General features: G+C 39.9%; 1 protein-coding gene across 1 annotated transcript; it reads right to left on the reverse strand.

The window, feature by feature from the left end:
- Positions 1-41,662: 41,662 nt before the first annotated feature.
- Positions 41,663-60,305, reverse strand: VGLL1 (vestigial like family member 1). Its single transcript, XM_090265037.1, has 6 exons — positions 59,980-60,305; positions 59,766-59,837; positions 55,110-55,325; positions 47,660-48,079; positions 45,820-45,876; positions 41,663-41,747 (listed from the first exon to the last, which is right to left on the reverse strand). Exons 3-6 carry the CDS (start codon positions 55,306-55,308, stop codon positions 41,665-41,667), a joined length of 759 nt encoding a protein of 252 aa, XP_090121163.1. The 5' UTR covers positions 55,309-55,325; positions 59,766-59,837; positions 59,980-60,305; the 3' UTR covers positions 41,663-41,664.
- Positions 60,306-62,866: the final 2,561 nt, after the last annotated feature.

The following is a 62,866-nucleotide window of genomic DNA, read 5'->3' on the forward strand; positions in this document are numbered from 1 at the left end:
ACACAGCAAGAAATCTGCAACCTGGAAGAGGGCCCTCATCAGAACACAACAAGGTTGGCACCCTGATCTTAGACTTTCAGCCTCCAGAACTGTGAGAAATATATGTCTGTTGTTTATAAACCACCCCAGTATATCATTCTGTTATAGCTGCCCAAACAGACTAAGACAGTTGTTTGTGAAGATAGAGAAATAAAACTTTAAAATTCAATAATGTCATGTTTACAAAGACAAATACCATATAATGTCATTTGTATCAGAATCTAAAGTTCAAAATAAACTAACAGAATAGAAACAGCTTCATCAATACATAGAACAAACTGATGGTTGCCAGAGGGGAGGGTGATTGGGGCACTTGGTAAAAAATGTGAAGGGATTAAGAAGTACGGATTGCCTGGCTGCTGTGGCTCAGTGGATTGAGCGTTGGCCTGTGAGCCAAGTGTCGCTGGTTTGATTCCCAGTCAGGGCACGTGACTAGGTTGCACATCAGGTCCCCTGTTGGGGGGCGCGAGTGAGAGGCAACCACACCGTGATGTTTCTCTCCCTCTCTTTCTCCTTTCCCCTCTCTCTAAAAACAGATACATAAACAAACAAACAAATAAATAAATTATTATTATTTTTTTTTCAGATTTAATGTGTTTTATTGATTAAAATATTACATTTGTGCCAATTTCCCTTCCCTCTGCTCCCCTCCACCCGGTGGCCCCCCTCCCTCCAGTTGTCCCCCCCTTTTAGATTATGTCCATTAGTTGTGCATACAGTTCCTCCCAACCTCTCTCCGTCTATTCCATTCCCTCCTACCTTGATCCCCAATTCCTATATCATCTCCCTCCCTTTCCCCATTCCCCCTCCCTGTTGACCTCCCCCCAGTATGCTTCCCGTACCCACAGTTCCTTTTCCACTCTCGTTGCCTATTTAGTTTGCCTTTGTTTCATCTCCCTAGCTTCTGTTTTTTTAAACCTGTCCCTTTAACATCTCATATAACAGTGGTTTGGATCTAATGAACTCTTTCAGTTTTATTTTGTCCTGGAAACACTTTCTCTGTCCTTCTATTCTGAATGACAATTTCGCTGGATAGAGTATTCGTGGTTGTAGGTTTTGGATTTTCATTACTTTGAATATTTCTTGCCAGTCCCTTCTTGCCTGTAGGGTCTCCCTTGAGAAGTCAGCTGATAGTCTAATTGGGACCCCTTTGTACATAATTCTTTTCTTCTCTCTTGCTGCTTTTAAGATTCTCTCTTTATCTTTAATTTTTGACATTTTGATTATAATGTGTCTTGGAGTGGTTCTCCCTGGGTCCAGTCTCTTGGGAACTCTCCTTGCTTCCTGGACCTGCAAGTCTATTCCCTTCCCCAAGTCTGGGAAGTTCTCCTTTATTATATTTTCACTCAATTTTTCAAGTTCTAGTTCATCTTCCTCATTCTCTGGCAAACCAATGATTCTTATGTTGGGCCTTTTATAGCAGTCCCAGAGGTTTCTGATCCTCTCATTGTTGCTTCCCATTTCCTCTCGCTGCATTGGTTGACTGCTTGTTCCTTCTCCATATTCCAGTTTGTTGAAATGAACTCTGGATTTTTTCTCACCTTCTATCTCATATGCGGTTTTGAAATTATTATTTTTTTAAGTACGGATTGGTAGTTACTAAATAGTCATCAGAATGAATGTAAAGTACAATATAGGGAATAGTCATTAATACTGTAATAACTGAATGGTGCCAGGTGGGTACCTGAAATATCAGGGGGATCACTTAATAAGTTATATAAATCTCTAACCACTATGTTGTACTCCAGAAACTAATAAAAATCATGTTCAATGTAAATTTTAATTGAAAAAAATAAAAATAAATAAAATGTCATGTTTAAATAATCAGCACTCCCACTACCTCTTGGACATATCATTCCCATGACTAAGGCCCTATATTTAACAATGAAAATTTCTTTCTGGGGTACCTTTTGGGTATAGTGCTGTAGCTATACACATTTTAAATGATATTTGAGGTCTGTCCAGAGAAAGTCCAGCCATTGTTAATATAACAAGGACAGTTTGCACAACATCAATGTAATCTGGCAGCCAAGCATAGTCGACTGGAATGTGCTTCTGTGAACAATGATGACTTCATTGTACTAGTCAGTTGGGGCAGTAGACACCATTGAGTGAGCATGTGTACTCTGTGGCCATCACATTCAAAATGACTGAGTGAGTAGAGCAATGAATCTACATCAAATTTTGCATTCAGCTTGAACATTCCTCTGGCAAAGTCTCTGAAAAAGCTTAGCCCAGGTTTATTTCCAAGAGTTTATTTGCAACAGAATTAATTCTGTTTTTAATAGGAAAGGTCTATATTTCACACCACAGTGCTTGGATAGCTAGATCTGCTTCCTCTTTTCAGCAGGGGGTAAAATGTTACACTATTTCTTTCCTCACCTCCATTCTAGTTTCATTTTTAGGTTGCTAATCTGACCTTTAATTTTCTTTTTTCTTTTAAGGCATCAAATGCAAAGAGAGAGTACATATTTTCCCCAGGTGTTATTACCAAAGTGAGGCATCATTTCTTAGATTCTCTGTACTTGGGGACCTGGTCACAGTTCCTTACACATATGGCAGGATTAATCCATCCTTATCCCAGGGCCGATTTTTCTTGAACAAGTTAGGCTGTGGTGTTTATAGGAATGTATATTATCGAGAAGTGAATTATGTGGTTTATGCTTTGTACATAAAACCCAAGGGCTTAGCAAACACCAGCCTTTTGAATATAGGATGTAGTAATTACTCCCCCAAACAAGGGACTTGGTCTCATTTAGTTCAGAATTAAACAAATGCACCCAATTTCCTACCCCTTACCACTCCTATAGTATTCAGGCAGAACTTAGAAGTCCTTACCTATTGGGAGCCTGTCATAGAAACTAACCCCTTCTCCCCACCTACAAGGCAACATATCAAGGCTTATATAAACTAAAAAAAAAGAAAAAGAAGAGTGTGGAACTTCTTAAGAATTCCTTTTAAAAACAATTATTAATATTTTTCTCTTATGCAAAGTGGTGGTAACATATTTTGATGTATAAAAGGACATTACTTTTCTACCTCAGTTTCCAAAACAGGTAGCCACTCCTAATTATCTTTTGATTTCAGCCTATGATGCCACATCACCTCCTCCAAGAAGCTTCCTTGTACCCCCAACAGAATGACCTCCTCTGTGCTTTCAAAACAGACCCAGAAGACCCATCAGAGCACTTGACCCTGCACCTCCTTCAGCCTGTTTCACATTTGTGTCTTCCACTAGACTGAGAGCCTCTGAAGGCAAGGAACACATCCTTTTCATTCATTCAGTTCTGCCCTATCTTGCTTCTGGGCCTTCATTCCTAATCATCCTTCATGGCTTTGCTTCAGCATTGCCTCTTATGTGAAGTCTTCCTCAAAACTTTCCTACACTCCTCCACCCTAGACTGAAATCTTACAGCCTTGTGACCCACTGGATTTGCTGTAATCACCTATATTCTAGTCTGTGTCCAGTGGTGTGCTGGTTAATGTTTAATAACTGGTTTTCTGAAAAAATTTCTAGTTCATAATGATTGCTTATTTTCATGGTATAAGTATTCCTACCATGGTCAATTTAGGAGTACATTGCTACTAATGTGAGGTCACTTAGCACCGATTTGGAAAGAAATGCCCAGCAACACAGCATTATATAGTTTTTCCACTACACAGATGCAGTAGATGTAGATAACCACAAAATCATAGATATTAGTAAAAAGCAGAACAATGATGAGGAAATAATAAGCTTTGAGTTGGTATTACCTTTGTTTAAACTACATTTTTATTTAATTGAAAGTTTGTATAACTTAACTTTTAATAACAGTGTGTTTAATAATTAGTTTGCAAATTTTCTGAATATTTATCAACTCTCCTGAGCCAGTAGAAGCTGGCACCAGCACATCACTGTCTCTCTGACTAAACTATGAGCTCCTTGAAAACTGAGACTGGGAATGTCTTGTTCCTCATCGCACCTCAACATCTAGCATGAGGAGACATTAACTAACATTACTGGTGGCAGCTAGATGAATCCATCCTTTTGTCCTTTCTATAAAAAGAAGTAAAGAGAGAGCTCAGCATGCTGTTTAACCACAAAGGCCACTTGGCAAATGCTCTAGAGGAAGACAACCAACCTCAGCTAAGAACAAGGTCATATCTCTGTTATATATATAGCACCTCATAACCAACTTCCTACACAGTGAGCTAATGTGCCACTCCCTGTTGAGAAACTGAACACAGCTCTTCAACTGCTTTCTCCTTTCCTTGAGGGGTTAGCTGCAGCTTTCTTACTAAGGAAGCAAGCAAGCAAGGATAGTACAGGTACGCTCTTAATGTCAAATTCACTCCAAATCTCAATCAGTAAAAGATAACTTTTGCCTTTCCAAGCCTCAGACATTGATATAATTATTTCAAGACCCATTAAAGTTCACTGAATTTCAACTCAACAGGAGAATTTAGACATTTTCCTAAAGTTTCTTGTAATGGCTTTGAGTACCCCAGAGCACCAGGTTGGCCAACAGAAGGACAGAACCACAATGATAGTCACAGTGTGTTTAAGGCCAAATCCTAACCATAGAAGCCTACTTTTAGGCCCTGAAAGTGGATTTTTTATAACCATAGCAATAGCTAACATGCAATTAGTGCTTCCTACCTCTGTGCCAAGCATCATGTGAGGCCATCCTAATGGCCTAATTAACGAGGCCTCACATAAAAGTCATCAACTAGTGGTACTCTCATTTAAGTTGTCAGTATATTGAGGCTGTTGCCAATATACTGGATTGACTGTATCAGACTGTGGCTGAGATAAAAAGGTTCTGCAGTACAAATTGGTAGTTACAGAATAGCCACAGAGATTTAGATTACAGCAGAAGGACTATAGTCAATAATATCATGATAAATATGTATGGGTCCAGGTAAGTACTTGATGCAGCAGGGCAGTTGGTGGGGGACCACTCTAAAGTATATGATTTTCTAACCATTTTGCTGTACATTTGAAACTAATACAGAATATTGAATGTAAACTGTAATTGAAAAATACAAAAAAATAAAAATAATAATGCTGTGGTTCTCTAAGAAATCAGAGGTAGAGGGAAAGTCTCTCAGAGACTATTTTCTTTTTTGCCAAGATGGTGCATTCAAACTGGCAGAGGATGTGGCTTCCTCAATAAGTGTGCTCAAGTTGCCTTGAATCACTCCATTGAGAAGCATGGCAGGAAGAAATCCCACAGGCTCGGCTTTGTGCCTCTCTGACATCCGTTTAGAGACTTGAAATCTGTTGGTTTTCAGGGCAGTGGGCGACACTACCCACGGTCCCCTACAGATCTTCGATAGGTTGACATTTCACATCATTTGAATAAATCAAAGTGACAGAGGTGCATTAAGTTGCTGAGTTGGGAAGATGATAATAGAAAATTGAAAAAGACATTTTCGCTTTCTTGCTAATAAGTGAAATAAGCAAATTTTCAAAAGGAAGTGGGACGCTTTGTGGGAGGAACCTTCTCAAAGAGACAGCTGCAGTGGTACTTCTGTATTGGTCAGTAACATACTGGTGGGGAAATGAACCCTAAAAACCCAATATGTAGGATCCACACTCTTCCTTAAAACTAGAGAGCCCTGACTTGGTAAGTACTGACCTTGGAATAAAAACTCGGTGTCACGTGAAAAATTGGATCCATTTTCCTTTTAGTGAAACTTGAGCCTTGGTCAGTCATGCCTGTTGATCTTCATCTTTTCTTATAAAAGGAAAAAGTAGTTTTTCTACCACTGTTGAAAACAGAGGCTTAGACATGTGCTCTTCTGTCTACTATGTACAGAAAAGCCTAATACTGCTTTCAAGTTACTTTGTTCAAAATGAGTTTTAAGAATTTTGTGAGTAAAAACAAAAAGCAAGCAAGCAAACAAAACAAAACCCTAAATTGTTCTGCAATTTAGGTCAGAAGTTGAAAAGCAATTGTGAGGCCTCATTCAGGAAAGAAGATATTTTTCCTGCTAATCAAGTACTAATTATAAAATTGGTGCTAGATGGCACTGCATGGAACTAAAAAGAAGGAGGTGGGCTGGTGCTACTTCATAATTTAGTCAACCTTGATTGGAAAGTGGGCGTTTAGGATTTGGCACCAAACCCCAGCAACTCACTCTGTAGTGTGGGTTTCTCTCACTTTGGGCTTTCAGTTTGGACACAGAAAGAGCAAGCAAAAATTTAAAGCCAGAAGGGATGGTTTTTAAAAGGCCAAGCTGCAAAGAAGAGTGGGTTTCAGGCTCCTTTGTAAATAGAGGTGGAATGATGGGAATAAACTCTCAAAGGCCTGAGAGGAAGGAAACTCATAGAGGTGGTCAGCTCTTATGCCAAAATAGTGTCCTCAGAGTAAGTTCTAAGATCCTGGACACAAATGGAAGTCCTGGTTGGGAGTACTAAAGCCATTCTAGGACTAAGTCATAACATTGCCAATGTCAACTGCCCAGAACTAAGCCAGGGGAAGTGTATTTGGTGTTTAGGAAGTAAACCTAAAGCAAGAGGTCTCAATTGTGCCTGCATATTAAAATCACCTAAAGAACTTTAAAACTCTTAATGTCCAGGCTGCACCCCAAATGGATGAAATCAGAATCTCTGAAAATGGGACCAAAAAATCAGTATTTTTTAATTAATTTATTTAATTTAGTTGAGTAAATTTTCAAATTGATTGATTTACTTACATAGAGGTATCAGTATTTTTTAACTATCTGGGTGATTTCAATGTATAGCCAAGGTTGAGTGAGAATAATAAGTCAAACAGCAATAAAGCATTGCTAAAATAATAAAGCATTCTAATGCTTATATAGTCTTGTGTTTCTTCAAATGGTGCTTACTCTTGTAGCTGGCATGCAATATAGGCAATTAGTGTTGGTATCTTATTTTACTTATTTATTTATTTTATTATATGTTTCAGGTGTACTACATAATGATCACTCCCAAAAGTCTAGTTACTATCTATAAACATACAATGGACCCATTTCACCATTTTACCCACCAACCATCCTTCCCCTCTGGTAACCACAGATCTGTTTTCTGTAACTATGAGTTTTTGTTTTATTTTACTCATTAATTTATTTTGTTCATTAGGTTCCACATGTAAGTGAGATCATATGGTATTTGTTTTTCTCTGACTTATTTCATTTAGCATTATATCCTCACAGTCCATCCACATTGTCACAAATGGCAAGATTTTATTCTTTTTTCATGCCTGAGTAGTATTCCATTTTTTCATGCCATTTAATTTTAGTATTTAAATATATTTTAAGTGAATACCAAATCAGAGGACCAATTCTGGGGCCTGATATTGAGAAGATAGTAGGCTGGCAAGGCTGGTGTCCTCAGAGAGAAGGACTCCTGGGAACTTGTAGGCTTGGCACTTGGTATGGTTGGCCAGTCATTTGCTATCAAATAATCGAGGCACAGCCATAGTATGAGGCCTGGGCAGTTACATAGAGACTGGTCAGAGCAGCAGGGTGTATTTGGGACAGAAGTTGGAGACACTGTGGAGAGGCATAAAACATAGAAACCCCAGAGATGGAATAGACCAGTGGAATGAGCTCAGGAAGGGAGGGTGCTTTCATTTTCACCACACTGCAGTACTTTATTCAGGTGCAGGAGTGGCCACTCTTCTCTTTGGCAGGTTTTTTGAGTTTTAGAAGGATCTGCTAAGGCATCTTCATGGTAGGTTCTAGTTTGTTTTATGTCCAGTGTGTTCTAGTCAAGAGGCACTTATCTGGTTGAGGACAAAGTTCTGAGGTGCCTAAGATTCTCCTGGCTAGGGAAGCTGTTTGCTGGTGTGGTGGGGCCAGGCGTGCCCTTTCCCCATGTTTGAAGTCCTTATCTACTCTGGCTCAGTTTCTTTCAGTGTCTGATTGTTCAGATGGCACACAGCAGTAGTAGAACTGGAGGGCAAAGGACAGTTTTGAGATATGCTTAGGATGTTAAATTGGCAAGACATGGATGATTGATTAGTTGTGTGAACTAAGGGAAAGGAAGGAATCAAGAATGACTCCCAAAGAAATTTGACAATCATATATTGTTGGTAGGGTTGTAAAATGCCATATTCATTTTGGAAAATAGTTTAGCAGGTCCTCAAATGCTTACGCATAGATTACCATATGAACCAGAAATTCCACTTCTAGAGAACTGAAAACATATGTCTGCATAAAAACTTATATGTGAATGTTCATGGCAGAATAATTTATAAAGCCAAAATTAGAAACAATCCAACTATCTATCAACTGATAAATGGATAAATAAAATGTGGTACATTTATAAAATGGGTTATTATTCAGACATAAAACAAAGTGAATTTCCTATGTATGCTACAACATGGACATAGCTTGCAAATATTATGCTAAGTGAAAAAAGCCAGTCACAAATATGATCCCATTTATAGGAAATATCCAGAACAGGCAAAATCCACAGAGAGAGAAAGTAGATCGGTTGTTTGTAAGGGTGGGAAAAGTGACTGCTAATGGATACAAGAGATCTTTTGAGGAGTAATAAAATGTTCTAAAACTAGATTGTGGGGTTGGTTGCACAACTCTGTGAATTCACTAAAAAGCAGTGAATTGTACACTTTCAAAGGATGAATGGAAGAATTATATCTCAATAAAAAAAGAATGACTCCCAAGTTTTTACTTTGGCTGGCTGAGTTAATGATGGTGTCATTTAAACAATACAGAGAAAACAGGTTGCAGAACACATTTAAGAGGGAATAGTGCCCGCAGTATCTCTAGGTACCTATGTCCAATAGACAGGTGGGTGACGAGTCTCAAGCTTCTGGGAGAGGTCTTGGTGGGAGATGGAAAGTTTGGAGTAATCAATTTGTCCGTCAACGGTAATTGATATTGTGGGAAAGGATGTAATCATTTAGGAAGGGGATATAGTATATGAAGGCTGTAAGCCAAAGAAAGATCCCTGGGGAATGCAAACATTTAGAGGATGATGGAGAAAGAAGATATCATGAAGGAGCCAGAAGAGGAGACTTGTGGAGATTTGAAGAGGTATAGCAGAGTGGGAGGAGAAATTGTCATGGGAACCCAGTTCAAATACCATTAAATAATTCTTTGTCTCCATTCTCAGTGCCAGCCCATACTGATCCTGTTTTGCAGGTGTGAATAAGATGAATTTTGTCCAATGATAAATTCTCTGTAATTAAAAATATTCTGTTTAACAAGGTAATTTTTTTCAACAAAATTATTTTTTAAATTCTTTTGTTTCCCTTTTGCTACAAAATTCACTTACTTCCAGCCAGATGAAATTCTCCTACTGTATATATAGGTACATATTATAATGTCCTTCTTTGATAAACTTCCCATTAACAAGAGCATTTCCAATTATTAAAATGTATACCAAACACCTTTGTCTCTTAAAATAAAATTTAATTAAACTGCTAATTTTAATTACAATAATTATAATTTTAATTATAAGCCATAAGTCTGGTCATTGACATGAGTGGCATGTGATTCTTCAATGATGAGTCTAGAGCAATATTGACATAATCAATCTCAATGACATTGTGTTTAATAAGAACATTTTAAAATTCTATTTTACAAGTCTTGGTTCCTCTGACAGTTTATTCCTCACCCCTGCACCTAGAAAGACAGAGGTCACATCTCTGGGGTAGATGTTCTTCCACCCTCTGTAGCCCCATTATTTCTACAGGTACTCTTGGAGACAAGAGGAAGAGGTATTGTACCTGGAAGACAGAAAAATGAGCTGCCAGAAAATTGTCTGCATTGTGTGTTATTAAGAGCTAATATTTATTTATTTAGTGTTTACTATATGACTGGCATAAGCATTTACTTATTTAGTCCTCAAATTAACTTTATAAGTTAAGCACTGATATTCTTCCTATTTGAAAGATGGGAAACATGAAGCAAAGAGAAATAAAGTAATCTGCCTGGCACTGTATACAGTTAGAGTGGTTGGACTCTAGGAGTACTTGGCCTCAACCACTCCTCTAGTTACCTTTCAGTAAGCAGCACAAAGCAGTGTGGTGCAACAGTTATGGAAATGGATTTGAAGTCAGGTAGACAAGTCCAAGCTCTGTAACCTAATAGCTAGCTGTGTTACATACAATAACTCATGCAACCTATCTGAGCCTCAGTTTCCCAATGTATATAATGAGGATATTAACATCTCTCAGGTTTGTTGTGATGACCAAATTAGATGTGTAGTAAGTGAATGCTTAAGATGATCAAGCTTTGTGCAAATGCAAATAGGTGGCATTATTGTTTTCCCAGAACCTCACTAGGAAGTTGACAGAGTAGGAGCTCAGTACTGCTGATTGAGGGAACACATATATCCTCTTCCATGCTCTCTTGTGACACTAAGTGCACTTTGTTGTAATGCTCTGTTTGGGAAACTGGCTTCCCCTTTACAGTGAGTTTGTCAAGGACATGGACCAGAATGTTTTGCCTTTGTCCCCATGTCACCTAGTTCAGTACCTGGCACTGAAAGGGCACTTGATACGTCGTACTAGTTTGTGGTAGTAATAACGGTAGTAGCAATATGAGGAGAATCCCCAGCAGCAGAATTTTGAATGAGTCACATTTTTGGCAACTATAGCACTAGCTTGTGGCCAAGGGGAACAGCAGAGAGAGCCCCTCCTCCTCTCTCTACCCCAAGCATAGCCTTGTCTCCATGCAAGCCCCTGTATCTGGGCCAGGTCTCCTTTCATTTCTAATCTTGCACAGCATTTGGCCTCTCTCCAAAGGGGTGGAAATCACACTCAGTTTGACTAAATTGTTTCCCCGAACCTCAGCAGTTTGCAAAATTCAGCCCGAAAGTAGGGCAATAGGAGCAGTTTTAGTCACCAAGGCTATTTCCAATGTTAACTAAGCCACAGCATCCATGAGGCCTAAAACTCCACAAGGATAGATGGCACTTACCACTTCTGTCACACAGAGTTCAATGCATTTGTCAATGGTTCCTATAAAATTTGGAAAGAATTCATGGCTTTAGAAGATTGATAACTGGAAACTTCTGGGTTTTTTTTTTTTTTTTTTTTTTAATGAGTGTTGTCAAAGTGTCTTTAGAGACAACTGCCTATCTGCATATTATTTTGATCTTCTACAGTTAAGTAGAGAATGAAATGAAAGCCCCACAAGTCCAGGCTGGGAGTCATTAAGTGATTTAATGGGTAGTAATTATTTTAGCTAGCAATGGGAAAAAGGGCCCAGCATATTGGTAGAGTAGCCTGTCCGCTTGTACTGGTGGACCAACCTTGTTATTTTTTTCCATTTGACACCAAAGGCTGCTGAAACTAATGACCTCTCAAGAGAAGGCAAAAGCTTTCTATTTATTTACATGGTTTTTAAAAGTTTCCATTTTAATACCTCTTAATTACTCTACAGCAGTTGAGCATAGGGGTTAAGAGCATGGGCTTTGGAGTCAGACAAAACCAGGCTTGAATCTTGGCTCCACAACTTACCAGTTGCAGGGACTGGGCCACTTGATGGCTCCAAGATTTCATTTTCTTATCTGTAAAATAGCAACACTAATTCTTGCCTTGAAGGGTTATTGTGAAGATTCAATGAGATGATGTATCTAAAGCACTTAGCCCAGAGCCTGCTATGGGATAAGTGCTCAGTAAATCATAGCCCTTATAACTCAAATATTGTAAGAATTCTAGACATAAAAACAATTATGAAGTCACCTTGAGGATAGTCAACAGCAATGATAAGATGCTCAAAACAAGCCCTGTTCAAGAAATGAGGCTTAGAGGGATGAGGTAACTGCCCAAAATTAGTCAGAAAATACTAGAGATAGACCTGAAGCCCTCTCGGAAGCCAAAGATTGCAGAAACTCCTGATTGCAGCAACTAAGCCTCCCCTGTCAACTTTGTTCTGGAGGAGCAATTTACTCTTCCCTCCAGTCTTAGATCTTTCAGAGTCCTGGTATAAGATAATGCCCTGTGCTCCATTTAAGGTCTGTCAGTGAGTTCACTGCTCTGAGGTTGGCTCCCAGGAAGCCAAGTTATCTGTCTAAGCTAACAGAGTTGGCTGAGCAAGGAAACCTGGAGAAAGAGTGGTAAATCTGTTATTCCATAGCCTTTTACTTCTTGAACATAGAATATAATTAATAGTCCATACATTCAATGATTTATAAACATGACACTGGTATTCAGTGATGATCAGGGCAGACATAGCTCACAGTCTAATGGGGAAGACAGACAAGGAAATAGTCAACTGGAATCAACACATGTGACTAGTATTGTAATAAAGAAGCTCAGGGAGCCATTGGAGCTCAGAGGAAGGCAGCTAACCTGGCCTTGGGTAAAGACCCAGGAAGAATCTATAAAGTTTATTTGTTCTATTTGTTGGCCAAGAGTAATATCAATTGGTCAGTGACACTAGATAATTTTCATTCACTTACTTATTGAACAAAAATTTACTGAATGAGGTTCCTGTGCCAGGCACTGTGGTAGGCAGAGATGACTCAAACATGGGTGTTGCCCTTCTAAAATTTGACTCTTTCCTTTAGGAAGTGGACAGCAATGATGCTTTTTAGTTTATTTAGAATTATCAACTTCATCAGCTTCAGGTAACAGGTAACAATAACTAAGTCTGAAGAACTCATTGGTTGGATTTTTGCCTGGTTAAAACATCCATTGATTGTTCTATTTGTGGCACAAAATGTGTTGATTCATAAACAGAAAAGTGTACCTGAATTTCTGGAACCTCCTGGCATGGTTATGTATTACAGTATTAGCTAATAGTCTTGAAGATTGACTTTCAGCTTTTGAGGATGAAATCAAACTCAATGTCAGAGATATGAGCAGACATGTTAACACTGAGGTTTCCCTCACCTACCATGGTGCAGAGGATGTATTAAATTGCTTTGATCGAGAGTTGAACCAAAATCCTACATGTGCTTCTTAGAAATATTAAAATGCTGTTCTTATTATTGATTCCAGTATGTCCCTCCATGGTATCTCTTAAGTATACAGTTTCCTACACTCTTACAGTGGTTTGGAAGTCAGTGCTACTTCTTTCTTATATGTCTTCTCTTTACTTGTTTTCCTATACTTCTTTTGCTATTTCTGCCCAGATGCCTTATGAAAGTTCCATCCTGGAGCTTCCAACTTTGCATTTCCTCCTGAGACTTTGAGTCTATAATAGAATCTTGGCCTTATGAACTTTAAAGATCATAAAATAGTCATGATTCTGATTTTCCAATGAAATACAGCAGTGTTCCCTGCTAGGTCTGTGTCATTTGGGAAAAATAACAATAATTATTTCAAACTGTGACTGTGGTTCTGAATTTCCACTCTTGGTAGAGTGTGGCCATCCTGCTTGGCAGGTTATCTAGAAACTGTTGTCAGAGAAAATTCTTTCAGCCTTCTTGGAATTTTTTTCTTTGCTAATGAATTTAATGGGTCTTAGGGATTAGCTCCTCTGCCCTAGGAGAACTCTGCAAAGCTTATCACCTTTGGAAGGCTTTAATGGACACGTTGCGCAGAATGACTACATGGAACCACAGTTTTCAGCTCTGGGCCAAGAAAGTTATCATAATTTTCACTTCTCCCAATTGTCTTGAATTCCCTCTTATTCTCTGGACAAGTAGAAGAATATCACTTCTAATAGGAGGACTTCAGTAATTCATCCCCTATTGACTGAGGTCACCTGTCTCCTCCAGCTGTCTGCAGGTACAGTGGAGTGGAAAGAATGTTGACTTTGGAGTCAGTCCAACCAGGACTAGAGTCAAGACTTCACTACTTCCTAGCTGTGTGACCTAAGACAAGTGACTTATCCCCTCTGAGCCTCCATTTTATCATCAGTAAAATGAAAATAATAATGGTACTTTTATGATAAGATTACTGTGAAAATTAATAATATAATGCATATAAAGTGACTTAGTGGGATCAACTGTCTGGGTTTGCCTGGGAATGAGGGGTTTCTTGGGACACTGGACTTTCAGTGCTAAAACCAGGGCAGTCTTCAGCAAACCTGGATGGTTAGTCACCCCAGATGAGTATGAGTAAGGTGTTTCCTTTCTTTGTTGTTATTACTATATAGCCACCTATCCAGGTCAGGAGATTCTCTCTCCTCATGAACATCTCATCTACATTCCCTGTTTGATGCAGGCAATGTGCTCCAAGTACATGAAAGTCAGGAATTGAGAGCCTCAAACTGTAAAGTGCTGTAAGTGTTTAAATTTTACTTACTCTTATTATGTATATATGATGTAACATCCTAATGACAGGTTAAATAGTAGGATATACAAAGCTAATAAAAAAAGATTCAACATTTATCGAGTGCCTACTCTATGAAAAATACTATGCTAAGCATTAGGGGAAGAATAATGTACTGGGGAAAACTGAAAAATAAAATTACAACTTCTCTGTTTTTGATAAACTTTTAAAATTAATTTGACATTTTTATTTTTCCAGCTTTATTGAAGTATAATTGACTAATAAAAATACACTTAGAATGTACAGCATGATGATTTGACACATGTATACATTGCTAAATAATTACCACAATCAAGTTAATTAATACATCCATCACTATTGTGTGTGTGTGTGTGTGTGTGTGTGTGTGTCAAGGACACTTAAGATCTACTCATCAATTTCAGGTATATAATACTGTAGTATTAACTATAGTCACCAAAGTGTATGTAATATCCTCAGAATTCATTCATCTTATAGCTGACAAACCCCTCTCCATTCCTCCAACTCCTTAACCCCTGGCAACAACCATTATACTCTCTGATTCTGTGAGTTCAGCTTTTTTAGATTCTACATATAAGTGAGATCATACACTATCTCTCTTACTGTGTCTGGCTCATTTCCCTTAGCATAATGTCCACCAAGTTCATCTATGCTGTTGCAAATGGCAAGATTTTCTTCTTTTTATGGCTGAATAAAATTTCAGTGTGTGTGTGTATGTGTGTGTGTGTATGTGTGTGTGTGTATGTATCACATATTCTTTATCCATTTGTCTACCCATACCAATGGACATTTTGGTTGTTTCCATATCTTGAATATTGTTAATAATGCTGCATTGAACATGGGGCTGCAGATACCTCTTTGAGATGCTGATTTCATGTCCTTTGGATATATAACCAGAAGTGGGATTTCTGGATCATATGGTAATTCTATTTTTTTTTTTTTCGAAGAACCTCCATAGTGTTTTCCTTAGTGGCTGTACCAACACTTATTTTTTGTCTTTTTGATGATAGCCATTCTAACAAGTGTTAAGTGATATTTCATTGTGGTTTTAATTTACATTTCCCTGATGATTCGTGATGTTGAGTATCTTTTCATATACTTGTTGGTCATTTGTATGTCTTCTGTAGAGAAACATCTTTCCAAGCCCTTTGCCCATTTTTAAATCAAGTTATTTGTTTTTGCTTATTTGTTTGTTTTGCTGTTGAGTTGTATAAATTTCTCCCTCCCCCTAATTTTTAGAGTATTTAATGAAATGGTAAATATAATTAACATGGTGTCTGGTATACAGTAAACTCTCAAGAAATGTTGTTGACTTTTATTATACCTTTAGGCAGCTGTTTTCTTTCTGCCTTCTGGGCTTCTATAAGATAAATTCAATTCCTTTTCCATGTGAGACCTTCAAGTACTTGCAGATTTCTCTCATGCTGTTTTGAGTCTCCTCTAGATGTCTACAAGTTTGTCAGTGTTCTTAAAGTAAGGCCTCTCCAGTGGGGTGCAGTAACCAAGACACGAGCTGAATGCTGAAGGGCAGGTGAATAGTTACTCCCATGTTCTGCATGCCTCGTCTCACCATAAACTACTGGATGTTTTCCCTGGGAACTGATCCCATCCTTTTCTCTCACTTTTGCAATTGTTTTCAAAATCATATGAAACACTTTATGTTCATTTCTATTCATTTTCATTTTTAGACTTATGTGAGGACAATAGAATCTAGTCAGGCTTTCTTAACCTGGATGCCCAGGCATGGGCTGTCTAGAGATAACATTAGATTCGTATGTGCAGTGCACTTACAGTTATATAATCATTGGTGTCATATTTTGACTAGTAGCTGGCTTTGTCTATATATAATATAAAAGGGACAGGAACCCCCATGGGAGTGTTTGGGTGCAACAAAGAGCAAGTGTTGGCTCAGTGAGGGGGGTGTACAGCGAGCAGCAAGGGCTGCATGTCAAGCTGTGGGAGCATGGCGGGTGGCTGGCTGGTGGTCCAGCATGAGTCCAAGGGTGGAGGGCAAGTGAGAATGCTATAATGTCTGTAATAAAGGAACTGTCAAAGAAATTCCAACCATACCTCATACATTCTTCTGACTGCCAGACAAGGAATCTGCATTTATTGGCACAACAACTTAGTTCACTCTTTTTTGGAGAACATGATTCTGTCATAAAATGAAATGATACTCTTCCTTGGCACTGCTTATGAATGTGGCCATGTCCTATGTGGCATCATGGCTGCCCTTATACCCCTTGTGAAATCCAAGACTGTCAAAAAGAGATGAAGAAGTTCATCTAGCACCAGTCAGACCTATGTGTCAAATTAAGCAAAACTGGCAGAAACCCAGAGGCATCAAAAATGATATGTGCAAGATGGAGACCTAGACAAACATGCTGCATCTCCCTCCACAACTAAGAAGGAATACAACTACCTCAAAACTATAGACAACCAGAAGTTCCAGAAAATCAAGCTGCATGGAAGTCCAACAAACAAAGAAATAAGGAAGAAATACTCATCCAGACAGGTAGGAAGGGAGGAGCCAGGATGAAGAGGACTCTGTGTGGTGGCTCCAGCAGCGGTGGCAGCCACAGGCCAGTGGAAAACACAGTCACATGTTTTAAAAAGTAGGGAGGGACACCTGGGGAGTGCTCCCAGCACCAGATCAGACCGTACAGCTCATGGTTCCAGCACCGGGGACAATAAAGCCTCATTGCTCCTGACTGTGAAAACCATTTGGGGCTGGGGTGGAGGAAGAAACTGCCGGTCTCTCAGTAGAGTCTGCTTATCTAAAGAGCCCCTACAGTCCTAGAACATCCCCAGACTCACCCACTCTGGGAACAAAGGCCAGGGCAACAGCTAGAGGTACCAGGCCCATACGGAAGTAGGAGAAGTGCCTGGAAAAGGGGCGAGTGCTCAGCAAGTGGCATTGTTCCTTCTCAGATCTGAATTTCTTAAAATATTTTGATTGTTTGTCTCTTATAAGATACAAGCATAATTTTTTATTGTGCTTTGCTTTGTTGTGTTTCACAGATATTGTGATTTTTTACAGATTGACAGTTTGTGGTAACCGTGTGTCAATCAACCCCATCAGATCCATTTTCTAATAACATTTACTCACTTCATGTCTCTGTGTCACACTTTGGTAATTCCAGCAATATTTCAAACTTTTTCATTATTATTTTATTTATCATGGTGCTCTGTGACTGTGATCTTTGACGTTACTATTGCAAGTGTTTTGGGGTGCCACGAACCTCACTCATATAAGATGGTGAACTTAATCTATAAATGTTGTATATGTTGTGACTGCTCCACCAACTGGTCATTCCCCAAAACTTTCCCTCCTTGGATCTCCCTATTTCCTGTGATACAATATTGAAATCAGACCAGTTAATAATCCTACAATGGCCTCCAAGTATTTAAGGGAAAGGAATAGTCGCACATCTCTCGCTTAAAATTGAAAGCTAGAAATAACTTAAGCTTAGTGAAGAAGGCATGTTGAAAGCTGAGATAGACCAAAAGCTAGGCCTTTTGTGCCAAACAATTAGCTAAGTTGTGAATGCAAAGGAAGAGTTCTTGAAGGAAATTAAAAGTGCTACTCCAGCAAATCGTCGTCGTCGTCGGCAGCCGTCCGTCTCGAGAGACGATGGTGTAGCTTCTTAAGAGTCTATCTGCACCGCCGAGAATGGTTGTGCAGTCCGACTCGGGAGTGACACGGTATCCGTCTCCTCCCATGTTGAATCGACATCTTGCGATGACGCTGGAGTGTCCTCTCCAGTGAAGCTGAAGCTACAGAGCCTGGGCAGGGTGATATGGAGGGTCTGCTGTTGCCCATGCAGCAGACCCCCCCTCTCTTCGCAGCTGAAGGATCCAAGGGAAAGACGGAGTCAATACAGCTTGGCTTCAGGTGCGCCGCAGGAGTTGCCGGTGTTGACTATAACGTCAAACCGCCTTAGGGACTCCGGCTCCGGATTTTCTGTCGGGGTTTACTCCCTTAGCCTTTCCCCTGAAGCGGTATGCCGCAAGGCAGCGGAGGTTTTTTGGAGTCAGAGTTTTCCTTCTCTGTACTCCAGCAAATACATGAATGATAACAAAGCAAAACTGCCTTATTGCTAATATGGAGGGTAAAATGCTACCAAACAGCATCGCATGCTGCAGAGGGATAGCTTGTGAAAGGAAGAGTCAATCGATATGCAAATTTCATTGTGGTCTTATTTTAAAAAATTGCCACAGCCACCCCAGTCTTCAACAACCACCACCCTGATCAATCAGCAGCCATCAACATGGAGGCAAGACCCTCTACCAGCAAAAATATTATGACTTGCTGAGGGCTCAGATGATTAGCATTTTAAACAATAAAGTATTTTTAATTAAGGTATATAAAATTTTTAGACATAATGCTATTGCATTTAATAGACTACAGTACAGTGTAAACATAACTTATAGGCAGTGAGAAACCAAAAGACTTGTTAACTCTCTTTATTGCAATATTCACTTTATTGTGGTAGACTAGAATCAGACCTGCAATATCTCCAAGGTATGTCTCTATGAAGTTTGCAAATACGTATTTTCTCTCTTGCCATTGGTTGCCCTTTCATTTCATCGAATGTTTTCTTTGCTGTGCAGAAGTTTTATAGTTTGATATAGTCCCACTTGTTTAATTTCACTTTTGTTGGCTGTGCTTTTTTGTTGTCATATCCAAAAAGTCATTGCCAAGGCCAAAGTCAAAGAACTTTTTCCCTAGGTTTTCTTTTTAAAAAATTAAATGAAGTTTAGCACACATATAGGAAAGGGTACAGATGTAAAGTGTCCTGTTCAATGAAGTGTCAAAAAGTGAAAACATATGCCCTGGCTGGTGTGACTCAGTGGGTTGAATACCAACCTATGAATCAAAAATGTTGCCAGTTCAATTCTCAGTCAGGGCACATGCCTGGGTTGTAGGCTAGACGCCCAGTTGGGGGTGTGCGAGAGGCAACTGATCAATGTCTCTCCTGCATATCAATGTTTTCCTCTCTCTATTTCTCCCTCTCTTCCCCTCTCTAAAAAATTAAACAAAAAAATTTTTAAGTGAAATACATGAGTAGGCAACACCCATATGAGGCTATAGAATATTACCAGTACTCCCAAGATACCCCTCCCCCATGCCCCTTTACAGCCACTTACCTGCCCCACCCCAGGAAATCTTGACTTTTGTTTTTTAATCTTTATTTTGTTCCTCCTTGTATTCCTTTTAGTTTACTTGGGTTTTTTTCCCAAGTATTTTTTTATTTGAAAAAAATTATTTTATTTCTATTGATGTCAGTTTGGGGAGCTATGAATTTTCCTGTGGCCACTCTTTTAAATATATTCCATAGATTTAGATTCTGGAATGTAGTGTTTTCATTACCATTATTTTTCAGAAAATGTATAACTTCTAATTCTTTCCCCTATTAACCACGTTGTTTAAGAGAGGTGTTTTGTTTTGCTTTTTAACTTCCAAATGGAAGGATCTTTTTTTTGTTTGTTTCATTTTTAAATTCTAGTTTTATTCCATTTAGAACCTAGACATTTTACAAAATAGATTTGTTTTGAACGTTAAATAAATGGGATCCTGCTATTTCACCTTTTGGAGCTCCAAAGCATTTCTCTTTTGAGAGAGAGAGAGAGAGGAAATATACTCCCAAGGTACCAAGCTCTTCTGACTTAGAACTGAAAATGCTTCTACCATAATTACAATAATTTTACTAGCTGTTGAGGTTAAGCCAGTTAGAGTGAACATGCAACTATTGCAATTAGGTTTTGGGACACAAAGCCCCAGTCAAAGGGTTCGTTAGAAATTTTTGAAAATGTGTCCCAATTGTCTTCCCAAAAGTACCTCTTCTGCCATTAGCAAGCTGTAAGCAAACTAACAGTAAATGAGAATGCAATGCTATTTTCTTCAGATGTTATTTCAATGTATTTCACTTTCCAACTTTACAAAGAACACAGAGAATTTCAAATTGAATACTCTGTCATTGCCTTCACAACATGAGCAAATCATTACCAGAAAACTAGGTTTTTCTACCATCTAGTGGTGTGTCCAAATACAGCTCACACATAAATATGTTTTAAGTTAATGGTTCTTTAAGACACTCTTTAAGGGCTGAGGTCATTGTGGATTGTTCCATATGTAGATTATAGGCGCAAAGAAATGTTCAACTCCCTCACTTTGTTATTATTATGGGTTCTGTGTCTTGATTCCTCACTTTGTCATAAGTATGTTAGATTCAGGTCTGCAACCTGGAGATTCGAGATCAACATTCGCTAAAAGGATAAGGGCAAACAAACTCACACTGTTAGAGCAAAGAACATCACATGTTCATCACCTCCCTCCTGCTCTCTTTTTTTTTTTTTTTTTTTAATTTTTTTATTTTGGCTTTTCAATTACAGTTGTCCCCTTTTCCCCCAATTTCTCTCCCCCACCCAACCCACCCCCTCTCCCACAATCATATCCCTCCCCGTTGTCCATGTCCATGAGTCTTTCATACAGGCTCTTTAATTAAACCCTTCCCTTACTTATCCCCCTTCTCTCCCTCTCCCCTCCCCCCTATTGACTGCTATTCTGCTCTTTGTTCTATTTAGTTCCTTTGTTTGTGTTGTTCTTTAGTTTCCTCTATTATGTAATATCATATGGTATTTTTCTTTCTTTGCCTGGCTTATTTCACTAAGCATAATTCTCTCTAGTTCCATCCATGTTGTTGCAAATGGCAGGAGTTCCTTCTTTCTTTCTGCTACATAGTATTCCATTGTGTAAATGTACCACAGTTTTTTGATCCACTCATCTACAGATGGGCACTTAGGTTGTTTCCAGCACTTAGCTATTGTAAACAGTGCTGCAATGAACATAGGGGTGCATAAGTTCTTTTGAATTGGTGTTTCAAGATTCTTCGGGTATAATCCTAGTAGTGGAGTCATTGGTTCAAAAGGCAGTTCCATTTTTAATCTTTTGAGGTAATTCCATACTCTTCTCCATAGTGGCTGCACCAGTCTGCATTCCCACCAACAGTGCAGTAGGGTTCCCGTTTCTCCACATCCTCGCCAGCACTTGTTGCTTGTTGATTTGTTGATGATGGCCATTCTGACTGGTGTAAAATGGTATCTCATTGTGGTTTTTATTTGCATCTCCCTGATGGCTAATGATGTTGAGCATTTTTTCATGTGTCTATGGACCTTCTGTATGTCCTCTTCGGAGAAGTGTTTGTTCAGGTCCCTTGCCCATTTTTTAATTGGGTTGTTTGTTTTCTTGATGTTGAGTCGTACCAGCTCTTTATATATTTTGGAAATCAGTCCCCTGTCTGTGATGTCATTGGCAAATATGTTTTCCCATATGGTTGGTTTCCTTTTCATCTTGCTGATGTTTTCTTTTGCTGAGCAGAAACTCTTCAGTTTGATGTAATCCCATTTATTTATTTTTTCCTTTATTTCTCGTGCTTTAGGAGATGTATCCGTGAAGAGATTGTTACGTGAGATATCTGATATTTTCTTGCCTATGTTTTCCTCTACGACTTTTATGGTGTCACGGCTTACATTTAAGTCTTTGATCCATCTTGAGTTTATTCTTGTGTGTGGTGTAAGTTGGTGGTCTAGTTTCATTTTTTTGCAGGTCACTATCCAGTTCTCCCAGCACCTTTTGTTAAAGAGGCTCTTCTCACTCCATTTTATGTTCCTTCCTCCTTTATCAAAGATTAGTTGACCATAGAGGCCTGGGTTTATTTCTGGACTCTCTATTCTGTTCCACTGATCTATATGTCTGTTCTTATGCCAGTACCATACTGTTTTGATTACAGTGGCTTTGTAGTATTGTTTGATATCTGGTGTTGTGATTCCTCCTGCTGTGTTCTTCTGTCTCAAGATTGCTTTTGCTATTCGGGGTCTTTTTTGGTTCCATATGAATTTATGGAGTATTTGTTCTAGGTCTGTGAAATATGTCATTGGTATTTTAATAGGGATTGCATTGAATTTGTAAATTGCTTTGGGTAGTATGGCCATTTTGATGATGTTGATTCTTCCCATCCAAGAACATGGTATTTGCTTCCATTTATTTGTTTCTTCCTTAATTTCTTTCTTCAATGTTACGTAATTTTCAGAGTACAGGTCTTTTATCTCTTTGGTTAAGTTTACTCCTAGGTACTTTATTTTTCTTGTTGCTATAGTAAATGGTATTTTCTTTTTTGTCTCTGTCTCTGCTATTTTATTGTTAGTGTACAGAAATGCCTTAGATTTCTGTATATTTATTTTGTACCCTGCGATTTTGCCAAATTCACTTATTATATTGAGTAGTCTTTTAGTGGAGTTTATAGGATTTTCTAGGTATACTATCATGTCATCTGCATATAATGAAAGTTTCACTTCCTCTTTCCCAATTTGGATGCCTTTTATTTCTTTTTCTTGTCTGATTGCTGTGGCAAGGACTTCCAACACTATGTTGAAAAGGAGTGGAGAGAGTGGACAACCTTGTCTAGTTCCTGAGTTCAGGGGGAATGCTTTCAGTTTTTGTCCATTGAGTATGATGTTGGCCTCAGGATTCTCATATATAGCCTTAATTATGTTAAGATATGCTCCCTTTATTCCCATTTTGCTGAGTGTTTTCATCATAAATGGGTGTTGTACTTTATCAAATGCTTTTTCTGCATCTATTGATATGATCATGTGATTTTTGTCTTTCATTCTGTTTAGGTGATATATTATATTTATCGATTTGCGAATATTAAACCATCCTTGCATCCCTGGAATGAAGCCCACTTGATCATGATGTATGATCTTTTGGATGTATTGCTGGATCCTGTTTGCCAAAATTTTATTGAGGATTTTAGCATCTATGTTCATCAGTGATATTGGCCTGTAGTTTTCTTTCTTTGTTGTGTCTTGACCTGGTTTGGGGATTAGGATAATACTGGCTTCATAGTAAGAGTTTGGGATTTTCCCCTCTTCTTGGATTTTTTGGAACAGTTTGAGGAGGACAGGAGTTAGTTCTTCCTTGAATGTTTTGTAGAATTCACCTGTGAAGCCATCCGGTCCAGGGCTTTTGTGTGCAGGGAGATTTTGGATTACTGTTTCAATTTCCTTTTTTGTTATTGGTTTGTTGAGACTTTCCACTTCTTCTTGATTTAGTTTTGGAAGGTTGTATGTTTCTAGAAATTTGTCCATTTCTTCTAGATTGTCAAATTTCTTGTCATACAGTTGTCTGAAGTAATTTCTAACTATCATTTGTATTTCTGAGGTATCAGTCGTGATTTCTCCTCTTTCATTTCTGATTTTGTTTATTTGTGTCTTCTCTCTTTTTTTCTTGATTAGACTGGCTAGAGGCTTGTCGATTTTGTTGATTTTTTCGAAGAACCAGCTCCTAGTTTTGTTGATCTTTTGGATTGTTTGTTTAGTCTCTATGTCATTTAGTTCTGCTCTGATCTTGATGATTTCATTCCTTCTTCTTGCCCTAGGCTTTGTTTGTTGTTGTTGTTCTAGTTCTTGTAGCATTGTGGTTAGGTTTTTTATTTGAGATTCTTCTAGCCTTTTCAGATATGCCTGTATTGCTATAAACTTCCCTCTCAGGACTGCTTTTGCTGTGTCCCACAGGTTTTGGGTTGTGTGTGCTCATTATCATTAGTTTCTAGAAATTTCTTGATTTCTTCTTTGATGTCATTGTTAACCGATTCATTATTTAATAGCATGTTATTCAATCTCCATGAGTTTGGGTGTCTTTGATTTTTTTCTCTGAGGTTGATTTCTAGTTTCAGGGCATTGTGATCTGAAAAGATGCTTGATATGATTTCAATTTTCTTGAATTTGTTGAGGCTTGTTTTGTGACCTATCATGTGGTCTATCTTTGAAAATGTCCCATGTGCACTTGAAAAGAATGTATATTTTGCTTCTTTGGGGTGAAAAGTTCTATATATATCAGTTAGATCCATGTGGTTTAGTGTGTTGTTCAATGCCTGTATATCCTTGGTGTTTCTTTGCTTTGATGATCTGTCTATTGTTGATAATGGAGTGTTGAAGTCCCCTACTATGAGTGTGTTGTTGTTGATATCCTTTTTGTGGTCTTCTAGTATTTGCTTTATGTATTTGGGTGCTCCTATGTTGGGTGCATATATGTTTATCAAAGTCATATCTTCTTGATGGATTGTTCCTTTAAGTATTATGAAGTGTCCTTCTTTGTGTCTTTTTATTGTCCTTGCTTTGAAATCCATTTTGTCTGATATGAGAACTGCTACCCCGGCTTTTTTTTCCGGTCTGTTTGCTTGGAATATTTTTTTATATCCCTTTACTTTCAGTCTGTGTAAATCTTTTGTTTTGAGGTGTGTTTCTTGTAGACAGCAAATATGTGCGTCCTGTTTTCTTATCCATTCCGTTACCCTATGTCTTTTAATTGGAGCATTTAATCCATTTACATTTAAGGTTATTATTGACGTGTATTTATTCATTTCCCTTTGTACCTCTGTTCCTCTCCTCTCTTGTTTTTTTTCTTCTTTTTTTCTTAGAACAGTCCCTTTAGCATCTCTTGCAATGCTGGTTTGGTGGAGATGTATTCTTTCAGTCTTCCTTTGTCTGAGAAACTCCTTATTTCACCTTCTATTTTGAATGAGAGCCTTGCTGGGTAGAGTATTCTTGGTTGTTTTTCATTGCTTGAAATATTTTTGACCATTCCCTTCTGGCTTGTAATGTTTCTGTTGAGAAATCAGTTGATAGCCTTATCGGAGCTCCCTTGTATGTTATTTGCTGCTTTTCTCTTGCTGCTTTTAGGATTCTCTCTTTGTCTTGGAATGTTGCCATTTTAACTATGATGTGCCTTGGAGTGGGTTTTTGGGGGTTCCTCTTGATTGGAACTCTCAGTGCTTCTTGGACTTGCATAGCTTTTCCTCTCATCAGGTTCGGAAAATTTTCTGTCACTATTTCTCCTATCAGATTTTCAATTCCATGTTCCTTTTCTTCTCCCTCTCGTATTCTGATGATCCTTAAATTATTTTTCCTAATGCTATCCTGTAATTCCCTTACATCTTGTTCATATTTTTTCAATCGTTTTTCATTTTGCTGTATTGTCTGGGAGTTTTTCTCTACATTATCTTCTAACTCACTAATCCGATCCTCTGCTTCGTTAAGTCTGCTTTTGACTGATTCTACTGTGTTTTTCAGTTCAGAGATTGTATTCTTAAGTTCTTCCTGGTTCCTGTTAACAATTTCTATGTCTTTTTTTATGCTGGTGTAGTTCTCTGCCAGTTCCCTGTAATTTTCTTGGAGCTGCTGGTAACTTCCTTGAAGGTTGTCATAGTTGATTTTAAGGATGTCGAGTATATTGAGCTTCTTTACCACCATTGTTTTGAATTCCATGTCTGACATTTGGGCTATGTCTATTTCGTCTATCTCTCTTTCTGAGGATTCCTCTTTTCTTTTCATTGAGGGGTTATTTTTGCGTCTTACCATGTTGGATTCTTCTTGTTTGTTTTTATTTATTTATTTGCTTATTTATTTGTTTATTTATTTATTTATTTATTTATTTATTTATTAATTTATTTTGGGGGCGGTAGTCTGCTTTGACTTCCCTCCTTTGTGGTGTAATATTCTTTATCGAAGGTCTGGGATTTTCAGTGGTGCAGTCTCTTTGATATCCTGAGGCTGATGTTCTTGAGTTACCCTTTATGTCGTTTGTTTATGCTGTTCGGTTATATTTCAGATGTTCTTTGATAGGATCTTCCTTCTGGCTACTTGGTTGAGAGTCACTCTATCTGCTTTGTCTTGAGTTCTTTTTTTTACTCCGTTTTAGCCTTGGTGTGTTGCCTTCTTTTTCTGGGTCCGCAGCTGGTCTAGTGTGGCAGGTCAGAGGTTCTTGTTTTTTGCAGGACTGGTGTGCGCCCCCCGTTGCCACTATGGTGCGTGCCCGTGGTTGCCGGCATGGCGCGCTCCCTTGCTGCTTGCTGGCACGGCGCGCTCCCTTGCTGCTTGCTGGAGCCAGTTGAGGTGCCCTTGCGCGCAAGCCCCTGCGCTCTCGGGCGGCCCGAGAGCTTGCCCCGCGGTTGGAGCCCACTGCTGCCGGGCCGCGGCGGTTCCCAGTTCGCGCCGAGGTGTCCTTGCCTGCGTGGGCGGCCCGAGCTCTTTCCCCGGGATTGGCTCCTGCTTTCGCTGGGCCGCGGCGTTTCCCCGTTCGCGCCGAGGTGTCCCTGCCTGTGCGGGCAGCCCGAGAGCTTTCCCCGGGATTGGCTCCTGCTTTCGCTGGGCCGAGGCGGTTCCCCGTTTGCGCCGAGGTGTCCCTGCCCGCACGGGCGGCCCGAGTGCTTTCCCCGGGATTGGCGCCCACTGACCCCGGGCTGAGGTGCTTTTGCGCTTGCGCGCCGCCCCGTGCCCTCAGTCCCGCTGAGCCAAGCGCCGGGAGTTGGTCTCTCGCCTCTTAGGGCAGGGCCAGGGACACTTGTGCTCAGTGGAATTGAGCGTCCGTGGGTCGCCGCCTCCCGCTGTTCCCGTGCTGCAGCTGCCCACCTTCCCTCACCCGTCTGGGCGGGCACAAACAGAGCCTGCGCTAGTGGTCTGCTTTCCGGCCTGGAGCCCTGCGCCCACGTGAGCTGTCTAGGGGTGTCTGTGCACAGTCCTCTGCGTGTTCAGTGGGCCCTGCCTGTGCCCGTTGGGGCACTGATCTTATGTCCGTTGGGGAATGTCCAAGGGACGCCTGGACTCACGGCCCGCGCACCTGGGCCAGGGAATGAGAGCACTTCCCTATGTGCGCCCCCGCGACCCAATGGTAGGGTTGAGGAGTGGATGAGCGGGCCTCTGCGCCTGGGCTCCTCCAGAACGGCCTACCACCCCCAAACTTTCCTCCCGTCTCCACCGTCCACTAGAGAAAAATATAAAGGAGAATTATGTTCTCACTGGCCCGGCAGCACGCTGTCTCCTGTCCTTCAGCGCCAATGCCACTTGGTCGAGTCCCGTCTCTGCCAGCGGGCAGAGATCCGCTTTCCTCCCGACTCCTCTCTGGGGTAGCCTGTGGTCGCCAAAAAGCCTTTGTGTGCTTCCCGCCACAGCTCAGGCAGCCGCCCCAGTCAGGAATCCCGTTTCGTCCCCTTTTTCTCCGCTATCCTCACTAAACAGGTTGTTCCCAGATGGATTTTCTCTAATCCAGCAGTGCCTTGGCTCAACTCCCGCCAATGTCCAGCTGCTCACTGAGATGTTCTGTCTCCAATTAGACCAAACTGCAGACGGGTCTCCGGAGCCTAAAACCGCAACCTCTCCTCACTCCTCCGCCATCTTACCTTGTGTCCTGCTCTCTTTTTAAAACTTCTTGGACATTGTTTAAAAGTCCCCAGAACTTTCTAAGACTTGTTTTATTTATTTCAAATGTGGTAAAAAGTACATAACATGAAATTTGTAATATTAACCATTTTAAGTGTATAGCTCAGTAATGCTGAGTACATTCATATTGTTGTGCAGCAGATCTCTACAGGACTGGTCGGAGAGGGAGACAGGGGGATGGTATTTCTTATGCCCAGAAACTCAGATTCAGTAACTCTAAGGCAGAACTGAGGAGTATTCATTTTCACCAAGCTCCCTAGGTGATAATGATCTATCCAGGGGCCTTTTGGGAATCATTGATTTAGATAGACTACATAGGAATGTACAAAATTCTTATTTGAAATTCTAAAAAGATAGTCTTTGCTACTAATAAAAGGGAATTGTCACTTTTTTTTTTTTGGCTTTTTTAGGACAGGAATTCAAGTATGTGCATTAACAGCCCATATAAAGTAATTCTTATTCTTCCAGATTGTAAAGTTCAAGAATGGGTGTGTGTTAGCAGAGGTGGGATGTGGGAGGTGGGAAGTGGGGAGTTTGAGGTAGGTGGAGCTGGTGAGTCAAAGTCTATCAAGTGACTTGTCAATTTCTCAAAATTATAGAGAAAAATGTAAAATAGGTCTATGGTCTCTAGTCTTATTTAGCCCCAACTTTCCTGTTTCAAACCTTGATCAATCTTCTAATCCCACATCCCCTTCAACTAGAATCTCAGAAGATTATCACTAGATGTATAGATGAAGCCAGGTAAGCACAAAGGAGCCAGCTACACCACCTTTGTCGGTGAAGGGCAGCACATATCTTGTGTGCATTTTTAATTGCAACAGTAAAATGCCAAAGTGAGTCAAAGAAATGCTTTTCAAATTGACTTTTTGGATGTAAGGTGGGAAAGGGAAAAAGGGATAGATGTAGAAAGCCAGAAATCTAAGTCTGGGATTTTAAGTAGGGGTTGAACAGGGTGGGAATTTACCTATGTATGTCAGAGAAGGGGTCTCTCAGAGACCAGAGGCCTTTTGTTCCATTTATCAAAGGGGAAAATTGATTACTTCTTTCAGCTTTATCCAAAACTGAGGAATTTGCAGGGAAATGTTATCAGATTACCCAGTCTACATAAAATGCCAGTCCTCTTGGAATCACAGACCTCAATTCTGATGGTACATGTTGACCTAAGGTAAATAGTTATATTAATTATGTGTCACAAGTCCTAGAACTAGCCTCCAACCTGAATTTTCCCAACCAGACCATGGCATTTGAAGGTAAATAACTTTAAGAGAAAATGTGCTGGGTAAAATTTTCTTTTACTAGTCTAGGAAATAATGTAACACACTGGAAAAACTGTTCTTGGCACAGGAGAAATGCTGCATTACTGCCAAAGACACCAGTTCAACTCACACAAGAGCTGTGGTCTTTATTTGCATATCAGATAGGAGGAAAACATATCTAAGAGTCACCCTGATAAGTATTATGGTGGAGAGGAAAGAGCTCTGAGGTCAGAGACATGGCTTCAGCACTCACTCTGCCCCTGGCTATGTGATCTTGGTAGGCCATTTACAAACTCTGAGTCTCAGTATCTGCATGTATTATGTGATGATAATAATGCCAATCCCAGGGTTATTAGAAACTTTGCATGAGGTCATGGATGTGAAAGAATTTAGAATTAAGTATAGCATAATCCAGAAAAGTGAAGTTTTATTATTCATCCTGTCAGCTGTTACATAGGAATAAGTGGGGTGTGAATGGGGGAACATTGATAGCAGGGGCTTCTGAGGTTGTCATGTGGTAAGTACCAAGTTCACAGTGGATACAAGACTGTCTACTATATTAGAGAGATTAATGAGTTTGGAGAACTTTGTCACTTTATCTGGAACAATCTGCAAGGAGGTCCTGCCAACTACATCTTGGACCAAGCCATGCCTTTCACCACTTCTAGTTCATCTAGGACATTGTGGGTTAACTACATGTGTGGTGCGAACAGTTCTGTGCTGAAAAAGAAATTAATTTTTCCAGATGTCACTAACAGTGAAAGAGCTAAGGGTTTCTGGAAGACAGGTTGCCCCTGTGGAAAGCTGCAAGTTGCCACTAAAGTCCAGATGAACACCAATGGGGTGTAAGATCAGAGAGTCCCCATACTCAGAATGAGGGCAGATAGGAACACATAGAACTGCAGTTCATAAATGCTCTGGATACAGAACTTACTCTAGGCCCAGCCTGGAATGAGGCTGTTTGCTAACTAACTAACTTCCAATAAGTTAGTCCTCGAAGTTCTCAGCAATTCCAGACTTCCAGCCAATATGGAGGTGTAGACAGACATGCTGCATCTCCCTCCACAACTAAGAAGGAATACAACTACCTCAAAACTAGAAACAATCAGAAGTTACAGAAAACCAAACTGCATGCAAGTCCAGCAAACAAAGATATAAAGAAGAAATACTCATCCAGACAGGTAGGAGGGGCACAGCCAGGGTGGAGAAGATACAGTGTGGTGGTGGCAGCAGTGGCAGCAGTGGCAGGCTGGCAGAAAGCGCAGTCATACATTTTAAAAAGTCATATGGAACAACTGTGGAGCATTCCCAGCTCCTCACCGGACCTCGAAGCTCATGGTCCGAGCACCAGGGAAAATCAAGCCTCATTGTTTCTGACTGTATGGCACAGTGGGGGTTGAGGTGGAGGCAGAAATTGCTGGTCTCAGCAGAGTCCACTTGTTTAAAGGGTCCCCACAGTCCTGGAGCATCCGCAGACCCACCCACTCTGAGAACGACAGCCAGGGCAGCAGCTAGAGGGGCGCCAGTCCAGTGCGGAAGTGGGAGAGATGCCTGGAAAAGGGGCGAGTGCTGGGCAGGTGGCATTGTTCCCTCTCAGACCCCTTCCCCACATACAGTGTCACAACATATGAAACAGGTCACCCTGTACTGACGAATCCCTAAGGCTCCGCCCCTTACAACATAACAGGAGTGACAGCTCTACCTGGGATGTGGAGGAAAACAAACACAGGGGCCTGTCAGAATGAGGAGACAGAGAAATATGGCCCAAAAGGGGGAACGGATCAACATTCCAGTGGGAGAACTAAGCGACAAGGAGATAGCCAACCTAACAGATGAGGAGATAGACAACCTAACAGACACAGAATTCAAAACATTGGTGATAAAGATGCTCACAGGCTTGACAGATATGCTTGAGTATGGCAAACACATAAAGAAAGAAGTGAAGGCTATGCTAAGTGAAATGAAGGAAAATCCACACAAAACCAACAGTGAAGGGAAGGAAATTGGGGTTCAAATCAATGATTTAGAACATAAGAAAAAAAGTCAACCAGTGCAGAATGAGGAAGCAAGAATTGAAAAAAAGGAGGAAAACTTCCCAAATTTTGTGAAAAAGATGGACATACAGGTCCAGGAAGCACGGAGGGTCCCAGGGAAGCTGGACCCAGAGGGGACCACACAAACATGCATCATGATTGAGATGCCAGAGTGAAAGATAAAGACAGAGTTCTGGGGGCAGGAAGAGAGAGGCAGAGAGTTGCCTACAGGAGGATGCCTATAGGACTATCAGCTGAATTCTCAGAGGACATTTGGCAAGCAGTATTCAATGTGATGAAAAGCAACCTACAACCAAGATTATTCTATCCAGCAAAGCTACCATTTAGAATGGAAGGGCAGATGAAGTGCTTCCCAGACAAGGTGAAGCTAAAGAAAAAGAAGATCAAAACTATGAACACTAAATGAGAACAAACTGACAACTATCAACAGCTGAATCTAAAAAATAAAAACAAAATCCAACTAAGCAAACAACCAGAATAGGAACAGAATCATAGGTATGGGGATCATTTGGAGGGTTATCAGCTGGGAGGGGGGAGGAGGAGAAATGGGGAAATGGTGCAGGCATTAAGAAGCATAATTGGTTTGTACAAAATAGACAGGGAGATGTTAAGAATAACATAGAAAAAAAGTGAAGCCAAAGAACTTATATGCATGACCCATGGACATGAACTAAGTGGAGTGGGATTGCTGGAGGGAAGGGGGGTACTAGGCAGAGGGGAGCAAAGGGAGGAAAATTGGAACTACTGTAACACATAATCAATAAAGTATACTTAAAGAAAAAGTTCTCAGCAATTCCAGATCGAGTCATTCTTTTTTTAGAATTGAAGAATCAAATTTTCAAAGTGAAAGTATTTCACTCATCAGGGCCAGCCTGAGACCTTCTCAGCTCCCTTCCCAACTTTGAGGTTACAGAGAATTCCCAACCTCAACCCATTCTCAGTGTATCTTGCCAACCCCATTTTTCATTTTGATTTTGGTAAAGGCAGGAGTAAAGTTGGTCACAGTCTGCTTAAGGTTGGGAAGATTCAGGCTGGTTCTGGTATCTCTGTTCAGTTGTAAAAGTGTAACAGCCTCGTAGGATATCTGACAGTCAGTCTTGGTTTGAAAGACCCCGCTCATGAAGAGTTAAGGGGACTATGATTTCTAAGTAGAAAAGCACAGGTGCAATGGCAGGGTGGGATGAGCAAGCAGGTGGGCCTCCATGCTCCCCATCCTTGAACAGCTTTTCTAATGATTTTATACATTGGAGAGTCACTTAACAAGTTTGAAAAACCCTGCCACAGGGCATAGGTTCCAATGAAAGGAAGTATTCAGTTTTAGGGAGGACAGAAACTTGCTCCAGACTCAGTGCTCTTTAGTGGTGAAAGCGAAAAGCACAGTGATGTCTATACTCTTTAGATTCACAGTAGAAAATCATGAGCAGGTTTGGAAAAAGGAATTCTCTTCTTCAAACCGAAGTTCAGTAAAAGAACTTTTCTCTGAAGACTTGTTTCCTGAAAAACAAGATAAGCATGATGAGAAATAAGTTGACTTTGGGAGTCAAATGAGCCCAGGTTTGAACACTAACCTCACCACTGCTTCACTGTATGATCATAAGCAAGTTATCTAGCCATCTGAGCCCCACTTTTCCCATCTGTTAAATGGGAATACTAAGGATACCTGACTCATTTTCTTACCTGTGAACAGAATAAAAATAGTACCTGCATTGTAAGTAGATGTTGATTCTTACTTTGCTTCACTTCTGTAATTCTTGTCATTCTCTTCATCTCCAATGACCTTCTACTTCACTCTACCTGAGCCAGACATTCCCACAGTCACATGCTAGCCTTTGTAATCACCTACCCAGGTGACACCCTTATCATCGCAGTGTCAAACATCTACTGTTCAACCCCCCCATGTCATTGACTTAAGTAGTGTTATTTCTGCATTTTTACATAACCTAATCATTCATTCCATCAACCTCCAATACCCATCACTTTCCATCTGTCTCTGTTTGCTCCTTGGTGCAGCTTAGATACCATGGTCCCTTGTGATAATCACTTGCAAATACCATCGACTCCTTTCCCTCTTTCCCCTTTCATCATCCTCACTTGCCAAAACCTCAATCCTGTATGAGCTTTACCATATGCCTTCTCTGTGCATTACAGTAACCTAACAACACTGGTGAAAATCACACAACTGAGCTGATTTTTTTCCACTTGAAACTCATGACCTCAGGAACTCATGAGCACTCAGAAATCCTGCTCATATTGGTCTATGAACAGGCTTGTATTCCCAATGCCCAAAAGGATTTTTCATACTTTTCCATACTTTTCCACCTTCTTCATCATCACACATTCTCACTCTCAGCTGATGAACTTGCTCCACTGAGAAATTAGAAATCATTTGATTAGTACTCTGTAGACTCCCCACAAACAAGCCTATTTGTACCTGTGTCCTTATTTTTCTTTTGTATACTTGCAATGGTAGAATGTCCACTCTTCCTAGCAAATGTCAGTGTTTCCATATGTCCCCTCTATCTTCTCAATGACTTCACCCATGAATTTATCTTCATCCTCCTTCATTTTTTTCATTTTTTAATTGTTTTTCTATTACAGTTGCCCCACTTACCCCCCCGCCGAATTCCCCGCCCCACCCACCCATCGCACAGTAAATTCCCACCCCATTGTGCATGTTCGTGGGTCACTTATACTAATTCCTTGACTAGACCTTTCCCGTTATTTCCCCCCTTTTACTCCTCCCACTTCCCCCCTGGTCACTGTCAGTCTGTTCCTTTTTTACATGCTTCTGGTTCTATTTTCCTCATTTGTTTGTGTTGTTCTTTAGTTTCCTTTATTAGGTGATATCATATAGTATTTGTCTTTCCCTGCCTGGCTTACTTCACTAAGCATAATTCTCTCCAGTTCCATCCATGTTGTTGCAAATGGTAGGAGTTCCTTCTTTCTGTTTGCAGCATAGTATTCCATTGTGTAAATGTACCAGTTTTTTGATCCACTCATCTACTGATGGGCACTTAGGCGGTTTCCAGCACTTAGCTATTGTAAACAGTGCTGCTATGAACATAGGGGTGCATAAGTTCTTTTGAATTAGGGTTTTAGGGTTTTTTGGGTATAATCCTAGCAGCGTAATTGCTGGTTCAAAAGGCAGTTCCATTTTTAGTTTCCTGAGGTAATTCCATACTGTTTTCCATAGTGGCTGCACCAGTCTGCATTCCCACCAACAGTGCAGTAGGGTTCCCTTTTCTCCACATCCTCGCCAGCACTTGTTGTTTGTTGATTTGTTGATGATGGCCATTCTGACAGCTGTAAAGTGGTATCGCATTGTGGTTTTTATTTGCATCTCTGATGACTAGTGATGTGAGCATTCTTTCATATGACTATGGACTCTCTGTATGTCCTCCTTGGAGAAGTGTTTGTTCAGGTCCTTTGCCCATTTTTTAATTGGGTTGTTTGTTTTCTTGATGTTGAGTCGTATCAGCTCTTTATATCTTTTGGAAATCAATCCCCAGTCTGTGATGTCATTGGCAAATATGTTTTCCCATATGGTTGGTTCCCTTTTCATCTTGCTGATGTTTTCTTCTGCTGAGCAGGTACTCTTTAGTTTGATGTAGCACCAATTGTTCATCCTTTCCTTTATTTCCCTTGCCCTAGGAGTTATAGCAGCAAAAATATTGCTACATGGGTTATCTGAAATCTTCCTGCCTATGTTTTCCTCTAGGACTTTTATGGTGACGTGGCTTACATTTAAGTCTTTGATCCATCTTGAGTTTATTCTCATGTGTGGTGTAAGTTGGTGGTCTAGTTTCATTTTTTTGCAGGTCCCTATCCAGTTCTCCCAGCACATTTGTTAAAGAGGCTCTTCTCACTCCATATTATGTTCCTTCCTCCTTTGTCAAATATTAATTGACCATAGAGACCTGGGCTTATTTCTGGGCTCTCTATTCTGTTCCACTGATCTATATGTCCGTTCTTTGCCAGTAACAGACTTTTTTTTTTTTTTTTACATTATTGGCATTGCATTTATTACTTATTTTTTTAAATTTAATTTTATTTATTTACTTATTTTTTGTTTTTGTTTTTTCAATTACAGTTGTCCCATTTTCTCCCATTTCTCTCCCCCACCCAACCCACCCCTTCTCCCGCAATCATATCCCTCCCCGTTGTCCATGTCCATGAGTCATTTATACAGGTTCTTTGACTAAACCCTTCCGTTATTTATCCCCGTTCTCTCCCTCCCCCGCCCCCCTATTGACTGCTATTCTGCTTTATGTTCTATTTAGTTCCTTTGTTTGTGTTGTTCTTTAGTTTCCTCTATTATGTAATATCATATGGTATTTTTCTTTCTTTGCCTGGCTTATTTCACTAAGCATAATTCTCTCTAGTTCTATCCATGTTGTTGCAAACAGCAGGAGTTCCTTCTTTCTTTCTGCTACATAGTATTCCATTGTGTAAATGTACCACAGTTTTTTGATCCACTCATCTACAGATGGGCACTTAGGTTGTTTCCAGCACTTAGCTATTGTAAACAGTGCTGCAATGAACATAGGGGTGCATAAGTTCTTTTGAATTGGTGTTTCAAGATTCTTCGGGTATAATCCTAGTAGTGGAGTTGCTGGTTCAAAAGGCAGTTCCATTTTTAGTTTTTTGAGGTAATTCCATACTGTTTTCCATAGTGGCTGCACCAGTCTGCATTCCCACTAACAGTGCAGTAGGGTTCCCTTTTCTCCACATCCTCGCCAGCACTTGTTGTTTGTTGATTTGTTGATGATGGCCATTCTGACTGGTGTAAAATGGTATCTCATTGTGGTTTTTATTTGCATCTCCCTGATGGCTAATGATGTTGAGCATTTTTTCATGTGTCTATGGACCTTCTGTATGTCCTCTTCGGAGAAGTGTTTGTTGAGGCCCTTTGCCCATTTTTTAATTCGGTTGTTTTCTTGATGTTGAGTTGTATAAGCTCTTTATATATTTTGGAGATCAGTCCCCTGTCTGTGATGTCATTGGCAAATATGTTTTCCCATATGGTAGGTTTCCTTTTCATCTTGCTGATGTTTTCTTTTGCTGAGCAGAAACTCTTTAGTTTGATGTAATCCCATTTACTTATTTTTTCCTTTATTTCTCTTGCTTTAGGAGACGTATCTGTGAAGAAATCATTACGTGAGATATCTGATATTTTCTTGCCTATGTTTTCCTCTAGGACTTTTATTGTGTCACAGCTTACATTTAAGTCTTTGATCCATCTTGAGTTTATTCTCGTGTGTGGTGTAAGTTGGTGGTCTAGTTTCATTTTCTTGCAGGTCCCTATCCAGTTCTCCCAGCACCATTTGTTAAAGAGGCTCTTCTCACTCCATTTTATGTTCCTTCCTCTTTTATCAAATATTAGTTGACCATAGAGGCCTTGGTTTATTTCTGGACTCTCTATTCTGTTCCACTGATCTATATGTCTGTTCTTATGCCAGTACCAGACTGTTTTGATCACAGTGGCTTTGTAGTATTGTTTGATATCTGGTGTTGTGATTCCTCCTGCTGTATTCTTCTGTCTCATGATTGCTTTTGCTATTCGGGGTCTTTTTTGGTTCCATATGAATTTTTGGAGTATTTGTTCTAGGTCAGTGAAATATGTCATTGGTATTTTAATAGGGATTGCATTGAATCTGTCAATTGCTTTGCGTACTATGGCCATTTTGATGATGTTGATTCTTCCCATCCAAGAACATGGTATTTGCTTCCATTTATTTGTATCTTCCTTAATTTCTTTCTTAAATGTTATGTAATATTCAGAGTACAAGTCTTTTATCTCTTTGGTTAAGTTTATTCCTAGGTACTTTATTTTTCTTGTTGCTATAGTAAATGGTATTTTTTGTCTCTGTCTCTGCTATTTTATTGTTGGTGTACAGAAATGCCTTAGATTTCTGTATATTTATTTTGTACCCTGCGATTTTGCCAAATTCACTTATTATATCGAGTAGTCTTTTAGTGGAGTTTATAGGATTTTCTAGGTATACTATCATGTCATCTGCATATAATGAAAGTTTTACTTCTTCTTTCCCAATTTGGATGCCTTTTATTTCTTTTTCTTGTCTGATTGCTGTGGCTAGGACTTCCAACACTATGTTGAAAAGGAGTGGAGAGAGTGGACAACCTTGTCCGGTTCCTGAATTCAGGGAGAATCCTTTCAGATTTTGTCCATTGAGTATGATGTTGGCCTCAGGCTTCTCATATATAGCCTTGATTATGTTAAGGTATGCCCCCTCTATTCCCATTTTGCTGAGTGTTTTCATCATAAATGGGTGTTCTACTTTATCAAATGCTTTTTCTGCATCTATTGATAAGATCATGTGATTTTTGTCTTTCATTTTGTTTAGGTGATGTATTATATTTATTGATTTACAAATATTAAACCATCCTTGCATCCTTGGGATGAAGCCCACTTGATCATGATGTATGATCTTTTTGATGTATTGCTGAATCCTGTTTGCCAATATTTTATTGAGGATTTTAGCATCTATGTTCATCAGTGATATTGGCCTGTAGTTTTCTTTCTTTGTTGTGTCTGACCTGGTTTTGGGATTAGGATAATACTGGCTTCATAGAAAGAGTTTGGGATTTTCCCCTCTTCTTGGATTTTTTGGAACAGTTTGAGGAGCATAGGAGTTAATTCTTCCCTGAATGTTTTGTAGAATTCGCCTGTGAAGCCATCCGGTCCAGGGATTTTGTGTGCAGGGAGATTTTGGATTACTGTTTCAATTTCCTTCTTTGTTATTGGTCTGTTGAGACTTTCCACTTCTTCTTGATTCAGTTTTGGAAGGTTGTATGTTTCTGGAAATTTGTTCATTTGTTCTAGATTGTCAAATTTCTTGTCATACAGTTGTCTGAAGTAATTTCTAACTATCATTTGTATTTCTGAGGTATCAGTCGTGATTTCTCCTCTTTCATTTCTGATTTTGTTTATTTGTGTCTTCTCTCTTTTTTTCTTGATTAGACTGGCTAGAGGCTTGTCGATTTTGTTTATTTTTTCAAAGAACCAGCTCCTAGTTTTGTTGACCTTTTGGATTATTTGTTTAGTCTCTATGTCATTTAGTTCTGCTCTGGTCTTGATTATTTTCTTCCTTCTTCTTGCCCTAGGCTTTGTTTGTTGTTGTTGTTCTAGTTCTTGTAGCTTTATGGTTAGGTTTTTTATTTGAGATTCTTCTATCCTTTTCAGATAGGTCTGTATTGCTATGAACTTCCCTCTCAGGACTGCTTTTACTGTGTCCCACATGTTTGGGCTGTTGTGTGCTCATTATCATTAGCTTCTAGAAATTTCTTGATTTCTTCTTTGATGTCATTGTTAATCCATTCATTATTTAATAGCATGTTATTCAATCTCCATGAGTTTGGGTGTCTTCGATTTTTTTCCCTGAGGTTGATTTCTAGTTTCAAGGCATTGGGATCTGAAAAGATGCTTGATATGATTTCAAGTTTCTTGAATTTATTGAGGCTTGCTTTGTGTCCTATCATGTGGTCTATCTTTGAAAATGTCCCATGTGCATTTGAAAAGAATGTATATTTTGCTTCTTTGGGGTGGAAAGTTCTATATATATCAGTTAGGTCCATGTGGTTTAGTGTGTTGTTCAATGCTTGTATATCCTTGGTGTTTCTTTGCTTTGATGATCTGTGTATTGTTGATAATGGAGTGTTGAAGTCCCATACTATGAGTGTGTTGTTGTTGATATCCTTTTTGTGGCCTTCTAGTATTTGCTTTATGTATTTGGGTGCTCCTATGTTGGGTGCATATATGTTTATCAAAGTCATAACTCTTGATGGATTGTTCCTTTAAGTATTATGAAATTTCCTTCTTTGTCTCTTTTTATTGCCCTTGCTTTGAAATCCGTTTTGTCTGATATGAGGACTGCTACCCTGGCTTTTATTTTCTGGTCCGTTTGCTTGGAATATTTTTTTTATATTCCTTTACTTTCAGTCTGTGTAAATCTTTTGTTTTGAGGTGTGTTTCTTGTAGACAGCAAATATGTGGGTCTTGTTTTCTTATTCATTCCGTTACCCTATGTCTTTTAATTGGAGCATTTAATCCATTTACATTTAAGGTTATTATTGACATGTATTTATTCATTTCCCTTTGTACCTCTGTTCCTCTCCTCTTTTTTTTCTTCTTCTTCTGTTTTCTTAGAACATTCCCTTTAACATCTCTTGCAATGCTGGTTTGGTGGAGATGTATTCTTTTAGTCTTCCTTTGTCTGAGAAACTCCTTATTTCACCTTCTATTTTGAATGAGAGCCTTGCTGGGTAGAGTATTCTTGGTTGTAGGCCTTTGTTTATCATCACTTGAAATATTTTTGACCATTCCCTTCTGGCTTGTAATGTTTCTGTTGAGAAATCAGTTGATAGACTTATCAGAGCTCCCTTGTATGTTATTTGCTGTTTTCTCTTGCTGCTTTTAGGATTCTCCCTTTGTCTTGGAATGTTTCTTTTTAATTATGATATGTGCCTTGGAGTGGGTGTTTTGGGGTTCCCCTTCATTGGAACTCTCTGTGCTTCCTGAACTTGTATAACTTTTTCTCTCATCAGGTTCAGAAAATTTTCTGTCACTATTTCTCCTATCAGTTTTTCAATACCATGTTCCTTTTCTTCTCCCTCTAATTCCGATGATCCTGATATTATTTTTTCTCATGCTATCCTGTAATTCCCTTACACCTTGTTCATATTTTTTCAATCGTTTTTCATTTTGCTGTATTGTCTGGGAGTTTTTCCTCTACATTATCTTCTAACTCAGTAATCCGATCCTCTGCTTCATTTAGTCTGCTTTTGACTGATTCTACTGTGTTTTTCAGTTCAGAGATTGCATTCTTCAATTCTTCCTGGTTCTTGTTAACAGTTTCTATGTCTTTTTTTATGCTGATGTAATTCTCTGCAAGTTCCCTGTAATTTTCTTGGAGCTGCTGGTAACTTCCTTGGAGGTTGTCATAGTTGTTTTTAAGGATGTCGAGTATATTGAACTTCTTTACCACCATTGTTTTGAATTCCATGTCTGACATTTGGGCTATGTCTATTTCATCTATCTTTCTGAGGATTCCTCTTTTCTTTTCATTGAGGGGTTATTTTTGCGTCTTACCATGTTGGATTCTTCTTGTTTGTTTTTATTTATTTGTTTGGTTGGTTTTTTGGGGGGGATGGTCTGCTTTGACTTCCCTCCTTTGTGGTGAGATTCTTGATGGGAGATGTGGGGGTTTCAGTGGTGCAGTCTCTTTGATATCCTGAGCCTGATGTTCTTGGGTTACCCTTTATGTTGTTTGTTTATGCTGTCTGGTTATATTTCAGATGTTCTTTGGTAGGATCTTCCTTCTGGCTAGTTGATTGAGAGTCACTCTATCCACTTTGTCTTGAGTTCTTTTGTGGAGATGCTGTTAAAAACATAAACACACAGCCCAGGCAGAATACCCACACCCTCAAAAATATCCCCCACCCTCTATCCCGCTATCATCAGCCAACGAGCCAGTATTAATATAAATGTAAAGAGATTAGAGCTTTTATACTATAAGAAGAATAGATAAGAGTTGTTTTTAGGGAGGAAAAATATAATTTTTGATAGTGGGGGTGATATATTAATAATAGTTGAGACTATGCAAGCCAGTAGGTAATATTTACATTGTATGCTAATAAAAATAGAAGAAAAGGATGGAAAAATGCATAATATAGTAAGAAATTGGGATTGTATTGTATTGGGTTTATATAGTAATTATATTCTATTATTTAGAGTGATAGGGGGGCTAAACTAGACACACAAACAAATAACGATTAAAGAGAAAGGATGAGAAGGAGAGGTTATATGCAACACATTAGAGATATAGATTGTTTTTCTTTTCCTTTTTTCTTCCCCTCCTCTCCTTTCCTCCTCTCTCTCTCTCTTTTTTTTTTTTTTGGAAGAGGAAAGAAAAACAAAAAACAAAAAACCAACAACAAGAAAAAAGAATAAAAGAAGAAAAAGAGAAAGAGAGAAAAGAAAGAAGAAATAAAGAAGAAAGAAAGAAAAAAGAAAGAAAAAAAAAAGGAATGTTTTTACTCAGTTCAGCCTTGGTGTGTCTTCTTTTTCTGCGTCCGCAGCTGGTCTAGTGTGGTGGTTCAGAAGTTCTTGTTTCTTGCAGCCCGCGGTTGCCAGCACGGCATGCTCCCTTGCTGCCCACTGAAGCCAGCTGAGGTGTCCTTGCACGTGCGTCCCTGCATGCGCAGGCGGCCCGAGAGCTTGCCCCGCGATTAGTGCCTATTGTCGCCGGGCTGAGGTGTTTTCTTGCTCATGTGCCCATGCCCTTAGTCCCGCTGAGCCAAGCTCCGGGAGTTGGTCTCTCGCCTCTTAGGGCAGGGCCCCGGACACTTGTGCACAGTGGAAGTGAGCGTCTGTGAGTCGCTGCCGCCCGCTGTTCCTATGCCACAGCTGCCCGTCTTCCCTCACCCATCTGGGTGGGCACAAGCAGAGCCTGAGCTAGTGGTCTGCTTTCCGGCCTGGGGCCCGGCGCCCACTGGAGCTGGCTAGGGGTGTCTGTGCACGGTCCTCTGCGTGTTCAGTGGGCCCTCCCTGTGTCCATTGGGGCACTAATCTTATGTCTGTTGGGGAGTGTCTGAGGGGCACCCAGACTCATGGCCCCACGCACCTTGGCCAGTGAATGAGAGCACCTCCCTATGCACGCCCCCGTGACCCAAGGGTAGGGTTGGGGAGTGGATGAGCGCGCCACTGCGCCTGCGCTCCTCAAGAACGGCCTACCACCCCCAAACTTTCCTCCCCTCTCCACCGTCTACTAGAGAAAAATATAAAGGAGAATTATGTTCTCACTTGCCCAGCACCATGCTGTCTCCTGTCCTTCAGTGCCAATGCCACTTGGTCGAGTCCCATCTCTGCCAGTGGGCAGGGATCCGCTCTCCTCCCGACTCCTCTCTGGGGTAGCCTGTGGTCGCCAAAAAGCCTTTGTGTACTTTCAGCCGCAGCTCGGGCAGCCGCCCCTGTCAGGAATCCCGTATCGTCCCCTTCTCCTCCGCTATCCTCACTAAACAGGTTGTTCCCAGATGGATTTTCTCTAATCCAGCAGTGCCATGGCTCGACTCCTGCCAGTGTCCAGCTGCTCACTGAGATGTTCTGTCTGCAATTAGCCCAAACTGCAGATGGGTCTCAGAAGCCTAAAAGCACAGCCTCCCCTCACTCCTCTGCCATCTTCCTCCGCCAGACTTTTTAAAATTATAGTGGCTTTGTAGTATAGTTTGATATCAGGTATGGTCATTCCTCCTATTGTGTTCTTTTTCCTCAAGATTGCTGCAGCTATTTAGGGTCTTTTATTTATTCCATATAAATTTTTGAAGTATTTGTTCTAGGTCTGTGAAATATGCCATTGGTATTTTAGTAGGAATTACACTGAATCTATAAATTGCTTTGGGTAGTATGTACATTTTAATGATGTTAATTCTTCCTATCCATGAACATGGTATATGCTTCTATTTATTTGTATCTTCCTTAATTTCTTTCTTTAGTGTTCTGTAGTTTTCTGAGTATAGGTCTTTCATTTCCTTGGTTAAGTTTATTCCTAATTATTTTATTTTTCTTGTTGCTATAGTAAATGGAATTTTAAATTTCATTTATTTATTTAATTTTAGAGAAGGGGAAAGGGAAGGAGAAAGAGAGGGAGAGAACCATTGATGTAAGAGAGAAACATTGATTGGCTACCTCAATATGCCCCCATCAGGGGACCTGGACTGCAACCCAGGCATGTGCCTTGGACAGGAATCAAGTCGGCAATCTTTTGCTTTTCTGAATCATGCCCAGCCCACTGAGTCACATCAGTCAGGGCCAAATTCTTCATTTTTGTTGGAGCTTTCTCATTACTATACAAGTCTGCTCTAATATTTGCCTTTAAAAAAGCCATTCCTCCAAAAAAAAGTTGTTTAATTGGGTTATGTTAGCATCATTTATAGGTACTTTTCAGCAAAAATATAAAGGCTTGACCAATTTGCATTTTAAAAAGCAACTAATATCATTCACTACCATATGATTTAACTTATATATGGAATCAGAAAAACAAAATAAACAAAACAGGAAAAGACTTATAGATACAGAGAACAAACCAATGATTGCCAGATGAGAAGGGACTGGGTGAAAAGGGGGAAGGGATTAAGAGGTACAAACTGGTAGTTACAAAATAGTAATAAGTAGGTAAAGTACAGTATAGGGAATATAGTCAATAATATTGTAATAACTATCAAGGGGATCAGTTCATAAGTTATATAAATGTCTAACCACTATGCTGTCTGTATACCTGAAACTAATATAATATTGAATGTCAACTGTAATCGAATAAAATTGTCTTTTATATTCAGCCAAAAATTTTTTAAAGCCTTCCCTACTCTACCAGTCTCTAGCTACTACCTCATTTCTATGTACCACCTCAATACTACTCCAAGAAGCTGCTGGCACTCACTGTCTCCCCTTTCTCACCCCCCATTTATTCTTCAAAACACTCCAATCTTGTTTCTGTCCATATCATATAACAAAAAATTTGCCCTTAACAAGGTTATCAAAATCTCTGACACCACATCCAATAGACAGTTTTTTGTCCTTCTCTTATTTGATCTCTTAGAAGTCTTTGACACAGTCACTCCCTGTTTTGAAGCATTATTCTCTTTTAGTTTCTGTAACACCACTCTCCTGGTTTTCCTTCTACCATACTGACTGCTCCTTCTCATATCCTTTTTTTGTTCCTCATGTTTCCAACTTCTAAATATTGGCACATTCCAAGACTCACACTCTGCTTAGGTGGTCATTCAATGGTTTTAAATGTTATTTATATACTGATCAATCTCAATAGTTTACCCACACTTCCCTTCTGAACTACACTCTTGCAACTGTTTAAAAGATAATATCCACTTGGATATCTTATAAGCACCTCAGAATTAATATGGCAACAACAGAGTTATGTCTCCCACAGTCTTCCTCATTTTGATACTATTTGATACATTTTGTACCACTATCTACCCAGTTGCTCAAGCAGGAAACAAACCAAAGAGATAACCTGGATTCTTCCTTTTAGCTCACCGCTCCCATCCAGAGTATTAGGCAAATCCTAAGAGCTAAACTTCCCAAATAGATCTCAAATACATATACTTCTATCTCCACTGGTGCTACCTAGTTCAGGCTATTATATTTTCATTCTTTTTTCCTCTGAACTGATCTGTTTTCATTCTTGCCTTTCTCCAGTCTACCTACAGCAGTTTATATGATCTTATTAAATCCACATTGAACTTAATAAGAGCTTCCAGGGCTCACCAAGTCACTTAGAATATAAAATTCAAACTCTCAACATCACCCAAATACCCTCTGTCACCTGGCCGTTGTCTATGTCTCCACCTTGGTCTTGTGCCACTCTCCCTTTCGCACTACTCTCTGGCCACATTGACCTTTCTCCCACTCCTCACCCACTTCTGGGCCTTTGCAGGGGGCAGCTTTCTATGCCTCCCTCTTTCTCTACCCTAACTCTTCCTAAAACTGGCTCTCTCACTTATTTTGGGTCCTTGCTTATATGTCGCTTCCTCTGAGAAACCTCCTTTGACAACCTTATCCAAAGTTAGACCCCATCTTTCCCTACTGCAACATCTTGTATATTTCCTTCACAGCACTTAATCATAACTTGTAAAAGTTTTGATTTTTCCCTTTTTCTTGGGGGAGGGGGTTTTGTCTTCCTCACTAGACTATTAACTCTATGAGGGGAGGGACCAAGACAGATGACTATATATATTCTAGCAAATAGCAATATAATGTAATTATTATCTGTAGGCATTGAAGCAATATACATTCAGTATCTATTTCTAAAAATGAAAATAATCAAATTTACTAGAAGTTTTGGCTCTAAAGTTTCTGGGAATCATCTCAAGAAAATCTCTCTGATTACCCTTCTGGCTGATTGTTCTCTTGCTCCACATCATCACTACATTATAGGTAACTGACATCCCACATGAGGGGACTAGGCCATATTGGAAGAACAGAAGGAGACTCTGCCTTCCTTCTTTTGACAAATATTTATCTGGGGCCTCACATAGAAAATCTTTCAAAACTACCAAAATTCCTACTGAAAGGTTCTTCTGGATCACTTTGAAATTAGGTTAATATAAAATATGTAAAGAATCAAACATACAGAGGCAACTGAATCCCATGAGGGCACAGAGTCTATGCATTTCAAAAGCTCCCTCTGTGATTCTTACCATCAGGTAAGACTGGCAGACTGGCTTAAGAGCATGCCTGGACTTTGCTGAGTTTCCTGATTCTTTTATTTAGGGCCCTAAGAAGTTACCCCGTCTCCAGTTACCTTGCTCTGCTTTCTCCTTCTGCCCAGAGCCACAGTGGAAGGAGGGCCACCTCCCCTCAATTACTTTCCACATATAAAGCTCATTTCCTGCCCCTTTCCCAAGGTAATATTTCTCCTTTGCATGCTTTCCAAGCCCCTTTCTCTAGGAGTGTGCTGACCAGATATGCAGTGAACCCATATACAGTAAAACAATCTTACCAGTTGCTAATTTTCACTACTGTATACTTGATTTAAATTGGAATTATTTTTGATGATTTATGGTTACTGTAATTTATGATTTTGATTATATTATGACACTGTGTGAGCAGAGATAATAACTGCTGCTTGTTGTGATCTTAAGGCAAGTCTTTTCATCTCTTTGAAACGTGTTCATTTTTCTGAATCACCTCAGTTAAATTAAGTTCAGATTTTTTTTAAAACTCAAAAGTTGATTCTATGTCAAAATTTTTAAATGGCAAGAATTTTATAAGATGCCAAGTGCATGGGCTATTTAAAACTCAGGTGAAACAAATTCTATGAAAATACTAACTAATAGAAATGAGGGTGTTTTCAGTTATTAGAGATCCTGCTATTTACATTATGCGCTTATCCTCAAGTTTTTTTTTTTTTTGTATGTTTGTTTGTTTATCAGAATAGAGACACACTATTAAAAGCAGAACCATATACTTACTTCCACGTGCAGGGCTGGCACAGGCAGGCCCATGAGCTGGGGGAAAATATTTCTTATCTAGAAAAGAAAAACATAATTGAAAATGAAATCTGTAGGGCTGGGTTAGAAAGTGCCCAGTTTTACTCCAGGTCCCCCAAATTACCTGCCCCTCAGCTTATGGGTACCTGGCATATTTTCTTTTAGATGCTACAAAAACACAGAAGCTTCTGTTTTTAAGGGTCCCCTGAGCCCTGAGCCTTGTTCCCATCTTCTAGGCAGTGTTTCTGATTAAGGGTTGCTAACTTCCTCAATAGATCAGGAAACATCAGTCACCAAATAATGTGACTAATTTCAACATTAGTAGAAAAGTGTGAAGAGTTTGCAGCAGTCAAGATTTTAGTGATACATAATTGAGAATGTGTCTAGAGGTTAGGGAACTAGAATAATGCCTGCATCATACTTTTGCCACGATGTGCCTAGCATATAGTAGATGCTCGCTAGGTATTTGCTGAATTGAATTTAAACTGTATAGAGTTATGTTTGGGAAGCAATAATGTGGGCCATCTGTGTTCTAACCAACTGTTGAAACAGAGCTCCTCTGTGTGTATGCACAGGCATATATACACACACAGTTGGCTGAATTTTCCCTCTAAATCCAGTAGGAACAGATTTTTGACAAAGAGTACAGGATGGGAATTTTCGTAGGTTTCCCAAGCATGACATTTTAATAATTTACCCTTTTTAAGTACATTCCTAATCAAATTCTGGAAATGATGCACTGGTATTTTAATGGGAAATTTTTTTCAACAGTAATATGGAACACAGTGCTTGACTTATGGAGGCTATGCTGAATAGGCCCCCTTTGTGTACTATATACTTAGTTCAGAGTAAAGATAGCTTCTAGCAATTTCTATCAGGCATGGGATACTAGAATCCCACATATGTCTTGACTAAGGAGCTATAAAAGAAAATTCACTCAGAATACAGAATGCCAGAGGATTCAGATTTGGCCCCATGACACTATAAAATATATATAATTACCCGTATTTCATGTAAAAGGCAAATCTTGTAGTAGAGTGGGTTACTCTTTTAGTTGGAGTATATACCTCAGGCCAAACCTTCCCCTATCCTTTTACAAAGAAGGGAATCCTGTGTGTGTGTGTTTTAATGGGTATTTTGCATTTGGTAGGCACTAATTTAATATTGGTTGAGTGAGTGATTAAATGAAGAAGTGTTTTAATTCAATGGGGGAGGTAATGATAAGGGAGCAGGAACCCAAGGGAAACTGAGCAGGAGGAGCCTAGTGCACAGGCGCAAGCCATATACAGCCAGGTACTGTGACAGTCTCCAAGTAGCAATGGAGCTGCCTCTATAGTTGCTCTGAATTTTAATGCATGGAGCAGATGGCTAGTGTAGATTCCCCTTGCTTTTGCCCAGTAGCCTATCATCATTGCAAGTTGCCAACCGGTTTGGAATATACAGTTTGAGCTTGTAAATATGCCACAGAGTTCTGTTTTACAAATGGATTATTTGGTGTCTCACAGTGACGTGAATGCAGACCCAGCAATTTTAGGCAGCAACCCATAATTTTTCTAGGATAAGTCCTGGTCAACAGTCTGAGTGAATATTCTTAGCCAAGTTCATCTGGCTGGCTCTCTATGTAACCCTTGATTCATTAAACTGTGAATGTCAGTGAAGCCTAGTGAAGATACATCGAACATTTAAGCAGAACATTCTATCCCTCAGAAGCCTAATGTCTGGATTGGCAGCAATTAGTCCTGACACCCCACTTCATGCCAACTCACTCTCAACCCCAACCAATCAGAGGCAAACCTCCAAGTATCTGGAGGCATTTACTTACATTGCGCTGAGTTGGAAGGCAGGTTGAAGGAAAATCCTGTGCTTCTGGCTGCCTGGGCAGAGTTGCAATTCTCCCACATGGCAGATTGCTGAGGATGGGCTACACTTTTCTCTTGATAGAGTAAATTTAGGATGGACTCATATTTCCCATCAGGCTGGGCCTCTGGAACTAGATGACCAGAGAAGAAGGCACTAGAGAATTCAGGCTCTGAGGAGTTGGCACTGGCTGAGGAAGAGAAATGCCACAACTCCCTAGGCAGAACAGAGGGATTCCCAGTCAAGGGCAGTGGGTACTGACTCACAGCCATAGGCCTAACCTCATTCATGCTGCAGTTGGTGGCATCATTTGCAGAAGATACTTCTGGCTGTGGTTTTGTCCACAGAGAAGAGAAACGCCACTGATTTGGAGGCATATCAGTATCTAGGAAGTAAAGATTTAGAACATGTATTAGGCATTTATTTGTTATTCTCAAAATGGAAGTAACTTAATTTTTTTCTAGTTAATGCATAATATATTTTTTAATTTGAAAAATGTAGCCCTGACTTATGTGGCTCAGTGAATTGAGCACCTGCCTGGGAACAAAAGGATTGTGGGTTCATTCCCAGTCAGGGCACATGCCTGGGCTGTGTGCCAGGTCCCTGGTTGGGGGTACACAAGAGGCAACCGCACATTGATATTTCTCTCCCTCTTTCTCCTTCCTTTCACCTCTCTCTAAAAGTAAAATAAATAAAACCTTAAAAAACAAAGAAAAGAAAAATGTAGAAAAGATTTTTAAAAATCACTCATAATATCCAGAGAACAATAAAAGCCCTAACTTATGTGGCACAGACATCCTGCCCTACATTTCACATCATTTACAATGAGCAATGGGTGATGATTGGCCTCTTTTAATGAAATCAAGGGCAAGGAAACATATATTGAGATTTGTTCCTGGGGATGAATGTTACTTTTGAAAACTGGTATCTGAAGACCAGTAGCAATTCAGGGCACTTTATAGCACTAATAGAGTGATTAAGCTGACTATTGTCTGTGCTTCATATTCAGTGAGGGTACTGCATATCCTCAGCACAAATTAGCAATGTGTAGCCTCTGACAACTGTGCAGTTTCCATCTGAACAGGCCTTACTGATCTCATACAAATACCTAGGTACTGAATGTAGGGTCTCAGTGTGTTCTGAGCATTTCTTTGAACAGCTTCCCTTCAAGAAATGTTAAGGGGAGTGGGTTGTGTGCCACTGACCAAGGTCCAATTTGGTCACTGAGTTCACCAGAACAGTTAAGATGGGAGCCTGGGGGGAGGCACAGAGTATCCCAATCCCAAATTCACAGCAACCCAATAGTGTTCTTTGGGTGGCCTGGCAAAAGGCACCTTTCCATACCAGGCTTGAGTGTTAGTGTCCCATAGAGTGGAGACCCTGAATTGTGGTGGGCCACTCTTTGTCAGGATTCTTGGGCCAACTGCTCCAGCAACCACACCCATACACCCTGTGAACTAGTGAAAGTATGCTAAACCACAGCCTGGACTAGTTCAAGCTTGTTGCTGCCACTAGAAGAGGCCCTGATGATACTTTATTATCTGAGTTTCCCCTCTTAGTTACCTCTGGAGATGAGAGAGGGAGCTCCAGGAAAGACTCAAACCTCAAACTACATTAATGAATGGAGAACAGGTAAGGAACAGTTTGGTTCTGGGATACTTGGGACAGGCTGAAATTTTCTTTCAGTAGGAATACAAGATTCCATTCTATATACTCCAACTCCGAGTATCAAAACCTTGCCTCTTAGTCCCATCCATAATTCTAGAATTCCTGAGTCCTCTGGTCTTAAGATCAGGTCCTGTTCAGAGAGTGCTAGTCTCCATTTCCCACTCTCCCCCTTTAGGGTGAAAGGGCAAGCTATTCCCCTGCCTCCTAAGCAAACCCAGAGACCTACCCATGCCTACCTATATACACTTCTGAGAGCCTCCAGAACCCTCTAGAAAGCATCTTGAGGCACTGAAGAGTTTGTTTTCATCCAAGAGGATTCTTTTCATACATGGTAGCCCCACTCCCCTATTCCAGATTAGTTTCTGGACAAAACTTAAATGTTACCCCCTCAGAAAGAATCTTTCTGAACCTCCAATCTGAAGTTTATTATCCTGCTGCTGTCTGTGACTATGTTATGTTTATTTCCTTCACAGCAATAATCCTAATCTGTAATTTCTTTATTTTTTCATTCACTTATTCATTCATTCACTATTAGCCTTTTCTATTAGCCAGTAAACTTTGAGAGGACTAAAGTAATTTTTATTTTGCTCACCAACATATCTTCAGAAATTTTCACAGTGCCTGGCACATAGGAGGCCCTGACTAAATATTATTCTAATGAATGCACATATGCATGCATGCACTCACCTGTGCATACATGTTTGTGCATACACATACACATGCACGTGTAAACATGTAACTACTTTTAAACACATGCACACACACAACACTTCCTCACTAAATCTACACTGAGGAGAGCAGCATGCAAAGTGGTTAAGAGCACAGACTTCGATGTCAAACACTTGGAGACTAATCGCAGCTCTGTTTCTTCCTAGCTGTGTGACACTGAGCACACCCCGTACCACTTCTGGGTTTCGCAGGACTGTTGTGAAATTAAATTAAATGAGACAACCCATGTAAAGGACTTGGCACAGTATCTGGTACATAATAGGCACTCAATAAGTGATAGCTGTTGCTGTTATTATTATTAATCATTATTTTGGTATATAAACCCAGTTTGAGCTCACATTCATAGGATTCTTTCCTAATCTGCAGCACTCTATGTAATTACCCCAGGAGAAAGCAAAATGGTAATGTATGAGGCCTGAGGGTCCCCCCTGCCATCAGCCACCCAGGGCCAAGAAGGGAGAAAAGACTGAGCAGAAAAGCCTGCAGCAGCAGTACTTCAGGGATGATGTGGAGGATCAAGTAGATACTTCCTCTAAAAGATATTTCATAAAAGAATTAGTCCAGGAACATATATGAAGTTCCCCTGGACATGAACAAATGGGGTGGGGATTGACAATGGAAGTGGAGGGGAAGGCGGGTAGAGGTGACTAAAGGGGAAAATTGGGACAACTGTAAAACATAAAAAATCAAAATTAAAAAAGAAATAAAGAAGCAAACTATTAAGAGAAAAAGAGAGATTTCAGAAGCTTGTGCTCAGTATGTGTCTATTCCCAGGTAAGAATACATCAGAGAAGAGAAGGAATGACTATAAATCTAGAACAGCTTTTGTTCATTGAGCACTTACTATGGAGCAGACTCTTGGCTTAACACTCTGCGTACATGGTCTCATGTGGTCCTCATAGCAACCCAGATGAGAAAAATACAGACTCAAAGAGGTTAAAGTAATTTGCCTAAGGCCACAGAGTTAGCAAGTGGTAAAGCTGTCTGATTCCAAACCTCATGCTCTTACTGAGTATGCCTCCCCAACATTTCTAAGAGTACAGTGAGTTGGGCACTTTCCCACACTAATGAGGTTGGAGGGGTGGCAGATGGGCATAACATTTCTGGGGAGCAATTTTTCAGTATATGTCAAAACCTTAAAATTTGTGTGTACACTTTGACCCAGTCATTGCACTGATAGCAATTTATTTTAAGGATATTGTCAATAATGCATGTAAAAATTTAGCTTCAAGATTAAAAGTGACATTTATAGTACAGTGAAAGATTGGCAATAATCTAAATGTCTAAAAATTATAATATATTTGGTATATCTAACAGAAAGATATTCTTGAGCTATTAAGATGTTGTAGTAGAACATGTAATGGCATGTAGAGATACATACAACTATTGTCAATTATTAAAAAGTTACAACCCATTTTATGCAAAATAATGTTATGCTGTAAAACTTAGTATGTGGTTTTGAGTCCTGATTGCTTACCCATGTTTTCTAAAATATTGAAAAATATTGAAAAATAACACTTTCTAGTTATTTTAAGGTGAAGACTTTAAAAAACCTCCTTTAAATTTTTATTTATTGATTTTAGAGAGAGAGGGGAAGGGAGAGAGAGAAGAGAGAAACATCAAGGATTGAACATGCAACCTTGTATTTGATTCCAAGTGAGATCAGAAGCTATTTGAGAGTTTTAAACAGAAGAGTGCTATGATACGACCTCTTTTAATGGTATATTCTGATTGCTATCTTGTGAATAGATTGAAGGGGAACAAGGGCAGAAGCAAAGAGACCAATTAGGAGGCTACTGCAAGAATCCGGGGGACAGATGATTGCTTATCAAACTAAGACAGTAGCAGTGGAGATGGGAACAAGTGGTCAGATACTGGAGATATTTTGAAGACAGAACTTACAGAATTTTTCAAAGGGTTGAACATGGAGTATAAAATAAAGGAGTTAAACATCACTCCAATTAGTTAGAAGGATGCAACTACCATTTATTGAGATGGGGAGGCTATGGACAGAGCAGACTGAGAAGAAGATTAAGAGTTCAGTTTTGGACTTTTTCTGTTTGAGATTCCAGTTACATGCATGAAGTGAAGGTATAAAATAGGCAGCTGGATAGACAGGTCTGAAATCCAGCCTTGACTGGCGATATGCATTTGGAATTGATCAACATATAGATGGTATTTAAGACCAAGAGACTGGAAGAGATGCCCCAGGGAATGGATTTAGATAGAGAAATTGTCTGAGACCTGAGTCCTATAGCCCTCAAACATTTAGAAGTTGAAGAGAAAAGAACATCCAGTAAAGGAGACTGAGGAGTAGTAACTAGGGAGGTAAGAGGAAAACCAAGAATTTAATGTTATAGAATCCAAGTGAAGGAGGTATTTCCAAGAGGAGGGAATAAGCAACTATAGCCAATGTTGTTGATAGATCAAATAAGATAAGGAGAGAGAATAATACTGAAGTTGGAAAGTGAAGGTCACTGGCTCACTTTGATAAAAAGTGGTTTCAAGTAGTGATGAGGATGAAACATGAGTAGAATGAATTCTAGAAAGCAGGAGATGAGAGGAAGAGGACAGAGTGTGCATGGATGCCACTTTTGAGGCTTGCTGCAAAATTAAGCACAGAAATGGGTCACTGAGTCAAGAGTTGGTTTTATCTCAGGCTAGGTTTTACCAGGCAAGCAGGATAAAGAAAGTGAGGGAATATGGATGTAAGGTACTCACAAGGCAGTGACTTTAATGAATCTGAGCCAATGAGTTAGATCCAAATCAAAGAGTCAAAGAACCAAAGTTAGCAGACTTGTTTGTGCTTAAAGAGCTTGGAGTTTTGTCCCTTCTTAGGAGCCAGACAGATCCTCTGAATCTCACTTTCCACATATCAACTCCCCCAAATGACTCAAAATCAATCATTCCCACTTCTGCTGTAAAGTACTCAGCACACTCTTGAATATCACCTCCTCACCTACCTCCTTGTTCCCATTTTATCAAGATCTTCTACAGCATTTCCTTTAGTATGTGCTGTATACCACACCCCTTCCCACGTGTTTACTTAACTCACAAGATTCTCTAAGAAAATTGCACCACCTGACTAAAAAAGGAATCTCTTGGAGAGAATTCTACCAAGGTGAATACATCAGATATATATCAACTTCTTGTCTAAACTCAGAGTAAATCCAGAGTGATGGCATTCGAAAACAGGTAAACTCTTCCCCTACAGGCAGACGCCCTCTCTAGTTGGCCACTTTTCACAGTGTCCCACTTGGAGGCATATACATCTTCCAATGGGAGCAAGGCATTCAACATGTGTGCTCAGCAACTGCGATAAAGAGTTTTTAAAATCGATCAGACCCTGGTCTACTTGCACATTTCAAAATGGTGATGAAGAGCCCTATCAATTCACATCCAGCTGGCAGGGTGACTTCTCCATTAGGCACAACAGGCACAGTGCCTAAGCCCATAAATACTCTTAGGAACCCATGAAAATAACTGCTTTTAAAATTGAAAGAAAAATGAATATAATAATGATAATGAAGTATAATATGACTGCATCTTGGTTGTATTTGTTTTTATGCCAATACAGTCACAAAATGTCTTTTTTCATATCTTTGTGGAGGAATAGGCCTATGAAGGCAGTTTCTAGGGTCCATTAAAGTTATACTGCAGCTCTTGCCAGCTTAATTTTTGTGGCTTTCTCCAAACCTACATATTTAAATTTATTTATTTTTTTTTATATTATAGTTGTCCCACTTTTTCCCCAACTGTTCTTTCCCCACCCTGCCTGCCCCTTCTCCCTCAGTTCCTTCCCACCCATTGTCCATATCTGTGGGTCATTCATACTAGTTCCTTGACTAGACCCTTTCCCTTCTTTGCCCACTTCTCCCCTGATCACTATCATTCTGCTCCTTGTTTACTTCCCTCTGGTTGTATTTTACTCGTTTGTTTCTGTTGTTTATTAGTTTCCTGTATTAGGTGATATCATATGGCATTTGTCTTTCACTGCCTGGCTTATTTCACTAAGCTTAATAATCTCAGGTTCAACCCATGTTGTCAGTAATGGTAAGAGTTCTTTCTTTCTGCTGCATAGTATTCCATTGTGTAAATGTACCACAGTTTTTGATCCGCTCATCTATAGGTGGGCACTTAGGTTGTTTCCAGCACTTGGCAATTGTAAATAGTGCTGCTATGAACATAGCGGGGCCATAGGTTCTTTTGAATTGGTGTTTCAGGATTCTTCAAGTATAATCCTAGCAATAGAATTGCTAGATCAAAAGGCAGTTCCGTTTTTAGTTTTTGAGGAAATTGCATACTGTTTTGCACAGTGGCTGCACCAGTCCGCATTCCCACTAACAGTGCACTAGGGTTCTCTTTTCTCCACATCCTCGCCAGCACTTGTTGTTTGTTGATTTGTTGATGCAAACCTACATATTTTGATAAGCACATTTTGACATAGCTCTTGAAATAATTGTTTTGAGATGTAAGAATGCATATTTTAAAAAATCACCCATAGTGAATATAATGGACACCCATGATACTGTTAAAGGTGGGAAGAAGGATGTGATGAGGCTCCACCTACCTACCTCTGGTTCCACCCCTGACCACCAAATCATTCATTATTAGCGGAGGGGAGGCTGGGTGTACCTGCATGGGACATGCTTTCTTATATCACAAATTCTTTGGTGTTCCTACCCCTGTGAAGCCAGCAATAGTAGTAATAGAAATCATAATCATAATACTGATTATGGTGATAATGGCAAATAGTTATAGTACTCTCATGTATTGAGCAGTGAACCCAGCATTTTACACAATTGAGGAAACAAATGAAATAGGTAAACTAATTTGATTAAACAGTGAACATTTCCACATCAAACTTCTAAGAAATGGGTGGCAGCTTCTCTCTAGACTATGTGACTTGCCTTCACCAAATATATACATGTCTGTGTGCATTAAGAGAAATCAGAGAACTGTCTTTCAGAAGTGACCTTGATAGGGAAGTACGGCCTCCTCCCTCCCAACATGCTTACCATTCTTCAGGGTCACATCTCCACTCTGGCTCTGGGGGCTCAATTCCTGTGGGTTCTTGATGTTTCTCAGAGCTCTGGAGAAGTGCTCATCCACTACACTGCTGATGTCCCCTTGAAAATAGGTGAAAATGACACACTCGGGACTCCACTCAATCTTTATAGGCCTCTGCATCTGGGCAGCATTTCTCATTTCTTCCATTGTGATACCAGTGATAGCTGCAGATCAAATGTGAAATATTACTGGCACTATTTTTCCAAGTGGCTTGGCTATAGTTTGGATGAGGGGCATCCTTGAGGGCAAGCAGTTAGCTCCTACTGAGTACAGGCTCAACAACCACATTGTAACTGATATGAGGACCAACGGAAGAGACTGGTCTGATCAGTGTTCAGGAAACAACAAGACAGAGCTCTATGAAGTACTTAAGGGGTCCTTTCTAAGAAATAAGAAGCATTTTTTGGCAATATGACTAGAAGAGCATCAGGAAACAAAAGAAAAAAAAATAACAATGAGCCCTGACAATGAGCTCTGTGGGTTGTGCATCCTCCCACCAAAGGGTCATGGGTTCAATTCCCCAGTCAGGGTATAGGCCTGGGTGGTGGACCAGATTCCTGGTTGGGGGCATGCAGGAGGCAACCAGTCAGATGTTTCTCTCCCTCTTTCTCCTTCCCTTCCCCTCTCTAAAAATAAGCAAATAAAATCTTTAAACAATAACAATGAGGCCAAATCACAGAGTAACTTGCCTTCTGGGGAGGTGCCTTCCTCCTCCCAGAACTACATGGAGATCTCCCTGGACAAAGGGTAAGCTCCCCTGTAGAGCTGAGTAAGCAATCCAGTGAATATTGACAATTTTTATTGTCATAGTAAGCATTGCTTTTGACCTTTTGTCCATTTCCATGCAAGGGAATAAAACACATCAATTTCTTCTATCCCCTCTGATGCCAGAATCTATGTATGATGGTGGCTTGAACCCACCTCCCACCCCATCTTAGAAACTAGCAGTTACTAAACATATCAGTCCTAAGGCCTCAAGAGAGATCTATTCTGAATCAAATGCAAATCTCAGCACACACACACACACACACACACACACACACACACACTTTTTTTAATACTAATACATTGTGGCAACATTGGTAAAAAGTGTCTGAAACATTGTCAGATTGTCAGCTCTGCTCACCATCACACCCTTCACACCTAGAACAGAGCCTGCAATAGAGTAAATGTTCAGTAACTGTTTCCTGAATTGCCTTACCCTTGGTCTCCATCATTGTATTCTACCTGTGAGCTTCTTGAGTGCGCACAGCAGGAACTCAAGACATGCTGTGACTCCTTTAACTGGAGAAGTAGCCCATCTAATTGCTTCTTTGCCTTTGGCCACCCATGTACTCAGGCTAAAGACACATTTAATCTATTCATTCTTGTAAATATAATAAAAATGAGAAGAGTTGAATAGCTCTCTGTCTGTGAGATTTTTCAGGATGGGGCCATTTCTTATTCATTTCTTTACCCCTAGTACCTAGTACAATGTAGGTAAGTAGGTATTTGGTAAACAGTGGCTGAGTGGCTGAATGCCATTTCATGCAGAGACAGCACAATGCAAGAAAATCATATCAATTAGAGAAGGCAGAGGATCAGAGGTTGGCTTTTGGGAAACCACATGACCTCTCTGGGCTTCAGATTCCTTTTGCGTAAAATGAAGAGATTGGAGTATTATAAATTCTGCAGACTTTTCTTGTATGGGTCTGCTAGAAGTGTCAACAGATTATGATGGGGACATTAAGAAGAAAACCAACAGTCAGAAGGGGACCCTTTCTAAAGAGTTTTCATTTCAAAATCATTCTAGCCCCAGTAATACCTGGGCTATATTATCTACAGAAGATTTTCATTGAGCACTACCTGAAAAATAAATCCACTGTATCCTTATTTCAAAAAAATGTGAACAATAACTTTGAAAAACTGGCAGTTTTCTTATAAGGTTAAACATAGGCATACCACATGACCCAGTAATCCCACTTCTAGGTACATATAGCCAAGAGAAATGCAAACATGTCCGCACAAAGACTTGTTCATGAATGTTCATAGTGACTTTACTTATAACAGCCCCAAAGTGAAAACAACCCAAATGTCCATCACTAGGAAAATTAATAAACTAGCTGTGACATTTTCATACAAAGAAATGTTATTCAACAATAAAAAGGAACAAACTACCAATCCACACAACTGTGTGGAACAATCACAAAAACATGTTGAGTGAAAAAAGACAGAAAGAAAGAAACACATTATATATGATTCCACTTTTACATAGAACAGGCATAAACAATATCTAGTGATAGAGGTCAGAAAAGCAGTTGGCTGTGGGGTGGAGATTAGGAAGAAGCAGGAGGGAACTCTCAGGGCTGTTGGGAATGTCCTGCATCTTGAGGAGGGTGAATGTCATACATGGATGTATACATTTGTCAAAAGACATCAAATTGGACACAAGATTTGTGCATTTTGCTGTAGGTAAATTATTCCTCAATGAAAATGCTCATGATATATTCAGATACTCAGAGTTCTAGAAATAAAGCAAAGGTGTTATCCTTGAGCACATTATGCAATAAGTTATAGAAAGACAAGTACTATATGTTATCACTTACGTGTGGAATTTTAAAAAGCCAAAGTTGTAAGAGCAGAAAATAAGATGGTGGTTATGAGAGGACAGGACAGATGTTGTTTAAGGATACAAACCTACAATAAAATGTAAATAAGCCCTAGCGATCTAGTGTACAGTACAGTGAATATAGACAACAGTGTTTTATTATTGTCAAAACTGCTGACTAGAACTTAATTATTCCAACTGCTAAAAAGGATAATTACATAACATGAGAGGTGTTAATTATGGTTATAATGATCATCATATTACAATATTTAAATTTATCAAATTAACATGTTGTACACTGTAAAGCCACACAATGTTATATGTAAAATATATTTGAAAAATAGCAAAAATAAAGCAAAGGTGTTATGAATTATAGTAATGATGAATGTGGAGGCAGTAATTTTTTTAAAGATTTTATTTATTTATCTTTAGAGAGAGAGGAAGGGAGGAAGAAAGAATGGGAGAGAAACATCAATGTGTGGTTGCATCTTGTGCGCCCCTAACTGGGGACCTGGCCCACAACCCAGGCATGCTCCCTGACTGGGGGTCAAACAAGTGACCCTTTGGTGCACAGGCCTGCACTCAATCTAATGAGCCACAACAGCCAAGGCGAGACAGTAATTTTTAAAGCTACAGTTTACAGACTACCTACTTTGTGACAGAAATATATCATATATTTTCTCCAATATTTACAACCCTCAAAGTAGTTATTATTATCCTCATTTTATAGATGAGCAAACTGAGACTTAGAGAATATGAAATAAACTGTCTCAGCCACACAGCTAGGTGGTGGCAGAGCTGGAATTTGAACCCGGTCTCTCTGGCTTCAATGTCTGTCCTTTTGTCATCATTCCTTATGTCTTACTGAGGGGACTACTAATAGCTCCTTACCCTCTGTGGGCCTCAGTCTCTCCATCTATGTGAAAGCATGGCCTCTAATTTCTGGAGGACCTTGAGCCAAGAACCCTAACACAGTCATTTGATTTCCTTTATAGAATGCCAGCAGAGCATTTGTGCACTCCCTTTGGACTTCTCTTTGAAGTCTCTTCCTTCAAGAGCTGCTTCAGACCTTTCTAGGACTCTATTCTCAGAACTGCCTGTGTTCACTGCTCTAGGCTCAGGCTTGACACAGCTTGCCATCTATCTTTGCTAAGTCTCCCTGAAGCCAGGAGAAAAGTAGAGGGAAACTGCTGGCTAGACCCTTGGGACTTCAAGACCCTGAAGCACGTTCATAGTCTTATTGGGTAGAGTCCACAGGCCACCTGGCCATAGGCAGGAAAGGGTAGAGAGAGAAAAAGTCATGGGCAACATTTCAGCCTCATCACCTCGAAGGGCTCAGACCCTAGAATTGAAGATCTTGAATAAATCGCAAGTACAACCTCTGCCCCTCTGTTACTTCCCAAACACACCAACATGTATTCAAAGGAAAGCCATGGGCTACTTGTATCAATCGAGGTCAGGAATAGTTCTCTGGGCTGCATTTCGTCCTCAGTGACCAGGGTCTGTATTTGAGAGATGTTAAAATTCTGAGAACTGCATTTTGGCTTAATCTTTTTTTTCAGAACTGCATCTCACTACACCTCTGGAGAAACGTAAGCAGTTTTATCCTCCAATGAGCCTTCTGTGAGGGGGTCTCTATTTATAAATGAATCGGTCAGGATGACTCTGGCTTAGAATCGGATGCTGTAAAGCTAAAATGGAGGGGATATCAGTGAGGCAGAAGAAAGGATGGGGCTTTCTGGAAATGTTTCTGTAGCAGTGCCTGGCTTGTAGTAAAAGCCTCTTGCAGACAAAACCCCAAGGCCAAGCCTTGCCAGCTGTGTAGTGACAACAGCAAAATTACGAAAGTACACCATAGCTTACAATGTCTCCCAGTGCACAACATATACAGACATCAAGTGCTCCAAGTAGACCTCCAAACATTACCCAATCTTCTTCACAAACATTTTAACATGGAATCCAATATCAGCTGTTTGGACTCAACTCTCCCACAGTCTGCATGCACGGACATACTTACCACCCTTCTGCAAAATGGTTCTCAACACCTGGGGTTGGGGTAGAAAGTCAAAGAGGTCATCACAAGGATCACCTGCAATAAAAGCCCCAAAGGGACTAAATTGCATCTCGCTGAGCAAAGCATATGATACTCACCACTTCCTGTGCCCTGATATTTTTCTAGTTGAATTTCCATCCCTTCTCCACCAAGAAGAAAAGTCCCCAGCTCGTCTTACCTTAATTCCCAACCATCAGCCGAGACAAAGCAAGATGCAGATGTCGAACTTTGGCTGGGCAAAGGCGTGTTTTGATGGCCAGGGCTGCCTGGCCCCCTTTAGAGCAGCTGAGTGGTTGCAGAAGCAGGGGCTGGGGATTTTGTGTCCTCCCCTCACTGCTCTCTGCCCCTCCAGTGGGGCTATACAAGGCATTTCCTGCTAGCTATCTATTAAGAATGCAGAAAATGCACTCCAACAAGTCAATCGGGTTGGGCACCTGCAGGAATGAGGAAAATAGGTAGCTCTTTTTTATTTATTTATTTTTGCATTAAAAAAGCACTTAGCTATATTGTCTCTTAAAGTAGGCAGCTAATTGTCAGGAAACCACACACAGAGTCAATAACCACCTCCGAAACATCAGTTGTGGGGCTTGAATAAAACTGATGTCACTTTGAGTCTCAGGAATTGAGAGTCAATTTAATTCATTACTGTTTTCTCCCTCTTTCCTTGTGACAAGTGAAGAGGAGCCCAGACTCCCAGGATTCTGGGCTTGTCCTAGCTTCTATGGGCTCCAGAAGAAGTCAAGATGTCTCTGAACCTGCTGGAAGTTTGGAGTAGGGGGTCCCAATCCTCATTTTGAAAAATCTGAAGCCATTCTTTGTTTTCCTCATTCTCTGTTTCAACAATATTAATTTAACAAATATTTATTAAATACCTAATGTGTACGAGGCAATATTCTGGGAGTTCTGCTATATAGTGAACAAAACAGACCACATCTCTGCCTTCATAGAATAAATACAGGCACATTATATGTTTGTGTATACTTATACATATATGTAGGATGAAAATAACTATTACAATGATAAATTACTCAGGAAAATTTAGACAGTGCTGAGGTGAGGATAATTTATATAGGGTGAACAAGAAAGGATTTTCTGATAAGAAGAAATTAGAGCAGAACCCTGAGGGGGAGGGGGAAACATGTTGATACCTGCTGTCCTGAGAGCTGAGGGAATATCAAATGTAAAAGGTGCGATCATGCTCACAGAAGAGCAAGGAGGCCAATGTGACTGGAAAGGAGGCAGTTAAAGGGAAGATGGACCAGATCACAAAGGACCCCATCCACCAGCCTAAGCCTTTTGATTTTTCCTCTAAGTGAAAAGGAAACCCACCAGTGGGTTTGGAGGAACACATCAACAAATCCTGAAAGCTCTACCTTCAAAATGCACTTCAATCCTTTGTCACCATCTCCCTAGTCCTTTCTTACCATGCTCACACTAGTCCAAGCCCTCACCATTTCTCTCCAGGACCACTACCACAGCCTCAGCTGAACTTTCTACTTCCACCCTTAGCCTTCTCTAATCCATTCACCCCTAAACAGTTATAGAGATCATTTTAGAACATTCATAGACCCTATTAGTCACTTCTTGTTTTGTTTCCTGTGTATAGGTATTTAAAAATTATATATAATTGACATATAACACTATATTAGTTTCAGGTGTACAACATAATGATTTGATATTTGTATATATTGCAAAATGATCACCAAAGTAAGTTTAATGTCTGTCACCATACATAGTTAAAAACTTTTTTTCTTGTGATGAGAACTTTTAAGATCTACTTTCTTAGCAACTTTCAAATATGCAATACAATATTATTAACCATAACTCAGAGGTAGAGAATTTGGCTTCAGTTACTTGTTTTTTTTTTTTTTTTTAAATAGTTACTCCTTGTTTAAAAGCCTCCAATGACATCTGTCCTGGTCTCATGACTACATGTCTCTGCATGACCTGGTGCCTTCCTTGCTCTCTGTTCTGATCTCTTACCACTCTCCCCTTGCTCTACTCCAGCCCCACCAAATTCCTAGCTGTTCCTCAAACAGGTTAACTACCCTCTAGTCTTTATCCTCTCTATTTCCTCTCCCCAAGATATCACCCTCCAGACATCTGCTCTCTAGCTTCATTCAAATCTCTGCTCAGTCACTTCCTCCAAGAAGCCTTCTCTAAACGTCTTTTACAAAGGAGCAGGTTCTCAAAATCTCTGTCCTGTTAACCCACTTTTTATTTCTTCATAGCAATTTTCACTTCTTGACATCATATTGCTTATTTATTTCTTTACAGTTTTTCACCCCTTCTATAAGATAATGCTTACATTATAGTAAGGGGTTTGGTAAATATTTGTTGAGTGGTGAAGAGAGAAATTACTGGAGTATTCACACAAATAAACATACATCTCTAAGTTTAATAAATCAATATCTGGCATTAGTGGAGCTCTGATAATGAAATATGACTTCATCTGAAGTCCTCCCTGTGCAAATAATGCTTGAACTGAGATCTGAGAGGCCTAGAGGCATTAATTAAGCAAAGAAAGGAGGGATGAGCATTTCCATCTGAGAAAACCACCTGTGCAAAAGCCCTGGGAGGGAAGAGCCTGGTAATTACACTCAACAGTAAAAAGGAAAGCCATGTACATCTAGAATGGAGACAGTGGGAGAAAACATGACACAAGATGCGCTGAAGAGATAAGCAGAGGCCAGAGCAAGCTGGACTTTGCAGACCATATGAAAGAATTTTGTGTTTTTCCTAAGAATAACAAGAAGCTTTTAAAGGGTTTATAGAGATATGTGTTGAGGAATGTGGGGAAGGAGAGGGCGAGATAAATTACATAATTAGATGTGCATTTTGAAAACATCTATCTGAATTCAGTGTAGACAAAGGATTGAGAGAGCAAGTAGGTGTGAATAGACCAGTTAGAGGGCTATTTGCATAGTGTGGAGATGATGGTAGCAGCATGTGGGGATTGCAGAAAGATGTAAAAGGATTTAAGATATAGTTAGAAAATAAAATTGATAGATTTGGTACTGAATTGATATAAGACATGAGGAGTATCAAAGATTAGTCCTAGTTTT

Source organism: Furipterus horrens, unplaced genomic scaffold (genome assembly GCF_987537825.1).
Source record: "Furipterus horrens unplaced genomic scaffold, mFurHor1.1.pri manual_scaffold_17, whole genome shotgun sequence".
Classification (NCBI taxonomy): Eukaryota; Metazoa; Chordata; class Mammalia; order Chiroptera; family Furipteridae; genus Furipterus; species Furipterus horrens.

Bases quoted from the DNA above. Each gene is read 5' to 3' on its own strand.
- VGLL1 (XM_090265037.1), bottom strand. From the start codon at position 55,308: ATGGAAGAAATGAGAAATGCTGCCCAGATGCAGAGGCCTATAAAGATT. The intron at 45,877-47,659 runs GTAAGTAAATGC...TTTCTTTTCTAG, and splicing joins GCCTTCCAACTCAGCGCAAT to ATAAGAAATATTTTCCCCCA. The intron at 41,748-45,819 runs GTAAGTATATGG...TGGCGACCACAG, and splicing joins TGCCAGCCCTGCACGTGGAA to GCTACCCCAGAGAGGAGTCG.